The sequence below is a fragment of the Hordeum vulgare genome, chromosome 1H, assembly GCF_904849725.1.
Source record: "Hordeum vulgare subsp. vulgare chromosome 1H, MorexV3_pseudomolecules_assembly, whole genome shotgun sequence".
Classification (NCBI taxonomy): Eukaryota; Viridiplantae; Streptophyta; class Magnoliopsida; order Poales; family Poaceae; genus Hordeum; species Hordeum vulgare.
In genome coordinates, this window is record NC_058518.1 from 184,628,038 (window position 1) to 184,700,126 (window position 72,089).

General features: G+C 43.6%; 1 protein-coding gene across 2 annotated transcripts; it reads right to left on the reverse strand.

Moving 5' to 3' along the window:
- Positions 1-1,640: 1,640 nt before the first annotated feature.
- Positions 1,641-22,715, reverse strand: LOC123428286 (protein PHYTOCHROME-DEPENDENT LATE-FLOWERING). Of its 2 annotated transcripts, none has more exons than XM_045112491.1 (12): positions 22,529-22,715; positions 18,980-19,055; positions 18,831-18,895; positions 18,646-18,708; positions 9,970-10,050; positions 7,048-7,209; positions 6,595-6,693; positions 5,225-6,519; positions 4,128-4,354; positions 3,919-4,046; positions 3,754-3,792; positions 1,641-3,666 (listed from the first exon to the last, which is right to left on the reverse strand). In XM_045112491.1, exons 1-12 carry the CDS (start codon positions 22,673-22,675, stop codon positions 2,149-2,151), a joined length of 3,900 nt encoding a protein of 1,299 aa, XP_044968426.1. In that variant the 5' UTR covers positions 22,676-22,715; the 3' UTR covers positions 1,641-2,148. The 2 variants fall into 2 exon arrangements, with proteins under 2 accessions (XP_044968426.1, XP_044968417.1); XM_045112482.1 differs by having other exon boundaries at positions 18,646-18,723.
- Between the last annotated feature and the right edge of the window lie 49,374 nt (positions 22,716-72,089).

Sequence of the window (72,089 nt, forward strand, 5' to 3'; positions counted from 1 at the left end):
GACATGTTCAAATAATCGACAAGTTTATCCCTAGATGTAACCGACCTATATATAACCCTAGTTACCCTTGGTCCCCATATGAGCCGAGGGGTTTAGTCTGTGGTTAGCTTAGATTCATCCACATACGATTTCGAGGTAGATCATGTTATACTTTGTACACTAACACAATCAATACAACAAAACAGGACATAGGGTTTTACCTCTTCGAGAGGGCCTGAACCTAGGTAAACATCATGTCTCTTGCTCATCATATTACCATCCAACCAAGATCACTAGCTCGGGACCCCCTATCCGAGATATGTCGGATTTAGCTCCGTCAATGATTGAATGAACTTTCATCCCAAGTGAAAGTATTTGGTTAAATCTAGAGTCTAGACAAAGAATAAATCAAGAAAAGTTGTGCTAGACTTCCATAAACATATTCATGCATTTATGTATGTTTGGTTAATGAGTAGCATGCAAAAGAGAACCTCCACTGCAATTGCAAATCTTAACCAGACTATCCATACCATGTGATCACATTTCTTAGAAGAATGAACACTATTTGGAACCCCAAAAAATTTCACAACAGAGTCTCAAAGGCAAAGGGGAAAAAATCATACTTGTCTAAAGATAATACGTCTCAAGTTTGTTCTTCGACGAGCTGATCTATGACCTATACAAACTCACATAGATGACAACATGTGTTGGAACAAAAAATGGGATCTAAAGACTGATCTATGACCTATACAAACTCACATAGATGACAACATGTGTTGGAATAAAAATGGGATCTAAACACAGGCCCAACCTCAAATACACCACAAAATCCACCACAAATAGTCAAGAAAACAAAGCACACAATCCTAAGTTGGCGAACAACCTTTTCCAACGTTAGCGGACTTCGATTAAAATGACTACCTTCCTTTAACCTCATACTAGCTGAAGGAGTGTGAGATGCTCGCTCACTTTCAGCTAGGTCACCAAAGTTTTGTTGAGAAGAACCTCATAGATGATGAAAATATGCTCGGCACCCATGTCAACACGTCCTCATCATCGACGGGAATCTCTTGGTCGTACACCTGTACCTCCTCCATGGCCGCCACGTGGTGAGCTCGAATCTTTTCGCCTCGGCAAAACCTAATGCGAAAGGAGGGGGGAGGGGTCGGCTTCTTCCGCTCACGGCCAAATCTGCTCTTGGTGGCACCTTCTCCTGCCTTCGGTTCAAAAATATTAGTTTTCAAAGTTAAACTTTGTACACTCTTCTTACTCCTTCGGTTCGAGAATATAATGTTTGACAATTTTAATGCAGGTCAAATTTATGTACGTTTGACCAAGATTATAGAATCAAGTATTGACATATACAATACAAAATAAATAAAATATAAAAATACTTTTTCGTAATAGATCTAATGATACAAATTTGGTACTGTAGTAGGTGCTGTTTTCTTAACTTGGTCAAATATACACATGTTTGACTTTAAAAAAAAACTAATACATCTCATTTTTTTTTAAACTACATCACATATTTTGGAACGGGGTGGTATGTTGCAACATCAACAATAGACCATTGGGAGTATTATTATATTATTTTTTTAACGGGATAGACCATTGGGAGTAAGCACGCACGGCATAACTGATTTTTGCCTTGCCAAGTTCCAAGATAAAACATGACAACTTTATTCATAATGAAATGGGCATACTTATTCATAGGCAGTTAGGCACAACTGTTTCATGGTTATAAAAAGACAAGCACAGTCGGCTATATAGCAGATACTCCCTCCGTCCCAAAATAATTGTCTCAAACTTAGTACAACTTTATACTAGAGCTAGTACAAAGTTAAGACACTTATTTTGGAACGGAGGGAGTACGTATCTAACAGCTCTAATTTAAACAAGAAAATGGAGTGATTCGGCTGAACAGTGTATCTCCCAGTACTGAGCTCCTTCCTACAGGCACTATTTCCGTCAGCTACAACAATCTACATCACAGATCCTGGTGGAAAAAAGGGTTCCTCCATAACAACTGCGTCTATCGGTTATAACTTGCAGGGAAACTAATTTGACCTCAGTTACCACAACAAACAAGAAAGCAGTAACCGTCTTTGTCAATGTTTATATCTGCCATTAATGTGTATCTCCACGGACTGGATCAAATATTAGCAGTTACTACATACTACCAGGACCTCCCATATTGGCACTTTGCAGCTGTTCCATTGGAGAGTTTGCAATGCTGCTGACTGACCCTTGAGTCTGTGAGTGTGAGCTTAGCTGCGGACTTTGAGGCGGGCCTGGTGTCCCCACAGGATTGACTACATTGTTATTCACTTGTTGCAGAGCCCCTGAGCTCAATTGCGGGCTCATTGCAGCCATTTGCTGCGGGCTTATTTGCTGCTGCTGCATCACCAATGATTGTTGTGAACCAGCAGGCGAACCTACTTGTGCCGCCTGCTGTAAAGGAGATCCCATTTGTTGTTGTTGCTGCTGCTGCTGTTGGTGCTGCTGCTGCTGCTGGAGCTGCTGCTGTTGCTGGAGCTGTTGCATCTGCTGCTGCTGCTGCTGCTGCTGCTGCTGCTGCGGGTTCTGTTGGAGTTGCTGCTGCTGCAGTTGCTGCTGCTGCTGCTGCTGCTGCTGCAACTGTTGCAGCTGTTGCATTTGCTGTTGGGCATTCAGCTGAAAATTACCCCCTGGCATCTTCGGTGGGCCCATTGAAGACAACATGGCCCTCTGCATGGGGTTAAGGTTGTTTCTATTTAGTGAATGATGGCCCATCATGGCCAAGCCGGCAGAACTAGGAAGGATTGGTGAACCACTGCCAGGCAATCCAACCATTCCAGCCTGGGGGTAAAGGCTGGTCACCCTTTGTTGCTGAGCTAATCCCATACGCATCTTGGCAATAGCAGCAGAGTTCATACCTGGACGAAGCCCAGCTGCAGCAAGATTGGATGCCATTCCAAGACTCATCTGATTTGGGTTGTTCCCTAAGCCTGACATGGATCCCATCGGGGAGGACATTGGCCGCACGTTGCCCATTCCCATAATATTTCCAAGACCACTGAGGCCTACTACATTGTTAACCATATTGCCCATGTTCACAGCTGAACCAGGCCCCATCATGACTTTTCTTGACATCTGCACTGGCTGTTGCTGCTGTGCTTGCTGCATCATATGAAGCTGCAAGGAAGCAGGAGTAGCCTTGGTGTTACTCATGTGGTTTGAGCCCATCGGGAGATTTGAGCCAGGCCCCAGCATCTGAGATAATGGGCTTGTTGGTAGCAGTTGGGGTCTCGGCATCTGGTTGAGAGGAAGAGATGTTTGTTGCTGAAGCTGTGATTGTGCATTCTGCTGCAGCTGTGGCTGCTGCTGTTGTTGCTGCTGGATCAAACTTTGGTCAAGTTGTTGACTCCTTGGAGACATGGCTGCACCCTGCATATACCCTTGCTGCATTGGTAGTGCCTGATTGCTACTCCCAGATGGAAGCATCCTATTGGCAGAAAGTTGTTGTAAAGGGCTTCCAGATACCATATTCGCATGGGCTGCAGCATTAAGTTGCTGGGTTATACCTCCCTCTTGTTTCACTTCATTGGCTGTATTGTCTGGTAACATTCCTGATAGTCCACTGAGGTTACCAGGAGGGTTGCTAGGCACAACTTGATCATCTACCTTGTCATAGCCTTCTTTCTCCATCTAGGGTAAAGGGTTCAAAAGGTTCAAAATTCAGGATACTATCCAAATTATTAATTCCAAGCGAACTTTAGGGTAGTTGAAACTCACCCGAGCAATAAGTTGTGTTGCAAGCAAGTCGGCATGATACTGATAGAAAAACCAATAGAGAGGTTAACCACAGGAAGATAAAACACATACTGTGAACCTGCTGTTTTCAAGTTTTTTGTACTTGGTTCTGCATGGGAGGATTCAATCAGTAATTAATGCATATACCTTGGTGGGTAATATGAGTGTACACTCATGTGAATTCCGATTGTCAAAATCTTCTGGGTCTCCATATTGCATTCCCACTGTCCCATCAGGTTTATCCTTGAAAATGATCCGGAACTGCTTTGTAGGACCTGTAGAAAGTGATTTTAATCAAAGCTTCAGCTTTAATCCTAATTTGTGAACAGATATACAATCTTATGTAGATCACAAACCTTGGTATGAGCGGTTGGCGACAACGAAGTTCAGTATTCTGGTCCTAAAGGAATTTATTGTTCCACTCAACATAGAATTACAAAGAGGCCTCAACTCATCTCTGTAATCCTCGGTATGGAAGCAGCTGGAGAGAAGTGTAACAACTTTCTCTCGGCTTGCATTTATCATGGGCTTCCTATTATTAGATGACTTATCAACTTTGTTCTTCTTATTGTGCAGCTGATGCCTGAAACAAAATATGCCAATAGCTTCAGCTGCAATCATAGACAATCATATGCATATGAAAAAGATCGTAAAATGTCAGTGGCTGAAAGGTTTCTGATTTCAAATCTTCTGCTATAACTAAGAACTCTACCAACTATGACCTGCTATATGACTGGATAAAACACATGTCCTGCCAAACAGGTAAACAGAACAAATTATACAAGTCAGATATATACTACTCCCTCTGTTCATAAATATAAGATGTTATATTTCTTTTCTGAATCGGATGTATAGACATGTTTTAGTGTGTTTGTTCACTCATTTCAGTCCATATGTAGTCCATATACAAATATTCAAAACATCTTATATTTGTGAACGAAGGGAATACTTTAATTGTATTAAACATAATAACATATGCAGAATAACTGACTCAGGGGTAAGTGACATTTAGCGTTCAAAGCAATGCTAAAGCAGCATTTTTTCAGTTCCTTTTACCCAATTACAAAAATAAGTGACACTCTACAGTTCCAAATTTCAGGAAGATTTAACTTGGACCATTAGGTTTTAGTATTGTACATCTGAAGAGGGAAAATTATAAAGGTTTAATATTATGAAAATATTTTTTGATAAATTTGTCCATATCAATTATATACATTCTAATCCAAATAGCAGGTACTATCGATGAGTATCATTTGTCAAAGCTATTCAATTAAATGCAGAAATTCCAGAGTCACATCTTCTTGTGACAGGAGGGAGTTATTGTACTGAAATTGTGCAGTCATAAATTTCCACAACATATTTCTACAGGTAACCCCAGAAATGAAAATAAAACAAATTGTCAAACCAAAGCCATAATGTAGAGTTAGCAGATTTTCCAAATGTTATTTCATACCGATTGGATATGGCCTCAATTTTTCCAAATTTCTCAAGAATTGATTGGTCAGCCATTGATGCAGTCCCAACGGAAGGGCTGCTAGCATTAGGTATAGGATGCATGTTTGAAACACTGGCTGGGGACCCTACACTGCTTACAAGTGGTTGAGTCTTGGGGACAGAATTTTTCCTTTTTGAAGGAGCAACTGAAGGCTGCTGCATCCGGTGCATAGAATCACTAGGACTGGAAACCACAGATGGGTATCCTACTGCAGCACTAGAACTCGTGGCAAACTTATTATCTTTATGTGATCCAATTGCAGCAGATGTCGCAGCAGAACCAAACTGGCCACCCATTGAACTGCTTGATATCTCTCCAGATTTAGAGGATACTGGAGACTGAACCATTGGTGCAGAAGAGACACGAGAGGCAGCAGCCAACTTTCTTCTCTGAAGCATTTCTTCTTTCTTCATGTCTTTCTCACTTGGACCCCGAGGATTCTGCCACTGTGCCATGTTCTGTAGATTGTTTCTTGCTGCTGCTGGTTGTGACAAATGTTGAGCATGGGATTGCTGCTGATTGAGCACAGTATTTTCAGGGGGCATAGCCTGCAAGGGGTCTTTGCATCTGTCCATGCCATCCATCTGCTCTTGCTTAGCACCATATCTCACACCCTGCTCTCTGAAATAAAAGGAAGCCCCTGAATCTTGCATATTGTTCACCGTTGGAGAAGGGTATCTCTGGCCATTCAATGAAGCATACGGCATCCCCTTCTTCCATTGCATGTCCTGACCACCAAGGGCAGCTGATTGGGGCCGTATCTGCTGCTGCTGTTGCTGGATATCATCAGTGCTAATTGTTGGTTTTACTCTTTTAGGATCTTGCAGTGGAGCTTCTTGTAGTTCCCTCTTCACAGATAGAAGGCCATTGTCATTGTAAGCCATCACGTTCTGAGATGAAGTGCTTGAATTGACTCCAGTAAAACTGACAGGAGCTCCTGCCCCACGATCATTACCAACAGCAGAATAATTGATATTTTGCTGGATACCAGAATGGGACAGCATTGACATTCTAGCTGCATCCTGTGAACTACTTTGTCTAAGTGGTTGAGAGCCACCTGACATAATTTGGGAAGTAATGTTATCAGGCACCTGGTGAGTAACATTGCCACTTGCAATACCCATCTCGTCCGTTTTGGTACTTTCAGACACCCTATCAATGCACACCTTTTTACCATGAGACATGTAACTGGACGTGACAACAAGATCAGGATTTTGCCTCAACCGCCTCTTTCTTCCAACACCAAGGTTTAACTGCAAGAAATGCAAAATATTTCGTTAAAATACACATATCTATAACAGTGCTTTTGACTCTGCGTGTGGTTGTACCTTATGAGGAATAGGATCCTGACAAAGTCTGTCCAACTTTGGTGTAGGGTCTAAGCAAAGTGCTGGTTGTAGAGCTTTGACAATCCGTGACTCTGCCTCCTATAGAAACAAGTACAGCAAGGAGCACGGATGAGAAGATATGGTGAGGAACAGACTAGGCAAAAATTACATTCCAGATCCCTCTATAAACCGACTAGCAACAGTTTATGTAGGCCCTCAACTCTACATATATCTTACTTTACCATATTATTTTATCATTACTAGTCAGTCAGTGAAGAACCTGCTTGACCGACCAAAAGTAACAAGATATTAACTACTTCCATGCAAACTAGGCGTGAAAAACTGGGACAAGAGGGGCACACATAAGCAGATTTTGGAAGGAAAAGGAAAACAAAACATGTAAATCCATCTTGCCACTAAAATGATAGGAAGCTTCTTTACAAGAATGCTTACCATGAAATCTCTGTAACTCCATGAATCATCAGATAGCAGCATAATGTCCCTAACAACATTTTCAAATGTCATCTGAAGCTGCACTTTATTCACAGCAGGTAGTCCTAACTCAGCAGATGGTGCATGAACTTGGTTGCATGCATGCTTTCGGTAGTCGCGTATCTAGAAATAAATACCATAAGAACAGTCAAGTACTTGAGAACCAATATAATTTAAACTTCTAAATGAGTTATGCTACCTCAGCAATAAGGTACACAAACATTAACAAAACAAGCATGGCATGCAGCGTCAGGTTCAAATATTTTAATTGATGCATTATCTCACAGTTATTTGGAATTTTCTGTAGAAAGTAGTAGTTGAAGGCTTAACATATAAACCATTTATAATGGGAAAAACTAATCTAGCATACAAACTACTCCCTCCAGTTCACAAATAAGTGACCTTTTGGACATACCTTCAGTCAAACTTTTCAAAATGGATGCAAATATCGTTTTAAATATTTAGATTGGAAACATGAAAATCATATGTATATACTTACCTTGAAAAGTAGTTCCACGGTTTTCTTTGTTAATACTAGAGTCCCTTCATCCCACATTAGGTAGCACCAGAACTTTACGCTAATACCAAGGTGAGCAAGGGTGAATGGTAAATGGACGATTATACCCCTGATTAAACATCAACGCAGCAGTTATTTCTCCTCGCATTGGGCGCCCTGACCGCTCAATTCAGCTGCGCGCACATTCCGCATTTGTCTATGCACGCATGCACTGCATCAGTTATTTTGGGTGATGACGGGCCTGTGGGTACATGCATGTTTTTTTTACCAGTAAAGACAGTTGGAGAAGCTTCCACTGACATATACTAGAAGAATAAAATTATATAATTCCGTGAGACATGGCTACTACCTCAAACCAGAACTCTATAGTAGAAGAGAAACGGGGGAAGGCCAAAAGTCATAGTAGAAGAGGAACGAGAAGACACGGAAGAAATGCAGCCGAAGCTACAACGGCCTCCAACACGGCCGTCCGACATAACTTTGGACGGTCCGGCTTCTAGGCGGGATGTCCGATATGACAGGACCGCGACATCGGTACAAAAATCGTTAAATCGGACGAAGTTGCTCTCTGACTTTACATCCGGCCTCAAGCAGAACAGTCCAGTCCAAGAACTTCTTGCTCATGCTACTCTTACTGATGAGCGCATTGTTGCGCCTTCCATGGAGCTCAATGTTCGCCTTCATGCTTCCGATGGTGATTCATTGTCTGATCCGACGAGTTATCGTAACCTAGTTGGGAGTCTTGTCTATCTAGTTGTCAGTCATCCGGATATCTTCTATCCCGTCCATAGTTTGAGTCAGTTTGCTCCTGCTCCCACTTCGGTTCACTATAGTACCTTCTTCATGTTCTACGATGTCTTCGTGGCACAATCTCTCACCGCCTTTTCTTTCCCACTCCAGTTCGTTACACCTTCACTCCTATTTGGATGCTACGTGTGCTAGTGATCCCTCGGATCGCCGTTCACTTTCTGCTTACTTGTTTTCTTGGTGGTTCTCTCATTGCCTGGAGACGAAGAAACAGACTGCACTTTCCATTCAAGTGCAGAAGCTGAGTTGCGAGCTATGGCTCTTCTGACGGCAGAGGTGACTTGGTTATAATGGTTACTTTAGTTTCATGTGTCTGTTACTACACCTACCACCCTCTTGTCCGACAGTACAGGTGATATCAATATAGTGCGAGACCCTGTGAAGCATGAGCTCACCAAGCATATTCGTGTTGATGCTTCCTCTGTGCGCGTTGGTGTGTAGAACCAGGTTATACCAGGTTATTGCTCTTTAGTATGTGCCTTCTGAGTTACAGTTGCCGGATTTCTTTACAAAGGCACAAACTAGACCACAGCATGAATTTTATCTCTCCAAACTCAGTGTTGTCGATCCACCCTGATTTTAGGGGGGTTGTTAGAGTATATTATGTTTCATGTATAGTCTGTGTATGTTCCTCGTTGTATGAGGGATTTTCTGCATATTTACCACATGTACATGTATATATATGCTGGCCCTTGGCCCTCGGGAAATACAAGTTGTTGTTTCCCTACCAAATACGTTGGATAATACCAAGAATGACCCGCTGCAGAAGATTCGCTAAATGTTTGGTCAAAATCTTGAGACAACTGTTCAATAAAGTGATTGGTCTATAATCATCAGCTGACTCCAGAGAACTTGGGAATAAGGGTGATATAACCAGAGTTGATACTTTCTAGCCGACTCCGGAGAAAGTCCTAATGCAGGAGACCTTCCATCGAGGGAGAGAGATCCAGGATTCGCCATAGGTGGAGGTGGAGGTGGGAGAGCGGCTAGGTGGGAGAGACGCCTTTTGCGAGCTCGCATTCATGGTGACAGGGTCGCAAGAGAGGCCAAAGCGAACGGCGTAGGCCCAGGGTGCATGTGTGTTATTCCTTTTTCCCAAGAATTACACCACCAGGGGTAACAACAGAATATTTTATTGCATTAGAAACGGCTGCACCACTCTTCACAGTACAAAGTTATTTAAATTTTACGCCACTTTTTACGGGGCAGAGGGAATAGCAGCATGACAATATCCAAAACAGCAAATTCACAACATTATTTCATGTCGTGCTACATATCCGTAATTTGCAGTTCACACTTGTCCAAAAGACCAAAGTAAGGTTATGAATTCCTGGTAGATCGCCATGATCTATTCTAGGATGCATGTGTGAATAATATAGGGTTGCTTTCAATGATTGTATTAGAAAAAGCTAGCAACCCTTGTAGAGAAAACATGTAGTAGACAGAAACTATGGTAGCGGTGACGAGAATGATTTTCACATTCAACGGTGCTTAGCATCTGACAGTTTAACTACACATTTGCTTACATAGCATGCCTCAAATCAGATAAAATAACTTACCTCACAAATAACTGATCCATTGTAGTACTTGCTTGGTATCTCATCAAGAATATCTCCAGGCAACCTTCCAGCTTCAATGGCCTGCACGTGATCATGCAAACAAGCTCATTTAACTGCACACAGAGCTAGGATCATCACGACATGATTTAACTATTTCTACAAACTTTAACCAGCTATTGAAGGATGGTTTGTTCCATCTTTTAGGAGGAGAAACAAACACAAAGGAAAAATAATGCATTTGTGTTGTTCGCAGACTCATTTTAAAAAAATCGACACATATAGCCTGTAATGTGATAAGAATCAGCTAGTCTCCTACAGCCTGTTAGCGCAGAAATCAAAAGGTTATAACAATACCTTTTTAGGCCTCCTTTGGTTTAGAGGAATTTTGTAATAATTCTAACGGATAGGAATTTTTCCTACAAAATTCCTTTGGAGCCCTTTGGTTTGTAGTGTTAGGAATAAGCAACTTGTATTCCCATGAGGCCATAGGCCAGTATATATACATGTACAGGTGATGGACTATATACAGGAAACCCCTTATATATCGGGATAAATACAAAAGGGTACATGACTTATATTATAACTCTAACACCCCCCTCAAACTCATGGTGGATGAACAACACTGAGTTTGGAGAGATAAAAGCCATGTTGTGCTCTAGTCTGGGCCTTCGTCAGGAAATCCGCCAACTGTAACTCGGAAGGCACATACTGAAGAGCAATGACCTGATCCTGCACACCAGCGCGCACATAGAAAGCATCAACACCAATATGCTTGGTGAGCTCATGCTTCACAGGATCGCGCGCAATGCTAATAGCACTTGTACTGTCAGATAAGAGCAGAGTCGGTGTAGTGACAGAAACACCAAAATCCTAAAGTAACCACCGTAACCAAGTCACCTCTGCCGACAAAAGAGCCATCGCTCGCAACTCAGCCTCTACACTCGAACGGGAAACTGCAATCTGTTTCTTCGTCTTCCAGGCAATGAGAGAACCACCAAGAAAAACACAGTAAGCAGAAAGTGAACAGCGATCTGAAGGATCACTAGCCCACGTAGCATCTGAATAGGCCTGAAGTTGTAAAGAACTGGAGCGAGGAAAGAATAGACGGTGAGAGATCGTGCCCCGAAGATATCGAAGAACACGGAGGAGATGACTATAGTGAACCGATGCGGGAGCAGAGACGAACTGACTCAGAATATGAACCGGATAAGAGATATCCGGACGAGTGGCAGCTAGATAGACAAGAATGCCAACAAGATGACGATAACGCGTCGGGATAACGCGTCGGGTTAGGCAGGGGATCACCATCAGTAGCACAGAGGTGAACATTGAGCTCCATAGGAGTCTCAACAATGCGCTCGTCAGTAAGAGCAGCACGAGCAAGAAGATCCTGGATATACTTTTCCTGGGATATAAAAAAGGCATCAGAGGTAGAAGAGACTTCAATCCCAAGAAAGTAGCGAAGAGGTCCAAGATCAAACATAAGAAACTGCTCACTAAGACGGGCCTTTACAAAGGCAATATACTCGGGGTCATCCCCAGTGATGACCATGTCATCAATATAGAGAAGAAGAAGAGTCCGACCACGAGGAGAAAGGTGAACAAACAATGCTGGATCATGAGCACTCGCTGAAAAACCAGCGGCAGTCACCACAGAGGCAAAACGCTCAAACCAGGCACGAGGGGCTTGCTTAAGGCCATAGAGAGAACGACGAAGACGACATACCATGCCATCAGGAACAGAATACCCAGGTGGTGGCTGCATGTACACCTCCTCACGCAGCTCACCATTAAGAAAGGCATTCTTAACATCAAGCTGAGATATAGACCAGTGGCGTGCAGAGGCCACGGCAAGAAGTGTACTACGAACAGTGGTCATATGGGCCACAGGAGCAAAAGTCTCGTCATAATCACGACCATGCTCCTGCTGAAAGCCACGAGCCACAAGACGAGCTTTATGACGCTCAAGAGAACCATCGGAGCGAGTCTTAACCTTGTAAATCCACTTACAAGTGATGGGACGGACTCCGGGAGGAAGGGAAACAAGATCCCACGTACTAGTGCGTTCAAGAGCAGCAATCTCCTCTGCCATCGCAAACTGCCATTCAGGATGAACAACAGCCTCACGATAGAAAGTCGGCTCAAGAACAGCAGCACCAATGGTGGGAAATCCAAGGCGATCAACAGGCAGACGAGGGCGAGAACGCAAGGCATAGGGAGGCTGAGATGAGGATGACGACACATCAGCAGAGGCATCCACAGAGGCATCCACATGATGTGAACGACGAGTGTAACACTGAGGAAAAGATGGAACAATGCAAGGGGGGATCGCCAAGGTAGAATCGGGGGCTGAAGACGTAGAAGTCACCGGAGATGAAGGTGCAGAATCCGATGACATGCCAGGAGAGGAAACCGTGGGAGATGGTGGTAGCAAATCGACAAGAGGTGGAGAAGCAGAGGGAGCGGAACGAATAGGCAAAGGCGCGACGGGGGTGAGAGGTGTATCAAGAAAAGTGAGGAAAGAGATATCCTCCACTGAAAAGGTCGAGGAAGATGGGCGTGGGTAGAAGGGACGAGACTCGTCAAAAGTCACATCCCGAGAGATACGCATCCGACGACCGATAGGATCCCAACAACAATAGCCCTTATGCTCATCACTGTAGCCTAAGAAGACACTCAACAGACTGAGCGGTCAGTTTGATGCGTTCGCGAGGGGCAAGAAGAACATAGCAAACACAACCAAACAGGCGAAGCATCGAATAATCGGGAGAACGATCAAAAAGACGCTCAAAAGGAACACCACCCTGTAGAGCAGTAGAAGGTTGTAGATTGATGAGATAGGTGGAGGTGGAGACGGCCTCAGCCCAGAAATGAGGCGGGAGAGAGGCAGCAGTCATCATCGCACGAGCCGTCTCAAGAAGGTGACGATGCTTGCGCTCAGCTACACCATTCTGGGCATGAGCACCAGGACAAGAGAACTGAGCAAGTGTACCCTGTTCAGCGAGAAATCCACGCAACATCTTGGAGATATACTCTCCAGTAGAGTCAGCACGGAACACACGAATAGGCGTAGAGAACTGAGTGTGAACCATGGCAGCAAAACACTTATAGATAGATAATACCTCACTATGAGAAGACATAAAATAGATCCACGTGTATCGAGAGAAATCATCTATAAAGATAATATAGTAGCGATGGCCTCCCTTCGAGGAAAAGGGAGCTGGACCCCAAACATCCGAGTGGACAAGGTCAAAAGGACGCTGAGACACAGTCTCGCTATGAGGATAAGGTAACTGAACCTGTTTACCAAGCCGGCAGCCCTGACAGTCTAAAGACACACCACCGGAGACAGATCCAAGAAGACCACGTCGAACTAAGGATGAGAGACGAGAGCCACATAAATGACCCAGACGATGATGCCACTCTTGAAAGGAGCTGGTAGACAAGGCAACAGAAGAGGAGAGACCAGCTGCGGTGGCAGCGGATGGAAGGTGAAGCCAGTCAAGCTCCCAGAGACCCTGAGAGTCACGGCACCAGGGGCCAGCACCAAGAAGAGCACCAGTGTGACGGTCCAGAACTGAACATGAGTCAAAGTCAAGGATGACCCGACAATCAGAGTCAACAATCTGGCCACCAGAAAGGAGCTGCATGGTAAGCCGAGGAACATGAGCAACAGCGGGAACATGAAAAGATGAAGTGCTAAGAGTGCCTCGGCCAGTAACCGGGAGAGAAGTACCATCGGCAGTAAGAACATGAACAGGAGAATCAAGAGGTCGAGTAGATGACAGAGTGGATGAATCAGGAGTCATATGAAAAGATGCTCCAGTATCAAGAACCCACGGAGATGTACCTGCGTGTGTAGAAGGTGGTCTCACAATGCCAGAAGAGTCCGTAGCAGAACCAACAGAACCTGTCGATGAAGAAACAACAGATGGAGCTAGCAGACATTGAAATCGTCCAATCTCCTGCTCAGTCAGGGGCGCAACTGAAGATGTCGATGTAGACACACCCGACAATGGAGAGTCGAAGGCAAGCAGCAGGGCGCGAAGTCGCGCAATCTCGTCCTCGGTGAAGTACACAGCTGAAGTAGGTGGCGTAATGGCACGAGGAGAGAAGCGACCACCACCACCTGTGGAAGCCGCTAAATATGGCGGTGTAGCATGTCCAGTATCGTCTGCAAAGACCGGTGGAGAAGACGAGGCCGTGTGCAGACAAGCACCAAGCGCCAAGGGAAGACGCGTGGATGAAGAGCAGTCCATGGAGTCATAGGCACTGTTAGAATAAATCCGAGGTACGCGGTCGATTCACCGAGGAACAAGCAATCACAGCACGATGACGACACCGAGATTTGTTAATGAGGTTCGGCGAACTCGCCTACTCCCCGGGGCAATGACTACGGGCGCTCCTCCCCGAGATACCACAACACTGGCCACCCGGGCGCCGGCACAAGCCGCCGGCTCCCCCTTGCGAGCCTGTCGCTATCTAGTCGTCATAGGTTACAACGTGGGGTGCCTCCTCATATATAAGAGGCCAAGGGTACGACGTGTCCGACTACGACACTACATGTATCCTACCCACACTACAACACCAAGTCCATATGTAACCCAACTCGTACATCAATATTCGACACAACTCTAACAAACTCCACCTTGGCGAATATTTTCACCACTTTGAATTTGTCCGTGCATCAAACTTCCATGTACTCCGGACTTGTGTTGTCTTCTTCGTAGCTTACCGAGAGCTACCCGACGAGTCTGCCCCAGACCCGCCGCCTCCGTGGGAACCTGCTGCTACTCCTGCAACTCCAGTCTCCGTGACTCCACCTGCAATAGTGCTTCCTTGCAACTTGTAAAGATGCGGCCGTCCTCGCTCCAATCATCACGGTCACATCATCTTCCATGATTTCCATGGTCTTCTTATCCCGATCACAACGGAATACCATACCACCATCATGAAGAACTCCAAGCGAAATTAGATTCCTCCTTAGCCCCGGCACATGCCTGACTCCCCGAAGCATCCGCTCAACTCCGTCAAACATCTTGATTTTAATGTCACCTACTCCGGCAACACGATAACCAGTGTCATCGCCCATATAGGCTAAACCAAAATCACCAGACTTGTACGAAGAGAACCACTCCTTGTTGGGTGTCGCATGAAAAGAGCAAGCTGAATCCAACATCCACGCTTCACTTTTGGTTGACCACCTGTCTGATACTACGAGGGCATCACTACTGTTGTCTGAGTCATTACCATGAATTGACATATTAGCACTTGACCCACCATTGAGCTCTGGACAGTCCTTTTTAATATGTCCCCTCTGCTTACACTTGTGACACTGTATTTTCTTTTTCTTTTTCTTGTTCTTCCCCGCCTCATATCCCTTCCGCCAATCTTCACCCTTGACTAGCAAACCTTCACCATGAGAGACTTCCACCGCATTCTTCTTTCTCATATGATAAGATAGCAAGGCTGCAGTAATATCCTCATTCTTGACGGTCTCCTTGCCGTGCGTCAAAGTAGTGATCAAATGGTCATAGGATGATGGCAATGAACAAAGAAGCAGAATTGCCCTATCCTCGTCGTCAACCGTCGCACCCAAGCGTGCTAGATCCGTCACGACTTGATTAAAGGCGTTCATATACTCCACAAGATCCGACCCCTCCTGCATCTTCATCCCATACAACTTTTGCTTCAGATACACCTTGGTCGTCGCAGTCTTGGACATAAATTGACTCTCCAGCTTCTCCCAGATCTTCTTCGGCGAATTCTCAACCATCACATGATAAATAACCTGGTCCGACAGACACAACCGTATAGTTCCTGCTGTCCTCAATTGTAACTCGTCCCAGTCCTCAGCCTCCATCTTAGCTGGCTTGGCTTCCTGCAACAACGCCTTCAAGCATCCCTGTTGTGCCAACAAATCTTTCACCCTTGTCTGCCATAACCCAAAGCTTCCAGTCCCGTCGAACTTCTCCACCTCAAACCTGGTACCCACTGGCGCCATGGTTCTTTGTACGTCTGACTGTGTGAAAAAATAATCCGAGCTTCCATGCAATGCCAAGTACACGAACTCCGCATACAACTACTCTCACGTGTAGTAGCTACTACACACAACTCGCGATGCTAGCTTTTGCTTTGCCTCAACCCTTGCTTTTGATGGATGTGTAGCCCCTGATGGATTTTCTCTTCCCGATTGATCTACTGTTGTCTCGTCCCTTACCCGGCTGCCTTCTTTTATAATGTGTTTGCACGTCTCCAGCAAACCAGCAGTCCGGCTCGGCTACGACCTCTCTTGGGACTCGGTCCCGTATTTGTTTTCAAACAAATCTCGTAAAGCAACGGAACTAGCCAGCTTTCCATCAGCACAACGCAAATCTCGTAAAGCAACGGAACTAGCCAGCTTTCCATCAGCACAACGCCCACCGCGTGCATGGCTTCAGCTGGCCACCAGCACAACACGTGCATGCATCAGCCCACCGCGCGCACGCCTTATGGCTGGCCTGCCACGCGCGTCTCTACGCTAGTGCCGCAGGTGCCTTGCTGCCGATCCAACGCCTGTTGCAACTGCTACTTTCCGATCTCGCCGAGAACCACGCCGCAGACGGCTGCATCTCAACTCAATCCTTCCTCTAAATCAACATCCGTAGCCTCCAAACAACCTAGCTCATGATACCACTTGTTAGAATAAATCCGAGGTACGCGGTCGATTCACCGAGGAACAAGCAATCACAGCACGATGACGACACCGAGATTTGTTAACGAGGTTCGGCGAACTCACCTACTCCCCGGGGCAATGACTACGGGCGCTCCTCCCCGAGATACCACAACACTGGCCACCCGGGCGCCGGCACAAGCCGCCGGCTCCCCCTTGTGAGCCTGTCGCTATCTAGTCATCATAGGTTACAACGTGGGGTGCCTCCTCATATATAAGAGGCCAAGGGTACGACGTGTCCGACTACGACACTACATGTATCCTACCCACACTACAACACCAAGTCCATATGTAACCCAACTCGTACATCAATATTCGACACAACTCTAACAGGCACCAGGACAACCGGTGAAAGTCGCGAGAGGTGTCGGGGAAGAGCGACATGCACCGATGAAAGTTGCGAGAGGAGTCGGTGTAGAGCGACAATCACCATATGTAGAGCTCTCAGGAGCAACAGAAGAACTACCAGCACAGCCGTCAGGAGTCACGGAAAGCAAGGGACTTCAATGTTGTGTGCTGGTGTAGACCATTTTTTTTTTGTCAACGACTGCGTGTAAGCCCGATCCGATCTGGAGGGCAGAATCGAGCAGCTGGGCGGCGGGATCCGATCTGGAAGGCTGAGGCGAGCAGGAAGAGGAGCAGCTCGGCAGCAGGATTCGTCCTGGACACAACCGGGACCTGTAACTCGGGTCAAGCGGGTCGGCCGCCTCGTCACAGCCTGGACGACTGGAGGTCTGGCGACGGGATCTGGAAGGCTCGATGGAGGCGATTTCGGTGGACCTTGAGCGCTTCGATCACGGGAGGTCGTGGTCTTCGATCTGGAGCGAGGTCTGGAGCGCTTCGATCGGGAACCTGGAGCGGGGCTTCTATCCACGGGAACCAGCAGCAGTTGGAGACGGCTTCGATCAGGAGTGGGGCAGCGCTTCTATCCCACGGGAACCAGCAGCAGTTGGAGCTGGCTTCGATCTGCAACGGAACGGGAAGGAGAAGGAGATCGAGGAAGACTTCGATCGGGAGCAGGAGGCAGGCACTGGTACGAGGTGACGAGGAGGAGCCGCTGCCTGACGGGAACGAGCCAGAGAGGAGGGTGGCGGCGTGGAGCGGATCAACAGCACGAGTTGCGGCGTGCAAAAGTTAACCTAGCTCTAATACCATGTTTTTTTTGAACTGAGCTCTAATACCATGTTAGGAATAAGCAACTTGTATTCCCATGAGGCCATAGGCCAATATATATACATGTACAGGTGATGGACTATATGCAGGAAACCCCTTATATATCGGGATAAATACAAAAGGGTAAATGACTTATATTATAACTCTTAACATGTAGGAATGGATTCCTATTCCTATGTTGGCTAGGAACCAATCCTTCATATTTCAAAGGAAAAAAAACATTAGCCTGGACGCAATGAAAAAGTTCCGTATGAATCAAGTGACATCCCTTCCCCTATAGGAATTGAGATACATGTCATCTCACTTCCTATAGTTTTCCTATTCCTATGATATTCCTATCCTATGAATATCAGGAAGCCTTAATGGGAAACAGCAGGGGGCATCCCATTGGTATATAAATTATAATAACAAAAGAGGGCTTCCATAAAAGAAAAGAAAGGGGAGGAATGTCCGCAATAGGGATATGTTTTCGTTTTTCTCATATCACCCCTGCTACCCAAACATGCATTGTCTCAGCACCACGGCACCAAAACCATGAGGACGGAAGCCAGCAAGGGAGAGGCCACCAACCTCTCACAGCTACCTGCTACCTATTATGCTTGCTGTTGCAAGGACATAACAGGCATCAACTTTTCATATCTAGTATACTGCTTGAGCATGTAACGTACAAAATATTTCATTACAAAACTAGCCACGCAGCCATCAACTCTAATACATTCATGAAAGCCTTTGACCAGATATGAAACAAGAAAGGAATTATGAAACCAACAAGCAAGCAATTCAATACTTACAGAAAACAATTTTTCTGACGCTCTATCATATGGATGCAGTGTTTTCCCATCCTGAACAGAGGGCTGGCAAGGATCCAGCTAAACAAAAATGTGTTAGGTCAAAATATATTAAAATCTCAAGACATTTTTCTCTTGAACATCAACGTGATGCCTTTGGTCATTAAAATTCTAGCTGAAGAACGCACCACTGCTGACTTGGCGATGAGGTAACCTCTATCATACAGACTGAAAGTGAAAGAAACTTCATGATCTGCAATGCAGTGTTGAAAGCTTAGCACAAAGAGTGGATAAACAAGTACAGTACATATTAAATAAATATTTTCTCAGGCAATACCTGGCAAAATCGCCCTAGAGCATGCTGGTGATATCTTGATGCCATTGGCATCATTAGCTCTCTCGACAATAGCATCCTACATAAAAAAACAGGTCAGCATTTTATCATATGGAGAACAATTCTCAAGGCGAGAACAATACACATCAAAATTATGCCAACAAAACAAATAACCTAAAAATCTTTCAGGAAAAAAATCAAACAAGGAAAAGTAAGAACAAACAGCCAGGAAAAATCTGACACATAAACCTTTGCAAAGTATGACACTGCCTAATTCTACAGGACAAAGTTAAGATAAGTAAACAGCGGGATCCAAAGATTGGAACAGGTTAATCTCCAGTGGAAGTGCAACACTCCAGATGGGTTAATCTCACACCAATACTTAGAGTGCTTGGATGCATTATCTTCGGATTTTTCAGAGGATACCATGGTTTCCTAAAACAATAAATAGCCTCTACTAATAAAGGGAGGTTCATTGTTGTAAGTTCGCCTCCACCCCTGCCCCTCCCCCGTTTGGCTTTTTTCCTCCTGTACGCCACCCCTCCCCAAGTCTGCATTAACTCAATCAAATCAATTCTTACCAAAACCTCAACTAAATCAAAACTTTCCTTGTGTTCCCCTACCCATACCCAAACCAAATCAAATCTTACCAAAACCTCAACACAATCAAAACATTCCTTAACTTCCCCTATCCATACTCAAATTAAATCAAATCTTACCAAAATCTAGAATATAGTAGGTGTGAGGTATATGTCGGACATGATTGGTGTCGAACCACTATAATATGTATGTCCCCATTGCAGCGCATGGACAATTACCTAGTCTCAACTCCTAAAGGGGGAGTCTGCGGTTGTGATGGTGTGTTTGGTTCGGTTTCGTCCTCGCCTCTGCCCCTTGATCTCGTCCCTTCGTTTGTTCGTCTGTCCCACTATTCGTGGCACTAAATGTACAGTATAGATGGAAACAAACCCAAATAATCCTAACAATAATTAGCCTGATAACATCCTAAACGTCGACCAAAAGATAAGAAATGAATCACCTAATATCATAGATCCTAAGTAGGTCCTAAGGCACACACAATTTTTTATTACTAGCATGCATGCCGATGAAGGTCACATGCTCTGCTAAATCTATAATGCTTGGTTCGTCATTCTTTTGCCTATAGTTCATGATTTCTTTTCAGTTCTGCAATTTAGAAAATAAGTATGTTATTGTCCAATTATGCCATGACCAGTATAGGTTACGGAGGATGTTAAAATGATTATTAGTTAAAAAGCACAGGTCAAGCTTGATATTTTTAATCTGTAGTTACCTAACCTCTTGTACAAAGTAGTCATGCATTCTGTGATTATCAAGCTTCAATTGTATGATGCTTTCGTTGATTAACTCCATCTTTTGTAAGTTCGTCATAAGTAAGGCTGCCACATAGTTAAGGAAGATGATGTCCATTGATTCCGACAGGCGACAACTATCTAGGTTGTAGAGGCTATCGGAGAAAACATTCACAAGAGGAGAGTGGACATGTATTATCAATTTGCATTGCAAAGATCTTGCATTCTATTCCAAAGAAATCAAAAGATCAGGTATGTCATCTCATCAGTAAATGACATCCTATAGACCTTTTTTCTTTCACAATTACTCCCTCCGTTCCTAAATATATAAGTCTTTCTAGAGATTCCAATATGGACTACTTAAGGAGTAAAATGAGTGAATCTGCACTCATTTAGGAACGTCTATATACATCCGTATGTAGTCTATATTGGAATCTCCAAAATGATATATATTTAGGAACGGAGGGAGCACATGTTAACCGCATACATTCACGAATTGTACAAATTCTCGGATTTTTGTTAATACTAATATTGTTCTTTTTTTGTTAATACTAAATATATAAGTCTTTCTAGAGATTCCAATATGGACTACTTAAGGAGTAAAATGAGTGAATCTGCACTCATTTAGGAACGTCTATATACATTCGTATGTAGTCTATATTGGAATCTCCAAAATGATATATATTTAGGAACGGAGGGAGTACATGTTAACCACATACATTCACGAATTGTACAAATTCTAGGATTTTTGTTAATACTAATATTGTTCTTTTTTTAAATGGGTATGTGTGTCAATACACGTTCCAAGAATTATGTAAGCAATCACTAATTACTGGATTTTATTTTGCAGCTCAATTTTTTCTCCATGATATACCAACAACCAAAATAATAAAGAGTGCATTTAAAACAAGCAGTAGGTGTAACTTACTAGATTGAGGGGCATAACTGGAAAGAGTTCAGACCAGAGATGCTTCCTAAAATATATACATTGTAGCCCGTAGCAACGCACGGGCGTTTTACTAATATTACAAAACGTGGAGTGTTTCGTTACAACAGATTGTGGTTTTCACTAATCATTTACCAAATACTTCCTCCGTCCCAAAATAACTGTCTCAACTTTGTGCTAGCTCTAGTATAAAGTTGTACTAAGCTTAAGACACTTATTTCGGGACGGAGGGAGTACTCCAACAACCTCTTTTCTCTTAATCCAAGAAGCATAGCACCAACAATATTGAGCCAGTTTCTATTATTCTTGTATTGACTATAGTAGATATGGCATTCCTGCTCCTTCAAATTAAAGTACTGTCCCGGCAAAAAGAAAGCACCTTCGCTAAAAGCATTTGTGCGGACCTGAGAACAGAAAAACACATTGCTGCTGCTGATTGTATCAATGACGCTCAAATCAGCAAGCGCCCAAACCTACAGTATACAGAGTTACCAAGAGCAGCATGCTCTGAGTTTTGAACTTAGATTACTAGAAGCATTTATCGGATATGTTACAGTAAAAATAGTGGACCTTCTAGTGATAACTATTTCTCCATTCGGAAATAAGTGAAGCTGTTTTAGTTTAAATTTGAACTAAAACAGTGCCACTTATTTCTGAACGGAGGTAATATAATGTACTCATTTGCAATTACAATGGAGTACTACTACCTCTGTACCCAAATATAAGACGCTTTTGTAGTTCAATTTGAACTGCAAAAATATTTTATATTTTGGTATGGAGGGAGTACATTATGCGTAGTTATCACTAGAAGGTCCACTATTTTTTACTGTAACATCTTCATTTAGATTAGTAGACAGAATTAACTACATCTTCATTTGTGTGATAGGGAGTACTTTTCTAATGAAGATGTCATTAAATCTGGCTACTTTATGAAGGAAATGCTGTATAAAATTTTGCAATCGAGGAGCCCACCAGATTGCAATCTTCGAACATGCAATTGGCACCCATTTCGAACAACAATGTAATTGGGCCTAGAAATCCTCTACTAGGGAGCTGAACGAAGAACTCTCGAGTAGAAATCACCGGGAAATTCTGACCCTTTCCGTGGACACAACCACGGATCATCCCCGCAGCCGCAAATTCGACGCGAAAAGCCAAAAATTGCAGGCCAAAACCCGAATTTCCTCCCCTATCACACAAAAGACTACAACTTTGCGTGCCCGGATCGTCTGGGCCACCCCGCGGCCGAACCCAGCCGGTAGAAACACGGCTTACCTCCCGTTTGGCTTCCGGCCTCGAACCATCCTTCTCACCGGCGCCCGGCTTCTCCGTCTCCGCCGCGGCCGGTAGCCCCGGAGCGGCAGACCGCGCGGTCGGTTGCACGCGAAGGCCGACCTTAGATAGCTTGAACGAGATCCCCATGTCCGCCGACGAACTCCTGCAGAGGACGCGGGGCCGGGGGGCGGGGGGGGGGGGGGGATGTTCCGAGGTGAGCTTGGTGTATCGGCTATGGGGACCCGGGCAGCAAGGATCCGTGAGCCCCTGACATATGGGGTAGGTTGAGCCGGTGGGGCATCGACTGCTGCTGCGTTTTTTTTCTTTAGAAGATTCTGCTCGTGTACGAGTGCATGAGGAAGGACTCTGGCCATGGGATACCCCGCGCGAGAAAGCCCGCACCAACCCGGACCGATGGTGCCCGTGGGCCGGGCCTGGATCTAGATTTTAAGCCCGATGGCTGGGCCGAGCACAGGTCTGAAATATTCATGATCTAACGAAGAGGCCCGGTCTAAGGCCCAACGGGCTTTTATAGTGATGGGTCAAGTTTGAGTCGGATTTCCAGGCCCGACATTAGGGCCGGGCCGGATTTAAGCTTGGGTTTTTTGCGTTGGGCTTGGTTAGGGTCGGACCGAAGTCCGGCCCAGTCCAAAGAATGGCTAGGTATAATCCCATTTGTTCTAAAAATAACTGTATATCTTTGTTTACTTGATTCAGACTAAAATTGATAATACATATGAACGAATTTTGGCACTTCCAGTTCTAATCCTAAGACTCACTACTGGAATCCAGTAATTTGCCATCAGCCAGTTCTTTGTCGTCTGCTGGCTGATGGCAAAGAAGATCTTTGCCGTCAGCTCACCTAAAGCGGACGGTAAAGGGCTCACTGATGGTAAACAGAATGTTTGCCATCGGTCAAGGCTTTGTCGTCTGCGTGCGGACGGCAAAGAGACCTAGGGCACACGGCAAAGAGGGCACATGGGTCCCACTAGACCTTGGGCCTGGTCAGGTCCAACGGACAGGCTCTTTGCCGTCCGCCTGGCCTTTGCCATCCGCCGTGGGGCCCTTTACCGTCCGGGGGCACACGGCAAAGCTGACGTCCCTATAACGGTCGTCTCCCCCTAGCCCCTCGCTTCACTACCCCACTCCCACTCTGTCTCTCTCTCCACCGTCGTGTGCACCTCCCTACTGCACGACCAGCGGCCGGCCACCCCTACGCCGCCCCCTGCGCCACCCCCTGCGCCGCCCCCTCCCCTCACCTGCCCCGGCGCCGCCCACTCCCCTCACCGGCTCCCTGCGCCGCCCCCTGCGCCGCCCCCTCCCCTCACCTGCCCCGGCGCCGCCCCCTCCCCTCACCGGCTCCCTGCGCAGGCCCCTCCCCTCACCGGTTCCCGGCGACGCCCCTCCCCTCACCGGTCGTCCCCAACTTCGGTGAGTGCCTCCGGTACCCTATTTTTTCAGGTTTTTTTCTTTTAAATTAGATAGTTAATTTAGATAGTTAGTTTATTAGGTTACTACTAGTTTAGGTTAATTCGGTTAGTGCAAGATGAGAAGAAAATGAAGAAGAAGAGGAGGAGGAGAAGAAGAAAAGAAGAAGAAGAAGAAGAAGAAGAAGAAGAAGAAAAAGAGGAATAAAAGGAAGAAGAAGAAGAAGAAGAGAAAGAAGAAGAAGAAGAAAAAGAGAAGAGTAGAAGAAGAGTAGTAGAGGAGAGGAGGAGGAGGAGAAGAAGAAGAAGAGGAGGAGGAGGAGGAGAAGAAAGAAGAGGAGAAAGGAAAAGAAGGAGCTATATTTTAGTTACTTAGTGATATAGATTCTGTTTTTGTTATTTTTTTGCTGTTTAGTGCTATATAGGTTTAGCGATAGGTTTAGTTAGCTTGGTTAGTTAGGATAGTTAGTTAGTTAGCTTAATAGAAAGAAGAGGAAGAAGAAGAAGAGGAGGAGGAGGAGCAGAGGAGAAGAGGAGGAGGAGGAGGAGGAGGAAGAGAAGAAGAAGAAGAAGAAGAAGAAGAAGAAGAAGAGAAGACAATAATAAGGAGAAGAAGAAAAGAAGAAGATAAGAAGAGAAGAAGAAGAAGAGAAGAAGAGAAGAAGACATAATTAGCCCATTTAGCTCCAAAATGCCATAATAAACTCAAAATGGCATAAGAACCTTGGTTAGCTCATGAATATTATATTCTTAGCTTGTTTTCCTCTAAAATGGCATAATTAGTCCATATAGCTCCAAACAGACATAATTAGATCATTTAGCTCCAACAAGAGGAGAAGAGGAGAAGAAATAAGAAAAATGAAAAAAAAAGAAGAGAAGAAGAGAAGAAAAATACCTTCTCCTCCTTCTCCTCCTTCTCATTCTTCTCCTCCTCCTCCTTCTCCTCCTTCTCCTCCTTCTTCTTGATTTCTTCTTCTTCTCCTCCTCCTCCTCTTTCTTCTCCTCTTTCATATTATCTTTGCTTTAATTTCCCCAACAATGACATAATTAGCCCATTTAGCTCCAAAATGCCATAATAACCTCAAAATGGCATAAGAACCTCGGTTAGCTCATGAATATTATGTACTTAGCTTGTTTTCCTCTAAAATGACATAATTGGAATATTTGTGTTGATCGGGTGGATTTACATGTGATAGTTGTCTCGTCGCTGTGAGGTCTGCTGTGCGAAGACCTGCCCGTGCGTTGTACGAGCTCCGCCCCTGTATTCGTGGGTCAGTACAAATTTCATCTCCTCCCCGCCCCTTCATTTACTGTGGCTCGGTTTCCGAATGAAGCTTTCTAGATTTAGGTAATTCAATTAATTTATCAGTATGCGTGACCAGTATGCGTCTCCCGTTCGAAAGGGCGACATCTATAAATATGCATGTATTTGCATATTTATAACCGCCATCCTTTCGAATTGTCCAACATTATCCATGGACAGCCCGAGTATGTGTAGATTGGGTTCGTTTTCCCGTATGATGTGCTCTGGATCCGATGCGGAATTTCGTCAGTGCCTCCCTGTTGTTCTCCGGATGCACATCCTCTCTGTTTATTGCGGAGACGTGTATCAGGAGAACAGCGGGGAGGTGCTGCCAAAATTTTGCGTTGGATCCGGAGCAAAGCATGGGAAAACGAACCCAATCTATACATACTCGGGTGGGATTAGGACCTATCTTTACCTATTAGCGTGTAGGTTGCCTGGACGTAATAAAAATGGCGAACCTGATTAATCGATGAATATAAATGCTAAATTATATATAAATATATTTCTTCTGTCTTTAGTAGCTACGCAAGATGAGTGATCGTGCGTGGATGTATACCGATCACCCTAGTCAGAAAGAGATGACGAAAGAATGGTTTTTAAAAACAAAAGAATTTGTGAAAGCCGCATTCGCAAATGGCCAGGAAAGAAACTATTGCCCCTGTCCTGGATGCGACAACTATAAAAAGACGAGAGAGGCTGTAATGATTAAACACCTGCAGAGGAGGGGTTTTAAGCCTAATTATACGGTGTGGACATTTCATGGTGAGTCTATACAACGCACAAGAGCTGAGGTGGTCCGTTGTCGCACGGACGAGCATGGTACCGGGATCGAAGACATGGTGCAAGACTTTGATGATGCTCGGGATTTGGAAGATGAGATGGAGAAATCTGCAAAGGCCTTTTATGAAATGTTGGAGTCTTCAAAACGTCCTCTCCATGAGCACACTGAGCTCTGTCAGCTGGATGCAATTGCACAAGTAATGGCTCTGAAGGCTCAGTTCAACTTGGGAAGAGAATGCTACGACGCGATGATGACACTATTTGGACGCTTCCTACCCAAAGGCCATGTCATGCCTGCAAACCTGTACTAGTCAGACAAAATACTTCGTGTACTTAAGATGCCCTATGAGAAGATAGATGCATGTGAGAAAGGATGTGTCTTATTTAGGAAGGAGTATGCACACTTGGGCTATTGTCCCAATTGCGATTCTTGCAGGTATCTTGTGGTAGACAACGGTATGGGTGAGAAGAGGCAGACCAAAATTGCAGTTAGTGTTCTTCGGTATATGCCAATCGTACCAAGACTTCAACGTCTTTTCATGGTCGAAGAGACAGCCATACAGATGACATGGCACAAATTGGGCAAAAGAATCGAACTAGATGCGGATGGGAATAAGATGATGGTACACACATCGGATGGGGAAGCGTGGAAACATTTCGATGGATTGCATCAGGATAAAGTGGCAGATCCAAGGAATCCTCGAGTCTGTGCCGCCACGGATGGTTTTAATCCCTTCGGCATGACGGCAACCCAATACAGTTGTTGGCCTGTATTTGTCATTCCACTCAATCCCCCCCCCCGGGCAGATTATGCAAAGAAAGAACATATTTCTCACGTTGATAATTCCAGGGCCCAATTATCCGGGGAAGAATATGAATGTGTACCTGCAACCGCTTAAGGATGAATTGGAAGAAGCTTGGGATAATGGGGTCAAGACATACGATGCCGCTAGAAAAGAAAACTTCAAAATGTATATGTGGTACATGTACTCTATGCATGACTTGCCAGCGTATGCGCTATTCTCTGGATGGTGTGTGCATGGAAGGTTCCCGTGCCTCCAATGCAAGGCAGCTCTTCAGTTTCATTGGTTGTAGGAGGGTCAGAAGTATTCTTGCTTTGACTTCCATAGACAATTCCTGGATCCTGACCATCAGTTCAGAAAAGACAAGAAGAACTTTACCAAAGGTAAAGTTGTCAAAAACTTGGCACCACCTGCGTTCACAGGCCAACAGATCCTGGATCAGTTAAACGCCCTCGAGCCTGATCCAGAGCGTCCAGGGTATTTCAAGGGGTATAATTCAAAACACGCCTGGACTCACAAGCCATGCTTCTGGGATCTGCCTTACTTCAAAGACCTCCTTCTTCCACACAATATCGACATGATGCACACTGAAAAGAATATCGGAGAGGCTATTTTTGGTACATTGTTCGACATAGATGGGAAGACAAAGGATAATATTAAGGCTAGAGTCGATCAAGAGACACTATGTCATAGACTGTTACAAAACATGCGAGAAGGCAAAGGAAAGCCGAAGTGGTCGAAGCCAAAGGCCTGGTTCAATCTTGGAAGGCCAGCTATGAGGGAAATTATCTTGTGGGTCAAAATGCACTTGATGTTCCCCGATGGGTATGCAGCGAATCTAAAGAGGGGAGCGAGTCTTGAAAAATTAAAAATCTTTGGTCTCAAGAGTCATGATTGGCACATATGGCTAGAGCGGGTAATGTCGGTGATGTTACGTGGCTTTATTCCTGAGGATGAATGGCTAGTACTGGCGGAGCTGAGCTATTTATTCCGTGTTCTTTGTGTGAAAGAATTGTCGCCTGGAGTGCTAGAAGACATGGAGGAGTTTGCACCGGAGTTGTGCAAGTTGGAGAAGATCTTTCCATCGGGCTTCTTTAATCCAATGCAACATTTGATTTTACATCTACCGACCGAGGCAAGATTGGGTGGGCCCGTGCAAGATCGTTGGTGATATGCAACTGAGAGGATGCAGAAGACCCTTTGAGCTAAATGTAAAAATAAGCGTAGAATTGAAGCATCGATGGCTGAGGCATTCATTACTGAGGAGGTGGCAAACTTTGTGACAGCACACTACGAAGCCAAAAATCATCATTTGCATAATCCGAAGCCTCGGCACAATGATGCAGACCCTAAAAAAGGTGGGTCCAACCTCAGCCTATTCAAAGGGAAGATCGCACCAGTCGGTGCTTCGAAACCAATAACGTTGGATGTCGAAGAATGACGGAACATTTCGTTGTATATCTTCAACAACCTAACAGAAGTGCGGCCGTACATCGAGTGAGTTCTCGGCACATTTTCCCGTAACTTCTAATTCATTTGAACTGCTCTTATTCCCAGATATTTCAAACAGCTGTTACGTCGCCAAATTCTCGGATGGAGCGGTGATCGAAAATGATTCCGTCGAAGAGTATGAGCTTCTGTCAAAGACAGGAGGCGGTTATCCCGGTTTCATCTCTTGGTTCAAACAAATGGTAATTATCAATAATGGACCATTTCATTCTTGGTCTAACTTGCGGCTAATGCAACAACCATTTCGTATTAAACTTGTAGGCTAATTCAGAGTCTATGGACGCCGAATTAAGACAAGTCGCTAATGGTTTTGACTATAAGGTCCGTTCATTTGAGAAATACAACATCAACGGGTATCTCTTTCGTACCTTTGGCAAAGAGCTATCTATGCCCGACCGGAAATCTACAAATTGCGGTGTCTCTGCTATCGGCGAAGGTGTTATCGAGTATTATGGAAGAGTTGAAGCAATTTATGAACTTCAATTCTATGGTGAAAACCCACCGAACGTCGTAGTCTTCAAATGTTATTGGTTCCAGCCAAAAAGACTAGAAGGACTCATGAACATATAGAACTAGTCGAAATCAATCCAAACACCCATTTAGATGTTCCCGATGTCTATATTACGGCTCAACAGGCGATCCAAGTTTTCTATCTACCGTGGGCATGCCAAACGGATAAGAATCTGGAAGGTTGGTATGTTGTTTATGAAGTGCCGCCACATGTCAGACCACCTCTCCCAAATGAACAGGATTATGAACCTCACATTAACCCAGACACATATGATGGAGAATTCTTCCAAGAAACACGTCTTTCCAAGAAACGTTTCAAGAACCGTCGTGCTTCACCCAAGAGCATGGAAGTAGACAGCGACAATGTATCTGACTCCAGCCCTGAGCCGGAACCAGAAGACCTGGAACTCGTAGAGGTTACTGATGCGGATGACCTGTCAATGCTTCAACAATTAAAGGAAGGCCTTTCACAACTTCACGCCGTTGAACCCGACGAGCACGTCATTCATGAAGACATGCGTGATAGTGATGATGATGGTGCATTTATTGATGATGATTATTAGTTTGTAAGATTCACAACTTAAATTATATATTTTTTAATCTTTATTATTCATGTACATATTATTATTCATGTCAGTTATTCAATGTTTTTATGTTGTACTAATTTATTTTAATCCTTATCATGGCAGGTCACCAGGTGTGGAAAGATGGTGGGCGCTGGTCCAGATCGCTCGACGGGTTCTTCCCAGGCGCCCGCACGAGGGGTGGTACTTCCCTTCCACCCCTATCTCTCCGTAGAGCCTTGGCAAACAGTTTGTCGACACCACCCGTGGGTTCTTCTTCGTCAGCGGCATTGCCCACTGGGAGAGGTGTTGGTTGGGTAGGGAAGAAGGGGAAGGGTACAGGGAGAGGTGGTGGCCGCGGAAGATCCAGGAGGACTGTTGAGCCGTCCTCGCCACCACCACCATCTCATTCACCCGAGCATAGGACTACTATGGTCGACCCGTTTGCGGAGGAGGTTACGGGGACTCCGTTCCAGGAGCTTGTTGTTGACGAGCATTCGTCCCATGAGACTCCGGTCCAGGAGCAGCCTCGGGTCGAGGTGCATTCGGCCCAGGAGAAGCCGGAGGAGACTACGGTTCCGGAGGCTTCACCCGACGTGGAGAGGCCCGGATCGGACACCTGGCCGGATCGTACCGAGTTGCCGGATTGGACCGAGGGTCCGGGTGGCTCAGGGGGCGGGGATGGAGGGGATGAGCTTACGGATAGTGAGGGCGATGTGCAGGTGGACGGGGCCACCGTGTACAAGTGTGGTAGCACACGTCTCCCGGTCGCGCCGGCTATCCGCGAGCAGAGGCTGGTGATTAAACCTGAAGGAGATAGGTAAGTACATTTACTCTTTTTTTAGCTTTTGCCTTCAAGTTTGTTCAAATATCTAATGCATTGACCTTATCATACTGCAGGGGATGGGTACACCCTCTTGGAGTCCGCAGGCCGAACTCCGTCCTTGGTGTGCTTTGCCGGACAAATTTCCCGGGGTTTGTCACGTTGCCTGGTGAGGGTCAGGTTCCTACACTAGGATTTTCCTGGGAGCACTACCATGCTGCGCAGGCCCCGCCGGAGGATATTATAGATGGTGTCTTGTGCCACACGAGGGCCGAGATGGTGATCAAGAGCTTTTGGGTAAATTATCCTTTTACAGAATCTAAAATTAACAATATAGCTAATTATTGTACTAATCGGTGTTTTCACGTTTGATTGCAGACCTTCTATAGGTGTGAGGATGGATATGAGGAGGAGGCAGCCAGGGTTCTCGAGGCCGAGTGTAGGCGGTTACTACAGAACTTGCGCCACGAGGCTTGGCCGCAGGCTATTCGAGATTACTACGCCACGCGTGGTATTAAGAAGCAGAAGAAGGATTGCCGCGGAAAGTTTCTGAAGAAGGAGCAATACATGAAGGTAATTACCTATTCTTAAGTCCTTCTACGTAGTTTTCTTGATTTCATTCATAGGCGTAGCACTGAAAATTCTTTCTAATAACTTACATGTGCCCCCGAGATGGTGTGCGGATAAGATGGATTGTTGGGAGGCGTTGGTTGATGAGTGGTGCACAGGCAACTGGCGAGCCGTCCATGAGAATGCGAAGGATCGGCGTAGGGAAATGGTTGGTGTGCCACACCATCAAGGCAACGCCAACTTACTTCAGTTTGGACGAAAGTGGGTATGTGATTTGCTTCATGATTCATGCAATTCATTCTTGATGCTAATATTTTGTTCCTCTCTTTTAGGCGCATCACAATAAGACGGAGATGCCACACTTGTATGACCTTTATGGCATGGCCCATAATGCCTCGTACAAGAAGGCAAAGGCATTCTCCGAGTCTGACTTGGATGATCCCAATAACTTCACCAACATATCATCCCACCAGAAGCTCGTGGCATACAGGGACGCGGGGAAGGCTACGAAAGGGGATGACTTTAACCCTAGCCAGGAACCTTTGGATCCAGAGCTGGTGATGATATCTGGTGGCGGGAGGCCCCATGGCTCGATAGCCATTGGAGATGGGATAATACGTTGTCCACTCACTCTTCCGGAGATCAAGGCGCGCTAGTCGAGCAACTGTCCTGAGATAATGCGTCATCCACGGCCAGTCGAACTTGCCATCGAGGTTAGTTGTACGGACTAAGAACACTTTTATCCATTTCATTATGTGTGTCATCATAGATCATTACTGTGGTAACGAGGAATGGTGTTTCAGGCTGCTCTTCAGAAAGAGAGATTGGCAAACCAGGCTGCTCTTGAGAAAGAGAGATTGGCAAGCCACGCTGCTCTTGAGGCTGCTCTTGAGAAAGAGAGATTGGCAAGTCAGGCTGCTCTTGATGAGAGGGACCATACCACGGCACGATTGATTGAGGAGGAGAGGTCCCGGAATGAAGCGGGTCAACGGGCCATGTACGAGCTTTTTGTGGTAAGTTTTTTTTTCACATTAGCCAAATCATGTGTGTAATGTGTGTTTCATTACTAACTAATACGACCCACTCTTCAGGGTATGTGCGAGAAGAGCGGTCAAGTCCCTCCGCCGATGCCCGTCTTCTCTTCGATTGGCACGGTGAGTTTCATTATAAACTAGTATTAATAATTGAGTGTCATCATGCTATCTGAGACATTGCGAAATATCTATTCTGCAGAATAACTCCCGAGCGGCATCGCACGACCCTTCTCCAGGTGTTTCTCCTCCTTGATGACCACTACGGTAAGTTTCTCTTCTCCTCTTTCATATTCTCCTTGTCTTAATTTCGCCAACAATGACATAGTTAGCCCATTTAGCTCCAAAAAGACATAATTAGCCCATTTAGCTCCAAAATGCCATAATAACCTCAAAATGGCATCAGAACCTTGGTTAGCTCATTAATATTATATACTTAGCTTGTTTTCCTCTAAAATGAGATAATTAGCCCATTTAGCTCCAAAAAGACATAGTTAGCTAATTTAGCTCCAAGAAGAGGAGAAGAGGAGAAGAGGAGAAGAAATAGGAAAAATGAAAAGAAAGAAGAAGAAGAAGAAGAGAAGAAGGAGAAAGGAGGAGGAGGAGGAGAAGGAGGAGAAGGGCAAGGACCTTCTAGTCCTTCTACACCTCCTCCTCCTCCTCCTTCTTATTGATTTCTTCTTCTTCTCCTCCTCCTCCTCTTTCTTCTTCTCTTTCATATTATCCTTGCTTTAATTTCCCAAAAAGACATAATTAGCCCATTTAGCTCCAAAAATGTCATAATAACCTCAAAATGGCATAAGAACCTTGGTTAGCTCATGAATATTATATACTTAGCTTGTTTTCCTCTAAAATGAGATAATTAGCCCATTTAGCTCCAAAAAGACATAGTTAGCTAATTTAGCTCCAAGAAGAGGAGAAGAAATAGGAAAAATGAAAAGAAAGAAAGAAGAAGAAGAAGAGAAGGAGAAGGAGGAGGAGGAGGAGAAGGCCAAGGACCTTCTAGTCCTTCTCCTCCTCCTTCTCCTCCTTCTACTCCTTTTTCTTGATTTCTTCTTCTCCTCCTCCTCCTCCTCTTTCTTCTCCTCTTTCATATTATCCTTGCTTTAATTTCCCCAACAATGACATAATTAGCCCATTTAGCTCCAAAATGCCATAATAACCTCAAAATGGCATAAGAACCTTGGTTAACTCATGAATATTATATGCTTAGCTTGTTTTCCTCTAAAATGGATAATTAGCCCATTTAGCTCCAAAAAGACATAATTAAGTAATTTAGCTCCAACAAAAGGAGAAGAAATAGGAAAAATGAAAAGAAACAAGAAGAAGAAGAAGAGAAGAAGGAGAAGGAGGAGGAGGAGGAGGAGAAGGAGGAGGAGGAGGAGGAGAAGGAGGAGAAGGCCAAGGACCTTCTAGTCCTTCTCCTCCTTCTTCTTGATTTCTTCTTCTTCTACTCCTCCTCCTCTTTCTTATCCTCTTTCATATTATCCTTGCTTTAATTTCCCCAACAATGACATAATTAACCCATTTAGCTCCAAAATGCCATAAGAACCTCAAAATGGCATAAGAACCTTGGTTAGCTCATGAATATTATATACTTAGCTTGTTTTCCTCTAAAATGGGATAATTAGCCCATTTAGCTCCAAAAAGACATAATTAGGTAATTTAGCTCCAACAAAGGAGAAGAAATAGGAAAAATGAAAAGAAAGAAGAAGAAGAAGAAGAAGAGAAGAAGAGAAGAAGGAGAAGGAGGAGGAGGAGGCAGAGGAGGAGAAGGAGGAGAAGGCCAAGGACCTTCTAGTCCTTCTCCTCCTCCTCCTTCTCCTCCTTCTTCTTGATTTCTTCTTATTCTCCTCCTCCTCCTCTTTATTCTCCTCTTTCATATTATCCTTGCTTTAATTTCCCCAACAATGACATAATTAGCCCATTTAGCTCCAAAATGCCATAATAACCTCAAAATGGCATAAGAACCTTGGTTAGCTCATGAATATTATATACTTAGCTTGTTTTCCTCTAAAATGGGATAATTAGCCCATTTAGCTCCAAAAAGACATAATAAGGTAATTTAGCTCCAACAAAAGGATAAGAAATAGGAAAAATGAAAAGAAATAAGAAGAAGAAGAAGAGAAGAAGGAGAAGGAGGAGGAGGAGGAGGAGGAGGAGGAGGAGGAGGAGAAGGAGGAGAAGGCCAAGGACCTTCTAGTCCTTCTCCTCCTCCTCCTTCTCCTCCTTCTTCTTGATTTCTTCTTCTTCTCCTCCTCCTCCAATTTCTTCTCCTCTTTCATATTATCCTTGCTTTAATTTCCCCAACAATGACATAATTAGCCCATTTAGCTCCAAAATGCCATAATAACCTTGGTTAGCTCATGAATATTATATACTTAGCTTGTTTTCCTCTAAAATGGGATAATTATCCCATTTAGCTCCAAAAAGACATAATTAGGTAATTTACCTCCAACAAAAGGAGAATAAATAGGAAAAATGAAAAGAAAGAAGAAGAAGAAGAAGAAGAGAAGAAGAGAAGAAGGAGAAGGAGGAGGAGGAGGAGGAGGAGAAGGAGGAGGAGGAGGATAAGGAGGAGAAGGCCAAGGACCTTCTAGTCCTTCTCCTCCTCCTCCTTCTCCTCCTTCTTGATTTCTTCTTCTTCTCCTCCTCCTCCTCTTTCTTCTCCTCTTTCATATTACCCTTGCTTTAATTTCCCCAACAATGACATAATTAGCCCATTTAGCTCCAAAATGCCATAATAACCTCAAAATGGCATAAGAACCTTGGTTAGCTCATGAATATTATATACTTAGCTTGTTTTCCTCTAAAATAGGATAATTAGCCCATTTATCTCCAAAAAGACATAATTAGGTAATTTAGCTCCAACAAAAGGAGAAGAAATAGGAAAAATGAAAAGAAATAATAATAAGAAGAAGAGAAGAAGGAGAAGGAGGAGGAGGAGGAGGAGAAGGAGGAGAAGGCCAAGGACCTTCTAGTCCTTCTCCTCCTTCTTCTTGATTTCTTCTTCTTCTCCTCCTCCTCCAATTTCTTCTCCTCTTTCATATTATCCTTGCTTTAATTTCCCCAACAATGACATAATTAGCCCATTTAGCTCCAAAATGCCATAATAACCTCAAAATGGCATAAGAACCTTGGTTAGCTCATGAATATTATATACTTAGCTTGTTTTCCTCTAAAATGGGATAATTAGCCCATTTAGCTCCAAAAAGACATAATTAGGTAATTTAGCTCCAACAAAAGGAGAAGAGGAGAAGAAATAGGAAAAATGAAAAGAAAGAAGAAGAAGAAGAGGAAGAAGAAGAGAAGAAGGAGAAGAAGGAGGAGGAGGAGAATGCCAAGGACCTTCTAGTCCTTCTCCTCCTCCTCCTTCTCCTACTTCTCCTCCTTCTTCTTGATTTCTTCTTCTTCTCCTCCTCCTCCACTTTCTTCTCCACTTTCATATTATCCTTGCTTTAATTTCCCCAACAATGACATAATTAGCCCATTTAGCTCCAAAATGCCATAATAAGCTCAAAATGGCATAAGAACCTTGGTTAGCTCATGAATATTATATACTTAGCTTGTTTTCCTCTAAAATGGGATAATTACCCCATTTAGCTCCAGAAAGACATAATTAGGTAATTTAGCTCCAACAAGAGGAGAAGAGGAGAAGAAATAGGAAAAATGAAAAGAAAGAAGAAGAAGAAGAAGAGAAGAAGGAGAAGGAGGAGGAGGAGAAGGAGAAGGCCAAGGACCTTCTAGTCCTTCTACTCCTCCTTCTTCTTGATTTCTTCTTCTTCTCCTCCTCCTCCTATTTCTTCACCTCTTTCATATTATCCTTGCTTTAATTTCCCCAACAATGAAATAATTAGCCCATTTAGCTCCAAAATACCATAATAAGCTCAAAATGGCATAAGAACCTTGGTTAGCTCATGAATATTATATACTTAGCTTGTTTTCCTCTAAAATGGGATAATTAGCCCATATATCTGCAAAAAGACATAATTAGGTAATTTAGCTCCAACAAGAGGAGAAGAGGAGAATAAATAGGAAAAATGAAAAGAAAGAAAGAAGAAGAAGAAGAAGAAGAGAAGAAGGAGAAGAAGGAGGAGGAGGAGGAGAAGGCCAAGGACCTTCTAGTCCTTCTCCTCCTCCTCCTCCTCCTTCTCCTCCTTCTTCTTGATTTCTTCTTCTTCTCCTCCTCCTCCTCTTTCTTCTCCTCTTTCATATTATCCTTGCTTTAATTTCCCCAACAATGACATAATTAACCCATTTAGCTCCAAAATGCCATAATAAGCTAAAAATGGCATAAGAACCTTGGTTAGCTCATGAATATTATATTCTTAGCTTGTTTTCCGCTAAAAATGACATAATTAGCTCAAAAACATCAGATTTTGTTCTTCTTCTGACTTTCTTATTCACATTTTTGCAGATTGGATATACTACATGCATGGAAGCTGGCATTCATGGAGTTGAACAATGTCGATGGATGAACTTTACATGTATATCATCTAGTTTTCATTTGAGTTGATGAACAATGTCGAACTATATGTATATGTATATATGGATAAAAGTGCAATACTTTGTATGTTGGTTCTTTCGATATATGGGGATGTACATTGATTTATATGTATATCATATATGTGTGGTGAATTATATATATGTGTTGGCAAGTATATGTGTGGTGAACTATATATCATATATGTGTGGTGAATTATATAAATGTGCTGTCAAATATATATATATATATATATATATATATATATATATATATATGATGTGAAAATAATATAAAACAAAAATACAGGTACTATATGGGCTCTTTGCCGTCTGCCAGCTGATGGCAAAGACTTGTGCCATCAGCTTGCAGATGGCAAAGGTGCCACATGGCACCGAGCTGTGCATCCTGGGGTGTCTATATAGGCTCTTTGCCGTTTGCCTCCAGGGTGGGCAGACGGCAAAGAAGAGGGCATAGAGGAGGGGGGGAGGAGGAGGCAGACGACAAAGAGTGGAGGGGGGGAGGAGGAGGATGCAGAAGGCAAAGAATAAGGGGGAGGCAGACGACAAAGAATAAAGGGGAGGCAGACGACAAAGCCTCCGTTAACCCCTAACGGAGGCAACGCCTGTCGGCTGCCGTCTCGAGCACTTTGCCGACTGCTCCTATGGAAAGCTGACGGCAAAGAGCTTTGCCGTCCGCTTTGGGGAGGTAGACGGCAAAGAAGGTACGATGCCGTCGTAGGCTGACGCAGAAATTTTGCCGACCGTGAGATTCTTTGCCGTCTGTGGTATTCTCTTTGCCGTTCGGGATTTAGTCTTTGCCGTTTGTGATGGCAGACGACAAAGAAGCTGATTCCTGTAGTGACTTGGTTTTTTCCCCTTGCCCAGATTTTCTACATTGTTTTTGGAAAACGTCTAAAATCAGTCGAATGATTTCTTTGCTCCACTAGCCGCGTCGGGCACCGTCTAATTGCACGTGACCGTATGACGCGCGAGTGCGCACGAAGCTCCTTTGTGTGACTTCGTCCATCACACTAGTTACCCTGCTCACCTATCGTGACTACATATTCTCGAGCCACGTGCCTATAAGTAAGTGGTTTTGTGACTTGACGGTTCCTTTTTTACTTTATATCACACATGGTGCTTTGCCACGTAGCTAGCCTAACGACACCAACACGCTTTGACTGGTCGGATGAAGTATATAGCAGCTACCAAGGGGTCCCAACACCATCTTATCAACGTTCATTATGGATGGTCGTTGGATTTGGTACTAGTAAGCTCATGGAGTTACGTTTGCTTGGATATATATAGCAATGTTTAGAGTAATGTCCTTGGCGTTGCAGCCATTGAAGCATCTCATCCTCGCATCACCGGAGCAGCTAGGTTGTCGTTGTAGCATCTTCGAAGAATTCGTGCCACCGTCGCAACACTGATACGGTCGGGGAACACACCATCGCAACATTGCCAAAAAGTCGGGCCTCCGTCGCATCACTGATACGACTAAGAAGCACGTCGTCACTGATACGACTGAGAAGCCAAGTTGTTGCCGTAGCATCGTCGCAACCATCAAAGCAGACTGTGGCCGTCAAATCATGTCATCGCAATATCACTAAAGTAGTCAGGCTGCTGTCGCAGCATTGCGACGATAGCCGGAGCATGTCATTGTACCATTGCTGCATCATGTTGTTCTACAAGTCCTTGGCCGAGTACACTCATGGAAATCAGCGGCATGAGCATCGATAGCTTGCTACTTAATAGAATTCCAAGTAGCTAGCTGGATTATGTGGGATTGTTGCAACTGTATTATAGAACTTAGCTAGGTTCCGTTGAGATGCTCCAGTTGTTGCATAATGATGTCATAGGTTTAGAATCATTCGTCCGAGAAAAACTTAAAACAATCTCGGTGGACACAACAAACTTTTTCTATGGGATGGCTACAACAAATTTGAAGCAGTGCACCCACGTTTGACCACCCACGTGAAGGAAAAAAGGTATGGTGAGGCTAACTTACTCAATTGATAGTAGGGTTGAAGACGCGTTCAGATGGGTTCATGAGGTGGCTAGTGAACCGGCTTATTCCGCACAGGAATCCGTGGGATGGCGCCTAGCGTCCGCCATTGTTTTTAGGACATGAATAGGGAGGGCAGTGCGTTCATTTGTTTGATTGAGCAAACACTCATTTTTAGGAAAGAGGCCACCTCGGTCCGAGATATAGCACCATAATAAGAAGCCACCTGGTTCCCCTCCATCGACCTTATCCATGCCTATGTATGCTACCATAGAATGAGCTAAGATCTTTGTCTCACATGCATTCATTTGCCATTCCAAAAAATAAAAAGTCGTAACTGTTGATTCAAGAGGAGTTTTCCAAAATAAGATCCCATATGGGTAGATTTCATAAAACAATCGTGAGCAACTTTGGGTGCAATGGAGGAAACTTGAGCGATATAGAGGAGCAATTTCTTCTTTTTTGACTAGCGGGACTTGCTATTAGGTTGGTTTGTACCAAAAAATGAGAAAATCAAACAAAACATCAGGCGCCTTTAGTGTTACATACAAACAAATTAAATGTACTATGTGTACTTGTGAATTTTGCTAACATTAATGTAACATCCAAGATGTGGCACTTCCCATATTTGGGGACGAGGTCTCAATAGGGAAAGAGACGCATCTTAGCGTTTCGCATGTACAAAAATCATCTCAATACATACATGAAGAGATGAGTATATGTAATGGCTTACACTCGCCACAAGTTAAATTACAAGTCACTCAACATTTTTTTCCAAATCATCCATAAGATAGGGTCTGACTACGGACAAGATAAACGATAAAATTGCAATGATCTATCTCGCTAGCCCAGGATACGACCAAGGTCCACTAATCGTCGGGGTACGTCACGTAAATGCGGCCACTGCCTTTATCGAACTCCCACTGAAGTTGCGTAGCATCAAACGCCTCTGGATCTGCGGTACCTGGACCTCTCGTGTTGTAGTAATCTGTGAGCCACAGGGACTCAGCAATCTTCCGACCATGATACCGAAACTAATTAAGTTATTGGGTATGGAGGGTTTAGTGTTTAGGTCGTTGTAGCTCTAAGCATATATGGTGGCTAACGTACGAGAACATGAAGTAAAGTGAGCGGTCTACGCATGACGGTCGGGGCTATATAATGATCACTAAGTGATCTAGAACACCTACCTACGTCAGTCATAATCCCACCGTGTTGTTGGTCGGAGAAGGAGCTCGTGAAAGAGACAGTCACGGCTATGCACATAGTTGGTATATTTTCATTAAGTTTACTTCAAGTTACCTAGAACCGTATGTTAATCAAAGTTTCCACATAACCGCGGGCATAGCTTTCCAAAAAAAATAACCCTGCAGGGGTACTCCAACTAATCCATCACAAATTACCACAAGCTGCATAGGAAGCCTAGACCACAAAAAACCCGTGATCTCAAACCTCAACCTTGAGATAGGCCAAAGTATCCTTGGAATCCCAATGCACAAGACACCTCGAGGAGGTGAAGACAAATCTAGCAAGACCACCCGACGTGTCGACGAACCTGATAAGAGCCACGTATCTCGTTCTCGAGACACGACGGATAAGTGAAGCGTACGGTGGCCTGATAGAATTCTCCCGACTTGCCCCAGGTTGGCCCCGCACGGTGCTCTAGATTGGACCAACACTCATGAGGAGCACTGGCCCGGGGTTTGATTAATGATCCTTGGGGTAACTATTCCCTATGCTTTTTATTATTAAGTTGTTTAGCAAATTGAGTACCAAAGCTGGGTCTTGCCAGACAAGTCTTAACCAAAACGAGTTATCAAGGGGGTCCCCATAACAACCATAAGCGTGTTAGGAGTGCTCAATATGGAACATAACACCGATAGCCGAAACTAAGGCGGCAAAAGCAGAACAAAACACCAAGCAAAAGGCCAAGCCTTTGCCTTTTACCAAGTATATAGGTGCATTAATTTAAATAGCGGAGATAAGATGATATTCAAAATGTCCATGCTATCACATGGACCAGCCTGCACCTGCAACTAGCAAGGCTATAAGAGGGTCGATCAAGCGCTATCTTAGCCAATCAATATTTGTTAGGTAGTGGAGGGGTTAGAGGTTTTTTATGACAATGTTTGGAGGCTTAATATTGAGGTGGTAGGCAGCGTTAAATAGCGATGGAAACGAGTCATTTAAGAACAACAAAATTAGAGACGATGTCAAGGTCACAATCATCTTGCATGTTGGTTCTTCTGACGGGTACAACTCTTGCTCTTCAGGAAAGTACTCAACGCGATCCTCACACTTGTTCTCAGCTCCAGTTGCTACCCAAATAAAATACACATCCATTGAACACATGGCATGGTGCAATGCTTCAAACAACATGATGCATGAGTGCGGGTATGAAAGGAGCATGGCAATGCTAACTAGTCAAGTTTCTCATGCATTTATTAAGTTGCTAGCATTCTGGACAGAATCTCAAGTTTATCGATCTGAACATTCATGTACATGGAATAAATGGATGCATCATGAGAATACTATGAAAAAACATATAAAGAACATTGCAAACCGAGCTACGGATCTCTCAGAAATCGCAAAACAAGATACGAAAGGCAACAATGACTAAACATCATTTGAGAGGGAGCTGTGGGCATTATCTTGGCACTCCAAATATGCCAATGGACCGATCTCGAAATTCTATGTGCAATATACCTAAAATACGTGCAAAACAAATGAGCACAACTCACACAAAGCACAAAACACTTTAGCATCCAATCTGTCCACAAACAGCAACATACCACTTTGATCATTTACCAACTAGTAGCTACATCCACTCAACAAGTTCAACCAAGACATGAACATGAAGCTATCAAGGAGCTCAACAACTCTAACTAACAGCAACATTGATAGGTTCATGAAACAATGGCAACCAAGCTCTCAACATGGCAAGCAATATTATAGATTTGGACTTCGTGAAAATCTCAGTTTGCACTTGCAGTTTTTAATCTGGTGACATGTTGACAACAAATAAACTCTATTCTACAACAAGTTTCATGGCATGAAATTTAATAGGGTTGTAGAGGGCAATAATTACTACAAAGCACTAGCACTAAGAATGAGCTAAAACAGCACCGAATACATGGTAGCATCCCCTAAACATGGCATAAAAATAACTACAGTTTCTCAGACTTAGTCAAATTCACAAAGGGGAATTTGCAGCAACTTATAACATCGTAACATATTTAATAGGAATTATAACTAAGATGCAAAACCTATTTGGCGAGGTGAAGGCACCAATTGACACAGGGTAACAAGCACAACAATCCATGGCATTGGACCTACCCCAAAGGAACAATCTATTCATGGGAATCATTAACACAGCAGGGCAAGAAAATAACAGACTCTAACATAGAAAATTTGAGCATGTGAAATCAGCAACATTTTATTAGCAACTTTACAACAAGAAACCCACTAAACTACAAGACTAACATAACAAAGAAAAATACTAGGGCCTAGTACCCTCAAAACACTACCACATTCATGTTAACAAGATCACTAAATAGTTCAAGGATTAAATCTTGCAAAAAATCAGAAAACGGCATCCCATCACAAAATAATTTTTTTGCAAACTTGCTCAAATGGCCAAACTAATGGCAGCACTGAATTCTTGGGATTTTTCTACCCCAAAGTAATATATCAAACTACTATGATCTTGTTGGAAAAACTGACACAACACAAGTCTCAAAATTAGGCATAGGAGTTATAAGCTATAACTTGCCAAATGTGGGAGTTGCCCAATCTGGCTATGTCCAGATTTTGACAAATTCCCTAAAAGGAAAGAATCCAAAAAGAGAATAAAAACACAAACAAATAAAAAAAATGCACAGGGGTCCCACTGGTCATAGACACCAGGGCCCTAGGGGGATGACATGTGGGCCCATGGGCCCACTGTGAGGCCTCACACACAATAGTGCAAAAATGGAGGTTTAATCACTGCGGGAGGGGGACTCGAACTCGGGTGTGCCCGGATGGAGGCACAAAGCGCAACCACCAGGCTAGGTGAGGGTTCGATCTAAGAGGGGGCTCGCCCCTTTTGAACCAGCTGTTGGGGAACGTCGCATTGGAAACAACAATTGTCCTACGCACATGCAAGACCTATCATGGTGATGATCATCTATGAGAGGGGAGATTGGGTCCACGTACCCTTGTAGATTGCTAAGGGGGAAGCGTTAAGAAATGCGGTTGATGTAGTCAAACGTCTTTGCGATCCGAATCGCAAGCGTCCCACAAACTCCGTCTCGATCTAGCACTGAATGGACGGCACCTCCGTGTTCAGCACATGTACAGCTGAATGATGATCTCCGCCTTCTTGATCAAGCAAGAGAGACGAAGAGGTAGCTGAATTCTCTGGTAGTACAATGGTGTGGTGGTTATGGTGGTGAAGCTACTCCGGCAGGGCTTCGTCGTGCCGTACCGAACTAGCTACAGGGTGTCACGAAGTGGTGGAGGGAGAGAGGGATGCACTATGGCTTGGGGCGCCAAAAGCCTCACTCACCTCCACTATATATAGGTGGGAGGGAGGGGTGTCTCCCGAGGGAAAAAAACCTAGGGTCGGCCGACGCAAGAGGGAGAGGGAGGAGTCCTCCTCCAACACAACTTGGAAGGAGGAGTCCTCCTTCCCCAATTCGATTTGCCTCCTCTCCTTCCTTTCTCCTTCCTTCAGCCGAAGTGGCTTTCTTGGGCTGGTGCGCCACCCTTGGGCCTCTTTGGTTCTCTCCCGAGTGGGTGGCCCCTCCCAATGAAACTCCGGAATCCATTCGTCACTCCCGGTACTTTACCGGTAATGCCCAAAAATATTCTGGAAAACAAATGGATACTTCCTATATATCAATCTTCGTCTCCGGACCATTTCCGAAAACCCCCGTGATGTTCGGGATCTCATCCGAGACTCCAAACAACATTCGGTTACCAACATCAATAATTGAACTATACCAAAACGTCACCGAACCTTAAGTGTGCAGACCCTGCGGGTTCGAGAACTATGTAGACATGTCCGAGACACTCTCCGGTCAATATCCAATAGCGGGACCTAGATGCCCATATTGTATCCTACATATTCTACGAAGATCTTATCGGTCGAACCTCTATGCCAAGGATTTAGTGTTGGAAATATGCCCTAGAGGCAATAATAAATTAGTTATTATTATATTTCTTTGTTCATGATAATCGTTTATTATCCATGCTATAATTGTATTGATTGGAAACACAGTGCATGTGTGGATACATAGACAAAACACTGTCCCTAGTAAGCCTCTAGTTGACTAGCTCGTTGATCAAAGATGGTCAAGGTTTCCTGACCATAGGCAAGTGTTGTCACTTGATAACGGGATCACATCATTAGGAGAATCATGTGTTGGACTAGACCCAAACTAATAGACGTAGCATGTTGATCGTGTCATTTTGTTGCTATTGTTTTCTGTGTGTCAAGTATTTGTTCCTGTGACCATGAGATCATATAACTCACTGACACTGGAGGAATGCTTTGTGTGTGCCAAACGTTGGAATGTAACTGGGTGACTATAAAGATGCTCTACAGGTATCTCCGAAGGTGTTCGTTGAGTTAGTATGGATCGAGACTGGGATTTGTCACTCGGTGTGACGGAGAAGTATCTCGGGGCCCACTCGATAATACAACATCACACACAAGCCTTGCAAGCAATGTGACTTAGTGTAAGTTGCGGGATCTTGTATTACGGAACGAGTAAAGAGACTTGCCGGTAAACGAGATTGAAATAGGTATGCGGATACTGACGATCGAATCTCGGGCAAGTAACATACCGAAGGACAAAGGGAATGACATACGGGATTTTATGAATCCTTGGCACTGAGGTTCAAACGATAAGATCTTCATAGAATATGTAGGATCCAATATGGGCATCTAGGTCCCGCTATTGGATATTGACCGAGGAGTCACTCGGGTCATGTCTACATAGTTCTTGAACCCGCAGGGTCTGCACACTTAAGGTTCGACGTTGTTTTATGTGTATTTGAGTTATGTGGTTGGTTACCGAATGTTGTTCGGAGTCCCGGATGAGATCATGGACGTCATGAGGGTTTCCGGAATATATCACGGGAATGTACCGGGAATGACGAATGGGTTCCGGGCGTTCACCGAGGGGGGGGGCAGCCCACCCCGGGGAAGCCCATAGGCCTTGGGGGTGGCACACCAGCCCTTGGTGGGCTGGTGGGACAGCCCAAGAAGGCCCTATGCGCCATAGATAGAAAATCAAAGAGGAAAAAAGGATGTGGGAAAGGAGAGAAGGACTCCACCTTCCAATCCTAGTTGGACTAGGATTGGAGGAGGACTCCTCCTCCCTTGGTGGCGCAGCCCTTGGGGCTCCTTGAGCCTCAAGGCAAGCCTCCCCTCCCCTCCTCCTATATATATGGAGCTATTAGGGCTGATTTGAGACAACTTTTGCCACGGCAGCCCGACCATATACCTCCGCGGTTTTTCCTCTAGATCGCATTTCTGCGGAGCTCGGGCGGAGCCCTGCTGAGATTAGATCACCACCAACCTCTGAAGCGCCGTCATGCTGCCGGAGAACTCATCTACCTCTCCGTCTCTCTTGCTGGATCAAGAAGGTCGAGATCATCCTCGAGCTGTACGTGTGCGGAACGCGGAGGTGCCGTCCGTTCGGCACTAGATCGGAGCGGATCGTGGGACGGATCGCGGGACGGTTCGTGGGACGGTTCGTGGGGCGGATCGAGGGACGTGACGACGTTCCACTACATCAACCGTGTTTCTTAACACTTCTGCTGTGCGATCTACAAGGGTACGTAGATCGGAAATCCCCTCTCATAGATGGACATCACCATGATAGGTCTTAGTGCGCGTAGGAATTTTTTTGTTTCCCATGCGACGTTCCCCAACATTTAGTTAATCTCGTATATCATTCCCTTTGTCCTTGAGTATGTTACTTTCTCGAGATTCGATCGTCAGTATCTCCATACCTATTTCAATCTCATTACCGGCAAGTCTCTTTACTCATTCCGTAATACAAGATCCTGTGGCTAACTCTTTAGTCGCATTGCTTGCAAGGCTTGTTTGTGATGTTGTATGACCGAGTGGGCCCCGAGATACCTCTCCGTCATACGGAGTGACAAATCCCAATCTCGATCCATGCTAACTCAATGGACACCTTCGGAGATACATGTAGAGCACCTTTATAGTCACCCAGTTACGTTGCAACATTTGATACACACAAGGCATTCCTCCGACGTCAGTGAGTTACATGATCTCATGGTCATAGGAACTTATACTTAACATGCAGAAAACAATAGCAACAAAATGACACAATCACATGCTACATTTATAGTTTGGGTCTTGTCCATCACATCATTCTCCTAATGATGTGATCTCGTTATCAATTGACAACACTTGTCTATGGCTAGGAAACCTTAACCGTCTTTGATCAATGAGCTAGTCAACTAGAGGCTCACTAGGGACATTGTTTTGTCTATATATCCACACACGCACTTGTGTTTCCATTCAATACAATTGCAACATGGATAATAAAAGGTTATCTTGAAACAGGAAATATAATAATAACTATTTTATTATTGCCTCTAGGGCATATTTCCAACACCAGCCTAGGTGTTGTTCCACTTCGGCTGTGATAGAGGTGACGGCGACTACGGTGACGACAACAACAACATTCTCCAGCGAGGCGAACCACCAGCGGGGGCTACGGGAATCAAGGGAAACCGCTCCCGTGGTTGCGAGGCACCTAAGTGGGATACTGTGAGGAGCTCAATCATGAGCTTCCGCTCGGCTCGGGAATGAAGGCAAGGGCAGAAGTGAGTCCCAGTGCAGCATGCTATGGCTACATTCCGGACTGGAGGGGAGCGGCGGGGATGGATGGCTACTCACGAGAGGGTCTTGGGATGCTCATGCGATCAGGCCTGACGGAGAAGGTCGCCAGTCAGGGCTCGAAGAAGATGATGACTGGCCGGAGACGAGGGGGAACCTCCAGGCTAGCTAACGTCGGGAATCAGAAGCATGCGGCACGGGGGATGTCGTGGACATCCCGGAAGGAGGAGGGGAAGCCCCCGGAGGAGGCGACGATGATGGAGAAGGCCGCCGACTACTCTGTCTCTCTGAATCTCTCTCTAAACCTCTCTCTATTCTCTGAATCTTATATGCATGGGGGAGAGAGGGAGGAGGGAAGAGAGGTGGCGATGACATGAGGAAGAGGAGAGGGGAGAGGGGGAAACCCTAGGGATGTGTGCCACTTATAAAGGGGTGCGGTGGGACGACATTGCCTCGGCGTCCGTGATACCAGAAGTTGTTCGCTGGCTGTATATGAAGGGAAAATCAACAGCGTGAGGAAGGCAGAGCAGGTGATTGTGAGGCGAGTGAGGATGTGCTACGGTGCTGGCTGGGCTGGTTGGCTGCTGCTCCGGCTACTCGGCCGGTGCACGGGGAGGGCCCATGAGAGGTTGGCTCTCGAGAAAATAAAACAAAAGGGTTTGTTTTTATTTATTAAAATAGGAGCAAACAAAATTAAACCAAGGAGTTTAGAAGGACTATGAGAAAAAAAATAGGTTGGCACTTAGTAAAAGGGGCTCTATTTAATAAAAATGTTTAGGACATTTTTAGAGCATCGAAATGATTCACATGGAAATGCCTATTGGAATCTGTTTTGCAATAAGTTCAAAAGAAAACATAGATAGACATGGCTGAGAGTTATTTTAAAATGCTTGATAGAATATTTTGGAGCAGTGCAACATTTTATTAATTTAAGCAGGGCAAGTTGAAACACCACATCTCATTGCATTGGAATTAAAAGTGTTTTTGCATAGTTTTGTAGAAAGGGTTTTTGTATAGGGATCCACACCACACACTTTCAATCACACCTCACACACAACCACCATTCAACATTACACTTAGCAAAGTATGATGCAATAGAAGAAATGATGGTATGATGCCATGATGCAAATTCCATGGAGCAAAAAAAAGTATAACTCAACCACATGATGGCATTCATTAGAAGGTTTAACATAGAATATTACAAAGAGGCAAGGTAAAGCACTTGGGTTGTTACAATTCTCCCACACTACAAGAGGATCTCGACTCGAGATCTAGGACTGAAAGAACTCTGGATTTTGAGAACGGAGAAGGTCCTCGCGTTCCCAAGTTGCTTCTTTATCGGAATGGTGTGACCATTTAACTTTGAGGAATTCGATAGACTTGTTGCGAGTCTTGCGATTGGTCTCTTGGAGAATAGCAACTAGATGCTTATGATAGGAAAGGCCTGGCTGAAGAACAATGTCTTGGAGGTCAAGTATGCGCTCGGGAGTCTTTAAACACCTCCGGAGCTGAGAGACGTGAAACACATCATGCACCTTTGAGAAATTGGGTGGAAGCTCTAACTGATAAGCAAGGTCACCTCTTTTGGCAACAACCTTGAAAGGATCGACAAAGCATGGAGCAAGCTTTCCTTTGATGCCAAAGTGATGAATGCCCTTCATGGGAGACACTTTGAGATAAGCAAAATCACTGATCTGAAAATTCATGTCACGATGCTTGCTATCATAATAGCTCTTCTAACGGGATTGAGCAGCTTTGAGATTATCCTGAATGACACGACACATTTCTTCTGCTTCAGTGATCATGTCATTCCCAAGAATCTGAGGCTCACCGGTCTCTAACCAATTAAGTGGGGTACAACGCTTCCTGTCATATAGAATCTCAAAAGGAGCCTTGCTTGAACTTGCTTGATAACTATTGTTGTATGAGAACACGGCAAATGGAAGGCAGTCTTCCCACTTCATGCCAAAGGCAATCAGACAAGCTGTGAGCATATCTTCAAGAATATGATTGACTTGCTCCACTTGACCACTAGTCTGAGGATGGAAGATAGTACTGAAATGGGACTTGGTAGCCATTGTAGTCTGAAAGGAATCCCAGAACTTGGAAGTAAAGATGCTTCCACGATGTGAAGAAATGAGCATAGGAACACCATGCAAATAAACTATCCTTGAAGTGTACAGCTCTACCAGCTGAGCTGCCGAGATAGACTCCTTGACTGGCAGGAAATGAGCAAATTTAGTCAACTTGTCGATGACCACAAATATGGCACCGTTGCCCCTCTTGGGCTTAGAGAACCCAGTTTTGAAATCCATCTCCACATGATCAAATTTCCACTCGAGTATAGGCAAAGGATGAAGGAGACCAGTTGGAAATTGATGTTCCACCTTCACTCTGCGACACACATCACACTCGTTCAAGAACCAAGCAGTTTCACATTTCATGCGAGTCCACCAGAAGGTTTGTGTTAGATCTTGATACATCTTAGAGCTGCCTGGATGTATCGAGAGGAGGGAATTGTGTGCTTCATCCATGATAACTTTCCTAGGCTCTCCTTTCGGAACCACAAGGCGATGCTCGAAGAACAAAGTATCCTTATCATCAACACGGAAGCACTTATACTTTGGAATGCTCTTTGCCAAGCCTATCTTCACTTTCTTTACCATAGCATCAAGAAGTTGAGCTTAGCGGACTTGGTCTTCCAAGGTAGGAGAAATCTGGAGATTTGCAAGAACTCCGTGAGGCACTGCTTGAAGGTTGAGCTTCCTGGAAGATTCACAAAGATTAGGCTGAAATGGCTTGAGGATGAGACTATTGTAGTAAGCCTTTCTACTCAAAGCATCTGCAATCACATTTGCTTTGCGTGGACTATAATCAATGCTTGGATTGTAATCTTGGGCCATCTCCAGCCAACAAGTTTGACGAAGATTGAGATTCGGTTGAGTTTAGATGTATTTCAAACTCTTGTGATCGGTGTAGACTTGAACCTGTCTTCCCAACAAGAAGTGTCTCCAAGTCAACAAAGCATGGACAACTACCGCCAACTCAAGATCATGAGTGGGGTAGTTTTTCTCACTTGGCTTCAACTACCTAGAGGTATAAGCTACCACTTTCTTCTCCTGCATTAGAACATCACCAAGATCTTGGAGAGATGCATCACAAAACACTTGGAATGGCTTGGAATCGTCAGGGGGAGTCAAAACTGGAGCTGAGGTGAGCTTCTTCTTGAGTGTATTGAGTGTCGAATCACACTCTGGAGTTTAGACATATTTTACGCTCTTGTGAAGAAGGTTGGACAGAGGCTTAGCAATCTTGTCGAAGTTCTCAACGAATCTTCTACAGTAGCTTGCAAGCCCGAGAAAGCTTCGAAGCTGCTTCACATTTTGAGGAGGCTCCCACTGAACAATGGCTTGAACCTTTTTAGGATCCACCTTGATGCCCTCGGCAGAGATGTGCCCAAGGTACACCACTTCATTGAGCCAAAACTCACACTTTGAGAACTTAGCATAGAATTTATGCTCTCTTACCTTATCAAGCACAAGCCGGAGATGTTCTCCATGTTCTTCCTTAGTCTCAGAGAAGACTAGAATGTCATCCAGATAAATCAATATGAACTCATTCTTGAAGCGAGAGAAGACATAATTCATCACTCGCGAGAAAGTCAGGGGAGCATTGGCGAGATCAAAAGACATAGTTGTGTACTCATAAGAGCCAAAGCTTGTCCTCAAGGCAGTTTTGGGAATATATTCTTCACGAATGCGGATGTGATGATAGCCCATCTGAAGATTAAGCTTAGAGAAAATCTTGGCCCCTTTCAATTGCTCAAACAATTCATTTATGTTGGGAAGTGGATACTTGTTCTTGATTGTCTTTTTATTCAATGGATGGTAATCGACACAAAGTCACTGCGTGCCGTTCTTCTTCTTGACAAAAAGAAAACCACAACCCCAAGCAAAAGAACTTGGTCTGATCAGACCTAGACGTTCTTGTTCGTCAAGCTGTTTCTTCATCTCTTTCAGCTCTTCGGGACCAAGCTTATAAGGACGCTTGCAAACCGATTCAGTTCGAGGCTCGAGTTCAATCACAAACTCAACTGGCCGATGAGGAGGAATTCCTCACAATTCTTCTGGAAAGACATCTTCATACTCATAAACAACATGCACTTGAGAAATGGCTGAGATTTCACCCTTCTCATTCAGAGAGAATAGACGAATCGTGTCATCATGAGCCGCAAAAATGATCACATCTTCAGAAGGAGGAGTCAATTTGACTTCCTTGGCTTCAGAATCAATGAACTCCTTGTTCATTGCCAGAAAATCCATGCCAAGAATAAGATCAATATTGGAATTGCCAAGAACATAAGGGGAAGACACAAAGGAATAATTGCCCATCTTGACAGAGACATCTCGAACCACCAAATTGGTTCTCATACTGGAACCCGAAGAAACAATACCCAATGTTCAATCCAATTATCTAGAAGGAAAATCATGCTCGACAAAGAATGACTTTGACATAAAGCAATGTGATGCACTTGAATCGAACAAAAAATTTGCACGAAGAGAATTAACCAAGAGATTACCCATGATCACATCTGAGGAATCTTCTGCTTCAGCTGCATTGACCATGTTCACTCTTACAGACTTGGGATTATGCTTCACCATTGCATTGCGTGGGGGGCTGATTGGAGGAGGAGGCGGAACACGTTGCCGGTTGGTTCACTTGTTGTAGTAGTGGCCCTTTTTACCACACTTGTGACAAGTCGCCTCTCACAGTGGAAGGAAGTGAGGTGGAGGAGATGTTGACTTAGGCGGCTGAGATTTCTATTGAAAAGCTGGGTTGGGTGGGTGGGAAGATCCAGGACCACCAGATTGCTTGAACTGCCGAGTCTGACAAGGCGGAGGACGAACCTAGAACTTTTGCTGCTTTGGCATGATCTGAGCTGAGGATGAAGAGGAATCGGAGGCCCTAAAGCACTTCCTTGAATTCTCGACCCTGAGCAAAGCTGACTCAGCCCCGAGAGCTAAGTTATAGAAGTGATCAAACTCAGGAGGGTCGTGCAGAGCAAGATAAAGCTGCAAATCTTCTTTGAGACCACCTCGAAACTAATAGATCTTGCTCTTCTCATCTGGAACATCCTGCTTGGCATAGCGTGCAAGGTTCCGGAACTCAATGTTATAATTATACACAAATGAGCTTCCTTGCTTCAGACTCCTGAACTTCTCATGCATGCCCTCAACAAAGCTTGCCTGAACATGATGGGCTTTGAAATCACGATAGAAGTCATCCCAACTGATCAGATGATCACCTGTGGAATCCTTGAGTTGCTGCCACGACTCGGCACTGTGGCTCTTGAGCTGGAAAGTAGAAAATCTGACAAAGTCTTGAGGCCTCACATTGCTGGACTCGAAATGCTTACTCATCTCACGTAGCCAACCATCCAAATCATACGTCTGCTCACAACAAATTGATTGAGAGACGCAAATTGTTGATGGTTGTTGAAGTTCCCGTGTTGGCCTTGGTTCCTTTCTTGCATAATCTGAAGCAGCATCTGAGTGTTTGCATTGGTCGCAGCCATCAAAGCCTGCCACGCCTCTTGAGGAGGAGGATGGGTGGTGGAGGGTTTGACTGCTCCCCATCACGACCCGAGTTTTGGCGAGTTGTTGCTGCCATCCCGGAGACGAACAATAACATTAGACCACCGATGAAAGATGAAGCTGATAAGCTGAATCAAAGGATTGAAACATTGCAACACGAAGTCTTAGCAATTTGCACTCGAACTAGAATTAGTAAGAATGCTTCCACAAAATTATTGTCAACATCATAAGATTCAAAAGCCACTTGAAATTGTCAAGTATGAGCTAGAATTGCTCGGAACAAATGTATATGGCAACATACATCCGATGAAAGAATTTCCTAGGTTAACTAATGGAATTCCCACGTGAGAACTCCTGAAACCTCCAGTTATGCAATCGGGTCTACGGATACAAGGAGCAAAACTTCACACAACTCCTAACATGATACTACGCTCTAATGTAACTCATCCGTCAACACATAAGGAGAGTCTCAGAAACTCATCTATCTTGGACCCTCAAAAACACAACGATAATAAGTATGGCAGGACATCCGAACTCTCTCCACTAGTACTGGGGATGTCCGACTCCTCTCGCCACTACTAGTATTGAAGCAATGTCGAACATCCTCCGTATTGAGACACTAAGAAATCTGAATGATAACGATGTGCACAAGAATTCCCTCGAGCTCAACTCCCTAGAAGAAATCAAGTCAGACACGAGGCACCAAGTCTGAATTCCATCACATAAGTATCCTATAGATTCCAAAACATCTGCGTGATCGTAATTTTTTTTTGAGCGAGAAGAGGAATAGAATAAAAATTCCTAAATCGTGAACCTCACTAGAGCAGGGAATACAAGTAAAAAGAAACCTACTCTCTGATATAACTAAGACTCAAAACAATTTTACTAGACTCGACTCGGCCAAGTTCGATCAATCGAAGGCTCCTATGGTCGTATGGCTCTGCTTACCAACTTGTAACGTCCAAGATGTGACACTTTTCATATTTGGGGACGAGGCCTCAATGGGGAAAGAGACGCATCTTATTGTTTTGCACGTACAGAAATCATCACAATACATACATGAAGAGATGAGTATATGGAATGGCTTACACTCGCCACAAGTTAAATTACAAGTCACTCAACAATTTATTCGAAATCATCCATAAGACAAGGTCCGACTACGGACATGATAAACGATAAAATTGCAATGATATGTCTCGCTAGACCAGGAGACGACTGATACGGCTCCATCGTATCTATAATTTTTGATTGTTTCATGCCAATATTCTACAACTTTCATATACTTTTGGCAACTTTTTATACTATTTTTGGGACTAACATATTGATCCAGTGCCTAGTGTTAGTTCCTGTTTGTTGCATGTTTATTGTTTCGCAGATTATCCATATAAAACGAAGTCCAAACGCAATAAAAAACCTACGGGGATTTTTTTCGGAATATTTATGATTTTTGGGAAGAAGAATCTACGTGAAACGATGCCCGAGGAGGTCACAAGCCTAGGAGGCGCGCCCCCTAGGGCGAGGATGATAGGCTTGTGACCAATACCTAAGGCGGTTGGGGCCCTTCTTTCGCCGCAAGAAAGATAATATCCAGAAGAAAATCGTGTTAAAATTTCAGCCCAATCGGAGTTATGGATCTTCGGGAATTTAAGAAACGGTGAAAGCCAAAATCTGGGAGCGCAGAAACAGAAGGACACAAAGAGAGAGATCCAATCTCGGAGGGGCTCTCGCCTCTCCACCGCCATGGAGACCATGGACCAGAGGGGAAACCCTTCTCCCATCTAGGGAGGAGGTCAAGGAATAAGAAGAAGAAGGGGGGCTCTCTCCCCCTCTCTCCCGACGGCGCCGGAACGCCACCCGGGACATCATCGTGTGACGGCGATCTAGACCAACACCTCCGTCATCTTCACCAACACCTCCATCACCTTCCCCCATCTATATTCATCGGTCCACTCTCCCGCAACCCGTTGTACCCTCTACTTGAACATGGTGCTTTATGCTTCATATTATTATCCAATGATATGTTGCCATCCTATGATGTCTGAGTAGATTTTCGTTGTCCTATCGGTGATTGATGAATTGCTACGATTGGTTTAATTTGCTTGTGGTTATGTTGTTGTCCTTTGGTGCCCATCATATGAGCGAGCGCGTGGATCACACCATAGGGTTAGTAGTATGTTGATAGGACTATGTATTGGAGGGCAAGGGTGACAGAAGCTTCAGCCTAGCATAGAAATTGATGCATACGGGATTGAAGGGGGACCAATATATCTTATTGCTATGGTTGGGTTTTACCTTAATGAACATTAGTAGTTGCGGATGCTTGCTAATAGTTCCAATCATAAGTGCATAGAATTCCAATTAAGGGATGACATGCTAGAAGTGGCCTCTCCCACATAAAACTTGCTATCGGTCTAGTAACGTAGTCAATTTCTTAGGGACAATTCCGCAACTCCTACCACCACTTTTCCACACTCCTTAAACTAACGTAATTGTTTCTTCATCGAAACAACCCCTAGTTTTTATTTACGTGTTGTTTACTTTCTTGCAAGCCTATCCTATCACCCCTACAAAGTACTTCTAGTTTCATACTTGTTCTAGGTCAGTCGAATGTAAAGTGTGCTTAGAGTTGTATCGGTGGTCGATAGAACTTGAGGGAATATTTGTCCTACCTTTAGCTCCTCGTTGGGTTCGACACTCTTACTTATCGAGAAAGGCTACAATTGATCCCCTATACTTGTGGGTTATCATGACCTTTTTCTGGCACCATTGCCCGGGAGAGATAGCGTGGGGTGAATATTCTCGTGTGTGCTTGTTTGCTTTATCACTAAGTAGATTTATTTGTTGTTCTAAGTTGTTCTCTATCTTTAGTTATGGATATGGAACACTAAATACCAAAAAAATTAGGTGTACTTGCTACTCATGGAGATGGGGAACCTCCTAAAACCCTCGATGCTCGCTATGTGGAAAATATTATGCAGTTCTTTAATAATCCTGAGAAAACCCCATTAAATTATATAATGGGATACACGTTGGATCAACGTGAATACTTTAGGGATTATCGCTTGACTCAAGAAGGGAAACTATTATGGGATCAAATTCATATGTTGAAATGGTATGCTTGGGAGCTATGCTCGAGATATGATATTACTTGTTGCTCTAGGATGAAGGCTAAACACATTCCCTTTTCTTGTAAATTTAATGCTAATGAAACCTTGGATTCTTATGTTAATGGTATATATGATTACTATGATGTGGAACAAATAGAAGAGTTTGTTGCTTTTATGGGTGCTTATGAAATTGAAGCTCTGTTTAAAAGGTGTGATGATAATGATGCTGCTGCTTACCGATCTGAAAATTTGGTTATGCTTCGTTATTGTTATACTAATTATGAATATAATGCCCATATTTATCAATTTATGGAGAAATTCTTCGCTGCCTAAGAAGAGACTAATATTTTGCAGGAAACTATGGAAGAAGAAAATGCTGAAACTGTGAGCTCATTAGATGAAAAAGATGATGAGGAGAGCGAAGAACAAAAGGAGGAAGAGCAGACTAGCTACCCGTGCCCACCTTCTAATGAGAGTAACTCTTCAACTCATACATTGTTTAATTTCCCTTCGTTCTTACCGAAGGATGAATGCTATGTTGATTGCTATGATCCCTTGGATTCGTTTGAAATATCCATTTTTGATGAACTTGATGCTTGCTATGCTTGTGGCCATGATGCCAATATGAATGATGCTTATGAAGATGAACTTTCTATAGTTCCTTATGTTAAAAATGAAATTGTTGCTATCACACCCACTTATGATAGTCCTATTATCTTTCTGAACTCTCCCAACTACACTATATCGGAGAAGTTTGCTCTTATTAGGGATTACATAGATGGGTTGCCTTCTACTATTACACATGATGATTTTGATGATTATAATATGCATGTGCTTGCTTCTACTACTTTCAATTATTATGAGAGAGGAACTACATCTCCACCTCTCTATGTTTCTAATACGATAAAATTGTAAGAAACTGCTTATGCTATGTATTGGCCTTTACTTGATGTGCATGAATTGTTCTTTTATGACATGCCAATGCATAGAAAGAGAGTTAGACTTCGTCATTGCATGATATATGTTAACTTGTGCTCACTACTAAATTACAAATCATAGTTAATTAAAATTGGCTTTGATATACCTTGGGATCCGGGTGGATCCATTACTTGAGCACTTTATGCCTAGCTTAATGGCTTTAAAGAAAGCGCTGCCTGGGAGACAAACCGGAAGTTTTAGAGAGTCATTTATTTCTGTTGAGTGCTTTTATATAGTTTAAAAACAAAAAAAAATATAGAGGGGAACTTAAAACTTTTTCAAAAAGAGAAGCGATTGAAAGGTGATGCATTACGGAAGTGAGGGTCGACCTTGAACACTTGTGTTCATGCTCATGGAAACAATGTAGAATTTTTCATGGAAGTTTCTCGCAAAAATAATTATCCCCTTGTACAATTCCATTGTATTACAAAAATAATGTGCCAAGTAAAGCCTTTATGATTAGTTTGGGTGGTAGTTGTTTGATCATGCTGAAAAAGACAGAAACTTTGTGCTCACGAAATTATTTTTAATTCCTATCCAGAAAGAGCTTTTGAGTTGATTCGTTTTGATGCTGATTGATATGAAAATTTCCCTAATTGTCATTATTTTTCAGAATTTTTGGAGTATCAGAACTATGGTATGTGTTCAGATTACTACAGACTATTCTGTTTTTGACAGATTCCGTTTTCTATGCATTGTTCTCTTATTTTGATGAATCTATGGGTAGTATCGGTGGGTATGAACCATGGTGAAGTTGGATTATAGTAGATATAATGCTAATGAATTAGGAATGAGTTCACAACAGTACTTAAAGTGGGGATTTACTTTATTATACTAACGGATCTCACGAAGGTTTTGTTGAGTTTTGTGTGATTGAAGTTTTCAAGTTTTGGGTGAGACCACAATGGATGAAGGAATAAGGAGAGGCAAGAGCCTAAGCTTGTGGATGCCCCAGGCACCCCAAGGTAATATTCAAGGAAGACTCAAGCGTCTAAGCTTGGGGATGCCCTGGAAGGCATCCCCTCTTTCGTCTACAATCTATCGGTAATTTTACTCGGAGCTATATTTTTATTCGTCACATGATATGTGCAAATGCTTGGAGCGTCTTTTGTGTTCATTTCCCCCTTTTTCTTTTATGCACCATGCTGGTATGAGATAGTCCTTGGTTGATTTTTATAATGCTCTTTGCACTTCACTTATATCTTTTGAGTATGGCTTTATAGAATGCTTCATGTACTTCACTTATATCATTTGAAGTTTGGATTGCATGTTTCCCTACACATAGAAAACCTTCATTTGTAGAATGCTCTTTTGCTTCACTTATATTTGTTAGAGCGGGGCATATCTTTTGTAGAAAGAATTAAACTCTCATGCTTCACTTACACCTATTTAGAGAGTTAACAGGAGTTGGTCATTCACATGGTTAGTCATAAAATCCTACATAAAACTTGTAGATCACTGAATATGATATATTTGATTCCTTGCAATAGTTTTGCGACATGAAGATGTGATATTAGAGTCATGCTAGTGAGTAATTGTGTATTCATAGAAATACTTCTGTTAAGGTTTGTGATTCCCGTAGCATGCACGTATGGTGAACCGTTACGTGACGAACTCGGAGCATGATTTATTTATTGATTGTCATCCTTTGTGTGGAGGTCGGGATCGCGCGATGGTTAACTCCTACCAACCCTTCCCTTAGGAGCATGCATGTAGTACCTTGTTTCGATGACTAATAGACTTTTGCAATAAGTATGTGAGTTGTTAATGACTAATGTTGAGTCCATGGATTATACGCACTCTCACCCTTCCACCATTGCTAGCCTCTCTAGTACCGCACAACTTTCGCCGGTGCATTACACCCACCATATACCCTTCCTCAAAAGAGCCACCATACCTACCTATTATGGCATTTCCATAGCCATTCCGAGATATATTGCCATGCAACTTCCATCGTTCCGTTTATTATGACACGCACCATCATTGTCATATTGCTTTGCATGATCGTAAGATAGCTAGCATGATGTTTTCATGGCTTGTCCGTTTTCTATGTCATTGCTACGCTAGATCATTGCACATCCCGGTACACCGCCAGAGGCATTCATATAGAGTCATATTTTGTTCTAAATATCGAGTTGTAAGTAAATAAAAGTGTGATGATCATCATTATTAGAGCATTGTCCCATGTGAGGAAGTAATAAAAGAGGCCAATGAAGCCCAAATAAAAAAGAGGCCAAAGAAGCCCACCAAAAAAAAAAAAAAATGAGAGAAAAGAGAGAAGGGACAATGCTACTATCCTTTACCACACTTGTGCTTCAAAGTAGCACCATGATCTTCATGATAGAGAGTCTCCTATGTTGTCACTTTCATATACTAGTGGGAAATTTTCATTATAGAACTTGGTTTGTATATTCCAGTGATGGGCTTCCTCAAAAGTGCCCTAGGTCTTCGTGAGCAAGCAAGTTGGGTGCACACCCACTAGTTCCCTTTTGAGCTTTCACACACTTATAGCTCTTGTGCATCTGTTGCATGGCAATCCCTACTCACTCACATTGATATCTATTGATGGGCATCTCCATAGCCCGTTGATACGCCTAGTTGATGTGAGACTATATCCTCCTTTTTGTCTTCTCCACAACCACCATATTCTATTCCACCTATAGTGCTATGTCCATGGCTCACGCTCATGTATTGCGTGAAAGTTGAAAAAGTTTGAGAACACTAAAGTATGAAACAATTGCTTGGCTAAAACCGGGGTTGTGCATGATTTAAATACGTTGTGTGGGGGAAGATGGAGCATAGCCAGACTATATGATTTTGTAGGGATAACTTTCTTTGGCCATGATATATTAAGAAGACATGATTGCTTTGTTAGTATGCTTGAAATATTATTGTCTTTATGTCAAATGATAGACTATTGCTCCGAATCACTCGTGTTTTAGTATTCATGCCATGATTAGATTATATGATCAAGATTATGCTAGGTAGCATTCCACATCAAAAATTATATTTTTTTATCATTTACCTACTCGAGGACGTGCAAGAATTAAGCTTGGGGATGTTGATACGTCTCCGTCGTATCTATAATTTTTGATTGTTTCATGCCAATATTCTACAACTTTCATATACTTCTGGCAACTTTTTATACTATTTTTGGGACTAACATATTGATCCAGTGCCCAGTGCCAGTTCCTGTTTGTTGCATGTTTTTTGTTTCACAGATTATCCATACCAAACGAAGTCCAAACGCAATAAAAAACCTATGGGGATATTTTTTGGAATGTTTATGATTTTTGGGAAAAAAATCTACGCGAAACGATGCCCGAGGAGGTCACAAGCCGAGGAGGCGCGACCCCCCCTAGTGCGCGGCTGGCAGGCTTGTGACCAATCCCTAAGGCGGTTGGGGCCCTTCTTTCGCTGCAAGAAAGATAATATCCGGAAGAAAATCGTGTTAAAATTTCAGCCCAATTAGAATTATGGATCACCCGGAATTTAAGAAACAGTGAAAACGAGAATCTGGGAGCGCAGAAACAGAAGGACACACAGAGAGAGATCCAATCTCGGAGGGGCTCTCGCCTCTCCGCCGCCATGGAGACCATGGACCAGAGGGGAAACCATTCTCCCATCTAGGGAGGAGGTCAAGGAAGAAGAAGAAGGGGGGGGGGCTCTCTCCCCCTCTCTCCCGGAACAAATGCATATCCCAACATACATCCGATGAAAGAACTTCCTAGGTTAACTAATGGAATTCCCACGTGAGAACTCCCGAAACCTCCAGTTATGCAATCGGGTCTACGAATATAAGGAGCAAAACTTCACACAAGTCCTAACATGATACTACGCTTTAATGTAACTCATCCGTCAACACATAAGGAGAGTCTCGGAAACTCATCTATCTTGGATCCTCGAAAACACAACGATACTAAGTATGGCGGTACATCCGAACTCTCTCCACCAGTACTGGGGATGTCGGACTCCTCTCGCCACTACTAGTATTGAAGCAATTTTGAACATCATCCGTATTGAGACACTAAGAAATCTGAATGATAACGATGTGCACAATAATTCCCTGGAGCTCAACTCCCTAGAAGAAATCAAGTCACACACGAGGCCCCAAGTCTGAATTCCATCACATAAGTATCCTATAGATTCCAAAACATTTGCGTGATCGTAATTTTTTTTTGAGCGAGAAGAGGAATAGAATTAAAATTCCTAAGTTGTGAACCTCAGTAGAGCAGGGAATACAAGTAAAAAGAAACCTACTCTCCGATATATCTAAGACTCAAAACAATTTTACTAGACTCGACTCGGCCAAGTTCGATCAATTAAAGGCTCCTATGGTCGTATGGCTCTGGTTACCAACTTGTAACTTCTAAGATGTGACACTTTTCATATTTGAGGATGAGGCCTCAATGGGGAAAGAGACGCATCTTATCGTTTTGCATGTACAGAAATCATCACAATACATACATGAAGAGAGGAGTATATGGAATGGCTTACACTCGCCACAAGTTAAATTACAAGTCACTCAACAATTTATTCGAAATCATCCATAAGACACGGTCCGACTACAGACATGATAAACGATAAAATTGCAATGGTGTGTCTCGCTAGACCAGGAGACGACTGATACGTCTCTGTCGTATCTATAATTTTTGATTGTTTCATGCCAATATTCTACAACTTTCATATGCTTTTGGCAACTTTTTATACTATTTTTGGGACTAACATATTGATCCAGTGCCCAGTGCTAGTTCCTGTTTGTTGCATGTTTATTGTTTCGCAGATTATCCTTACCAAACGAAGTCCAAACGCAATAAAAAACCTATGGGGATTTTTTTGGAATATTTATGATTTTTGGGAAGAAGAATCTACGTGAAACGATTCCCGAGGAGGTCGCAAGCCCAGGAGGCGCGCCCCCCTAGGGTGCGGTAGGCAGGCTTGTGACCAATCCCTAAGGCGGTTGGGGCCCTTCTTTCGCCGCAAGAAAGATAATATTCGGAAGAAAATCGTGTTAAAATTTCAGCCCAATCGGAGTTATGGATCTCCGGGAATTTAAGAAATGGTGAAAGCCAGAATCTAGGACCGCAGAAACAGAAGGACACAAAGAGAGAGATCCAATCTCGGAGGGGCTCTCGCCTCTCCGCCTCCATGGAGACCATGGACCAAAGGGGAAACCCTTCTCCCATCTAGGGAGGAGGTCAAGGAAGAATAAGAAGAAGGGGGGCTCTCTCCCCCTCTCTCCCGGCGGCGCCGGAACACCTCCCGGGACATCATCGTGTGACGACGATCTACACCAACACCTCCGTCATCTTCACCAACACCTCCATCACCTTCCCCCATCTATATTCAGCGGTCCACTCTCCCGCAACCCGCTGTACCCTCTACTTGAACATGGTGCTTTATGCTTCATATTAATATCCAATGATGTGTTGCCATCCTATGATGTCTGAGTAGATTTTCATTGTCCTATCGGTGATTGATGAATTGCTATGATTGGTTTAATTTGCTTGTGGTTATGTTATTGTCCTTTGGTGCCCATCATATGAGCGAGCGCGTGGATCACACCATAGGGTTAGTAGTATGTTGATAGGACTATGTATTGGAGGGCAAGGGTGACAGAAGCTTCAGCCTAGCATAGAAATTGATGAATACGGGATTGAAGGGGGACCAATATATCTTATTGCTATGGTTGGGTTTTACCTTAATGAACGTTAGTAGTTGCGGATTGTTGCTAATAGTTCCAATCATAAGTGCATAGAATTCCAAGTAAGGGATGACATGCTAGCAGTGGCCTCTCCCACATAAAACTTGCTATCGGTCTAGTAACGTAGTCAATTGCTTAGGGACAATTCCGCAACTCCTACCACCACTTTTCCACACTCGTTAAACTAACGTAATTGTTTCTTCATTGAAACAACCCCTAGTTTTTATTTACGTTACTTTCTTGCAAGCCTATCCTATCACCCCTACAAAGAACTTCTAGTTTCATAGTTGGTCTAGATAAAGCGAACGTAAAGTGTGCGTAGAGTTGTATCGGTGGTAGATAGAACTTGAGGGAATATTTGTCCTACGTTTAGCTCCTCGTTGGATTCGACATTCTTACTTATCGAGAAAGGCTACAATTGATCCCCTATATTTGTGGGTTATCAACGACCAAGGTCCTCTAATCGTCGGGGTATGTCACGTACGTGCGACTAGTGCCTTCATCGAACTTCCACTGAAGCTGAGTAGCGTCAAACGCCTCTGGATCTATGGTACCTGAACGTGTGGTGTTGCAGTAATTTGTGAGCCACAGGGACTCAACAATCTTGCGACCATGATACCAGAACTAATTAAGTTATTGGGTATGGAGGGTTTAGTGTTTAGGTTGCAACAGCTCTAAGCATATATGGTGGCTAAGTTACTAGAACATGAAGTAAAGTGAGTGGTCTACGCATGACGGTCGGGACTACGTAATGATCACTAAGTGATCTTGAGCACCTACTTACGTTAGTTATAACTCCATCGTGTCCTAAGTCGTAGAAGGAGCTCGTGAAATATATAATCACGTTTACGCACACAGGTGGCATATTTTAATTAAGTTTACTTCAAGTTATCTAGAACCGGATGTTAATCAATCAGTCGCGGTAAGACGGAGGATGAAAGCGTTATCTGGAATGATTGGGCATAAAGCGTATGAGTTGGCTTTTCAAGTCCGCCGTCAAATCCCAGGGCTCAACCCTGGACAGGCGGTGGAAACTACCAAGCTGGAGTACGGTAGGGGCAGAGGGAATTTCCGGTGGAGCGGTTCCACGTTGCCGCATAACCGCCGGAACGACTTTCCAAAAGTTTTAACCCTACACGGTTACTCCAACTGATCCATCACAAATTACCACAAGCTGCATAGGAAGCCTCAACCATAGAAAACCCATCATCTCCTCGGATTCCTTATTGGAAAACCTCAACCTTGAGATAGCCCAAAGTATACTAGGAATTGCGATGCACAAGACACCTGGAGGAGGTGAAGACAAATCCAGCAAGACCACTCGACATGTCGACGGACCCGATCGGAGCCGCGTATGGCATTCTCAAGACACGACTGGTGACCCACAAGTATAGGGGATCAATCGTAGTCCTTTCGATAAGTAAGAGCGTCGAACCCAACGAGGAGCAGAAGGATATGACAAGTGGTTTTCAGCAAGGAAATATCTGCAAGCACTGAAATTATCGGTAACAAGTGATTGTGTGGTGAGATGATTCGTAGCAAGCAACAAGTAACAAAAGTAGCAACGGTGCAGCAAAGTGGCCCAATCCCTTTTTGTAGCAAGGGACAAGCCTAGACAAAGTCTTATAGGAGGAAAAACGCTCCCGAGGACACACGGGAATTTCTGTCATGCTAGTTTTCATCATGTTCATATGATTCGTGTTCGTTACTTTGATAGTTTGATATGTGGGTGGACCGGCGCTTGGGTACTGCCGTTACTTGGACAAGCATCCCACTTATGATTAACCCCTCCCGCAAGCATCCGCAACTACGAAAGAAGAATTAAGACAAAGTCTAACCATAGCATATTAAACTAGTGGATCCAAATCAGCCCCTTACAAAGCAACGCATAAACTAGGATTTAAGCTTCTGTCACTCTAGCAGCCCATCATCTACTTACTACTTCCCAATGCCTTCCTCCAGGCCCAAATAATGGTGAAGTATTATGTAGTCGACGTTCACATAACACCACTAGAGGAAAAACAACATGCAACATATCAAATTACCGAACGAATACCAAATTCACATGACTACTATTAGCATGACTTATCCCATGTCCTCAGGAACAAAAGTAACTACTCACAAAGCATAATCATATTCATGACCAGAGAGGTAATGAGTAGCATCAAGGATCTGAACATAAACTCTTCCACCAAGTAATCCAACTAGCATCAACTACAAAGAGTAATCAACACTACTAGCAACCTTACAAGTACCAATCGGAGTCGCAAGACGGAGATTGGTTACAAGAGATGAACTAGGGTTTGGAGATGAGATGGCACTGATGAAGATGTTGATGGTGATGAGTCCCCTCCGATGAGAGGAGTGTTGGTGATGATGATGGCGACGATTTCCCCCTCCGAGAGGGAAGTTTCCCTGGCAGGATCGTCCTGCCGGAGCTCTAGATTGGTTCTGCTCAAGTTCCGCCTCGTGGCGGTGGCGAATCCACGAAAAAGCTCCTCCCTGATTTTTTTCTGGATGAAACCCTTCATATAGCAGAAGAGGGGGGCCAGTGGGCCAGCAGGCTTCCCACAAGCCCTCATGGCGCGGCCTGTGGGGTGGTCGCGCCGTGCAGGCTTGTGGCACCTGCTGGCGCCCCTCTGGCGCTTCTTCGGCCTAGTATTTTTTTATAAATCCGTAAAAAAAATCCTCGTTGATTTTTACGGTGTTTGGAGTTGCGCATAATAGGTATCTCAACTTTGGTCCACTTTCAGGCCAGAACTCCAGCTGCCGACATTCTCCCTCTTCATGTAAACCTTGCAAAATAAGAGAGAAAAGGCAGAAGTATTGTACCGTGAAGTGAAATAACAGTCCAAGAAGTGATAAATATCAACATGAAAACATGATGCAAAATGGACGTATCAACTCCCGCAAGCTTAGACCTCGCTTGTCCTCAAGCGAAAGCCTAGCTCAATAAATATGTCCACATGTTTAGGGAGAGAGGTGTTGACAAAACAAGATACGAACATGCATGCATCATGATCATGATCAGAACAACAATACCAACATATAATCTCTCATGCTAAAGTGATAATTCCTTCACAAAGTAAAGCATGGATCAAGAACCTTACCGGGAAGTAACAACCGATAGCCTTTAGTCATTGAAGCAATTGCAATTTATCACAACATCAGAAAGAGTCAAATAAGAGCTTGTAAAGCAAATCCACATACTCAATCATTCTTTCGTTCTCTACAATTGCTACAACTCACAGGGTACTCATGAGATCAAAGTTTCAGCTGGACACAAAGAAAGATAGGGGCTTACAATTTTGCATCCCAACTGCTTACCTCAAGGGTAATGTCAACAATAATAATTCATGAATACTTACCTACAAGTTGACATATGAATATAGATCTTTCCCAAGCATATGACGTTAGCCAAGACAAAGGCGAAATAGGGAATTGGTGAAGATCACCATGACTCTTTCGAGGGCAAAAATTAAAGTTACAAGATAGGCCCTTCGTAGAGGGAAGTAGAGGTTGTCATGCGCTTTTGAGGTTTGGATGCGTGTCCTCTTAGTGCGGAGGAACGTCACTTTATATTGCCTCCTGTGATAAAGAACTTTATTATGCAGTATGTCGCTTTTATGTCTTCCTCATCACAGGTTCGTACAAAGCTTATTTTACACACACTAATATATCATACATATTAGAGAGCAATTTTTATTGCTTGCACCGATGACAACTTACTTGAGGGATCTTATTCAATCCATAGGTAGGTATGGTGGACTCACATGGCAAAACTGGGTTGATGGTTTATGGATGCACAAGTAGTATCTCTACTTAGTGCGGGAGTTTTGGCTAATATGAGGTGGAAGCAATTGTCACATGCTAAGGGATCTCTAATCATATAACATTGTTCGGAACCAAGCAGACATAATTCATTATGTTGTCTTCCTTGTCCAACATCTACTTCTAGGCATGCAATAGTTTAGCGAGTATTCACAATCATAGATGGTGTCAGAGATGATATATTTATATGTGAACCTCTCCTTCTTTATCACTTCCTATTAATTGCAAGAATGACCAAGGTCTACGTTTGTCTACCCTCAACAAGTTTCAATCAACATTCTTTTTTATATGTGAAGCCATCACTTCCCATAAGATCATTACATGATCTTTCATGCTTTTGTTCTATTCTCACTCTTTTGATCACGGCAAGAGGCAAAGCCCTTCAACTAAGACACTCTTTATTATATGGCTCACGAGCTCGAATACATCGGGGTGACACAAAGCAAAACTCAAGACTAAAACACTAAGAATTTTAGTCTACTAGAGAAAGAGAAAATTGAAAAGGAAAACTAAAACAAAGGTAAAGGCAAAAGATGTGATGGTGATACGACACCGGGGAAACTCCCCCAAGCTTGGCACAAGCCAAGGGGATTGCCCGTACCAATGCTCAATTGTCTTCCTTTGGTGGTGATGATGGAGTTGTTGTAACATGAGTTTGATCCTCCGTCTTCCAAGGCATAGGTGCTCCATCATGGAAAGATGAACGAGTCTCCGGAATCCTCAAATCTGTAGCCAACCGTATTGATTTAAATCTATACTCATACTCACAGTTTTGGTTCTGCAGGTCATAGATCTGGGCCTGGAGTTGATCAATCATGTCATAGAGCCTGGAGAGATGCTTCCCAATGTCATTGGCATCAATCCTATGCTTGTTGGTGAACTCCGTGATCATCATGTGGTTGGCGTTGAGTCCATGCTCCACCATCCCTTGGCACTTGAAGACTTGTCGCTCCATTGCTTCGAGCCTCGTCTCCACACTTCCGGTCTTCTTAGGCCCCTCAACATCACGGATGTGCAACATCCCCTCACGCATTTCGATAGATTGAGGGTGTTGCAGCACTCCCGTGAGGTAGGGATTGATGACCTTCTCGAATATCTTGTCCTTCAGAGCTTTTGGGGAAGTGATGGCGATCTAGATCTGCAACAGAATCAGGCTCGAAATGAAAAACAGAGGAAATCTGCGTGATGCACGGGTTAGACCAAATGGAAGTATATATAATTATTTTTTCCAGACCAGAAGGAGTACCCCACACGAAAGCGGAGTCCGAGAGGCGCACGAGGTGGCCACAAGCCCTCACGGCGCGGCCAGGGGGTGGGCCCGTGCCGTGCAGGCTTGTCGCCTCCTCGTGCACTTTCCGGACTACTTACATTTTTTGTATTTTTTCAAATATTCCAAAACGGAGAAAATTTCCTACTCGAAAAGTTTTGGACTCTGTTTTCTTACCGAATCACATACCTCTTCGTTTTCGGAGTCTGAAACAGGCTGATAAATATCCCTTAGGTATTCTTCCGGAGTTATGGTATTGATAATATTGCTTTCAACATTTATGGGAGTACCTGAGATATAATGCTTGATTCTCTGCCCATTTACCACTCTCGGACAATTACCTTCCGTGTTGTTGATCTTGATAGCACCGAAATGATATACTTCCTCAACAACACAGGGACCTTCCCATTTAGAGAGAAGCTTGCCTGCAAAGAATCTTAAACGAGAGTTATATAGCAAGACATAATCACCTACATTGAACTCACGCTTTTGTATCCTCTTATCATGCCACCTCTTAACCTTCTCTTTGAACAGCTTGGCATTCTCATATGCCTGAGTTCTCCACTCATCAAGCGAGCTAATATCAAATAACCTCTTCTCACCGGCAAGTTTGAAATCAAAGTTGAGCTCTTTGATTGCCCAATAAGCTTTATGCTCTACCTCAAGAGGTAAATGACATGCTTTACCGTAGACCATTTTGTACGGAGACATGCCCATGGGATTCTTATAGGTAGTTCTATAAGCCCACAGTGCATCATCGAGCTTCTTGGACCAATTCTTTCTAGACCTGTTGACAGTCTTTTGCAGAATCAGTTTTATCTCTCTGTTACTTAGCTCTACTTGACCACTGGACTGAGGGTGATAGGGAGACACAATTCTATGGTTGACATCGTACTTAGCAAGCGTTTTACGGAAAGCACCATGAATGAAGTGTGAACCACCGTCGGTCATTAGATATCTAGGGACTCCAAATCTAGGGAAGATAACTTCTTTCAGCATCCTGATAGAGGTGTTGTGATCATCACTACCAGTGGGGATAACTTCTACCCACTTAGTGACGTAATCAACAACAACTAGGATATGAGTATACCCGTTGGATTTTGGAAAAGGTCCCATATAATCTAATCCCCAGACATCAAATGGTTCAATGATGAGTGAATAGTTCATAGGCATTTCCTTGACGTTTGCTAATATTACCTATTCTTTGACATTCGTCACAAGACAAGACAAACTTACGGGCATCCTTGAAGAGAGTGGGCCAATAGAAACCTGATTGCAATACCTTGTGTGCAGTTCTATCTCCCGCCTCGTGTTCTCCGTAGGCCTCGGAGTGACACTTCTGTAGGATCTATCCCTGTTCATGTTCAAGTACACAACGTCTAATAACACCATCTACTCTTTCCTTATAAAGGTGAGGATCATCCCAAAAGTAATGTCTCAAGTCAAAGAAGAATTTCTTCTTTTGCTGGTACGTGAAACTAGGTGGTATATATTTGGCAACGATATAGTTTGCATAATCAGCATACCACGGTGCACTACGTGAAGCATTGATGACATTCAATTGCTCATCTAGAAAGCTATCATCAATAGGTTGTGGGTCATCAAGAACGTTATACAACCTAGACAAGTTATCTGCTACTGGGTTATCAGCACCCTTTCTGTCGACAACGTGCAAATCAAATTCTTGTAGCAACAGAACCCATCTGATAAGTCTAGGTTCAACGTCCTTCTTCACCATGAGGTACTTAATAGCAGCATGATCAGTGTGAATAGTGACTTTGGAATCAACTATGTAAGACCTGAACTTTTCACATGCAAACACGGCTGCTAAAAACTCCTTCTCCGTAGTAGCATAGTTTCTTTGGGCACTGTCTAGATTTTTACTAGCATAGTGAATAACATTCAACTTCTTATCAACTCTTTGCCTCAGCGCAGCACCAACAGCATAATCGCTAGCATCACACATGATCTCAAAAGGTAAGTTCCAGTCAGGTGGTTGAACAACAGGTGCAGTTATCAAAGCCCTCTTAAGTATTTCTAAGGCTTCCTCACAATCATCGTCAAAACAAAAGGAATATCCTTTTGCAGGAGATTGGTAAGAGGCCTAGAAATCTTAGAGAAGTCTTTAATGAACCTTCTATAGAAACCAGCATGACCAAGGAAACTTCTTATACCTTTGATATCTGTGGGGTATGGCATTTTCTCGATTGCATCAACCTTAGCCTTATCGACTTCAATACCTCTTTCAGAAATTTTATGTCCTAAGATGATGCCTTCATTAACCATAAAGTGGAACTTCTCCCAATACAAGACTCGATCAAGGTTGCTGAGGCAATCATCAAAGGAAGACCCGTAAACGGAGAAGTCATCCATGAAAACCTCAACAATCTTTTCACAAAAGTCAGAGAATATAGCCATCATACATCTTTGAAAAGTGGAAGGTGCATTACATAAGCCAAAAGGCATACGTCTATAAGCAAAGGTACCGAAAGGACAGGTGAAAGTGGTTTTCTCTTGATGAGATTGTGCAACTGGTATTTGGGAGAAACCAGAATAACTGTCTAGAAAGCAGAAGTGTGCGTGTTTGGACAACCTTTGTAGCATTTGGTCGATAAAAGGCAAAGGGTAATGATCTTTCCTAGTGGCTTTATTCAATTTCCTAAAATCGATCACCATCCTATAGCCAGTAATAATCCTCTGTGGGATCAATTCATCCTTATCATTAGGGACAACGGTAATGCCTCCCTTCTTAGGGACGCAGTGCACCAGACTCACCCAATCGCTATGAGCAACAGGATAGATGATACCTGCTTCCACGAGCTTTAGTATTTCTTTTCTCACTACTTATTTCATCCTTACTAGGCAACTCTTTTTCATGAGGTTGTCTACCAAACTTGGAGAAATTGAACTCATGTGACACACCTTCAAAGCCAACAGTGACAATTTGCTTCTCACAGTCAATATGAGCATTGACAGTATTGAGAAAAGGTCTGCCAAATATGATGGTACAAAAGCTATCTTGTGCGGTAGCAAGAATGAGGAAATCAGCAGGATACTTCGTTTTACCACACAAGACTTCAACATCCCTAACAATTCCCAGAGGGCAGATAGTATCTCTATTGGCAAGCTGAATAGTGACATCAATAGGCTCTATCTCAACAGGTGCAATCTCATCTTTGATTTCATCGTATAAGGTTTGAGGTATTGCACTAACACTAGCACCCACGTCACATAAGCAATGATAACAATGATCTCCTATCTTAACAGAAACCAGAGGCATGCCAACAACAGGCCTATGTTTGACTCTAACGTGAGGTTTAGCAATTCTAGTAGCGTCTTCACATAAGTGAATATTATGTCCCTCAACATCGTCGGATAGAAGATCTTTCATAATAGCAATGCTAGGTTCAACTCTAATTTTCTCAGGGGGTGTAGGTGTTCTAATATAGCCTCTACGTATCACAGTTGAAGCTTTAGAATGATCCTTTATCCTAACAAGGAAAGGTGGTTTCTCAATGTAAGCACTCGGAACAACAGGATCATTATAGGCAATGACTTTCTCTTCAACTGGAGTAGGTTTAACTACATTGACTTCTAAAGGAGGATGATATTTAAACCACTTCTCTTTGGGGAAATCAATATGAGCAGCAAAGGATTCACACAATGAAACTACTATCTCAGAGTCAAGTCCATACTTAGCGCTAAAGTCACAAAAAGTATTTGTCTCAACAAAGGATTTAACGCAATCAAACGTGAAATTCATACTTGACTCCTTACCTTCTTCAAGATCCCAATCTTCAGAGTTGCGTTTAATTCTCTCCAATAAATTCCATTTGAAGTCAATATATCTCTTCATAAAAGAACCGGTACAAGAAGTGTCAAGCATGGTGCGATCATCATGAGAAAGTCGAGCATAGAAGTTCTGAATGATAATTTCTCTCGAGAGCTCATGATTGGGGCATGAATATAGCATTGATTTAAGCCTCCCCCAAACTTGAGCGATGCTTTCTCTGTCACGAGGCCAAAAATTGTAAATATAATTCCGATCACGATGTACTAAATGCATAGGATAAAACTTTTGATGAAATTCCAATTTCAACCGATTGTAGTCCCATGATCCAGTGTCATCACATAGCCTATACCATGTCAACGCCTTATCCTTAAAATATAAAGGAAAGACCTTCTTCTTGACATCATCCTCGGGCAAACCTGCAAGCTTAAATAAACCACAAACTTCATCTACATAGATTAGATGCAAGTCTCGATGTGATGTTCCATCTCCTGTAAAAGGATTAGCCAGCAGTTTCTCAAGCATACCCGAAGGAAAATCAAAGAAAATGTTTTCAGTAGGTGCAGTAGGTTGAGGAGCAACTCTTTGTGCTTCGTTCGAGGTGAAGATACCCCGAACAAGCCCCTCAAAGGATTAGTATCCATAGTGACAAGTGACAATAAATTTCAGCACACTATATGAATGTTTCCTTACCAAAGGCGCTTCACTCCCTGGCAACAGCGCCAGAAAAGAGTCTTGATGACCCACAAGTATAGGGGATCAATCGTAGTCCTTTCGATAAGTAAGAGTGTCGAACCCAACGAGGAGCAGAAAGATCTGACAAGTGGTTTTCAGCAAGGAAATATGTGCAAGCACTGAAATTATCGGTAACAAGTGATTGTGTGGTGAGATGATTCGTAGCAAGCAACAAGTAGCAAAAGTAGCAACGGTGCAACAAAGTGGCCCAATACCTTTTTGTAGCAAGGGACAAGCCTGGACAAAGTCTTATAGGAGGAAAAACGCCCCCGAGGACACACGTGAATTTCTGTCATGCTAGTTTTCATCATGTTCATATGACTCGCGTTCGTTACTTTGATAGTTTGATATGTGGGTGGACCGACGCTTGGGTACTTCCCTTACTTGGACAAGCATCCCACTTATGATTAACCGCTCTCGCAAGCATCCGCAACTACGAAAGAAGTATTAAGACAAAGTCTAACCATAGCATTAAACTAGCGGATCCAAATCAGCCCCTTACGAAGCAACGCATAAACTAGGGTTTAAGCTTCTGTCACTCTAGCAACCCATCATCTACTTACTACTTCCCAATGCCTTCCTCTAGGCCCAAATAATGGTAAAGTGTTATGTAGTCGACGTTCACATAATACCACTAGAGGAAAAACAACATACAACACATCAAATTACCGAACGAATACCAAATTCACATGACTACTATTAGCATGACTTATCGCATGTCCTCAGGAACAACAGTAACTACTCACAAAGCATAATCATATTCATGACCAGAGAGGTAATGAGTAGCATCAAGGATCTGAACATAAACTCTTCCACCAAGTAATCCAACTAGCATCAACTACAAAGAGTAATCAACACTACTAGCAACCTTACAAGTAC

Excerpts from the sequence above, each read along its gene's own strand:
- LOC123428286 (XM_045112482.1), bottom strand. The coding sequence starts at position 22,675 with ATGGGGATCTCGTTCAAGCTATCTAAGGTCGGCCTTCGCGTGCAACCG. Across the intron at positions 4,355-5,224 it reads ATTGAGGCCATATCCAATCG|GCATCAGCTGCACAATAAGA; the intron begins GTATGAAATAAC and ends ATTTTGTTTCAG. Across the intron at positions 3,793-3,918 it reads CACTCATATTACCCACCAAG|TATCATGCCGACTTGCTTGC; the intron begins GTATATGCATTA and ends TTTTTCTATCAG.